At 39.5% G+C, this 72,089-nt stretch overlaps 1 pseudogene; it reads right to left on the reverse strand.

Annotated features, from left to right (window-relative positions):
- Positions 1–32,453: 32,453 nt before the first annotated feature.
- LOC101442964 (1-phosphatidylinositol 4,5-bisphosphate phosphodiesterase gamma-1-like) lies at positions 32,454–40,585 on the reverse strand (annotated as a pseudogene).
- Between the last annotated feature and the right edge of the window lie 31,504 nt (positions 40,586–72,089).

Genomic DNA, 72,089 nt, shown 5'->3' on the forward strand with positions numbered 1-72,089 from the left:
AAGACCAAGGACAAATGAGAAGAATTTAAAGGGGTTCTGTGTTTGGTTTATTCCTAGTAATTAGAACTGATTAACTGTAAAATATGTGATCATGGGAGGTATAACAACAACATCAATAATATTAATATTTGCTATTTTAATGTATTTTGTATAGCCTTTAAATAACCTTTAAAAACATTGTGTTTTATTTAATCCTCAATACTCATTTTGTGTATCAGTCTGGGGAGATGGCATTATCCCTACTTTACAGAATAAAAGAAAAACCAAGGCTCAGAGAGGTTAATATTAATCAATGTCACACAACTAAGATTGCATAAGCTGAAACTCAAATCAATACCTGATGATTGGAATATAAGGAAAGATTCCCTTCCTTTGCTTATTGCAAAGCATAAAGTGACTGTCTCCAGGCAGGGAAGAATCAAATGGCAACTCAGACTTCCAGTGAGGCAAGACACATTTACCCGGTCAGAGTCCAGTGTTGAAATACACTCTGTAAAGCAATCTAGATGACAGTGAAATATTTTGCTTATTGCCATTTCTATTTTAAGATTGTGTTCTCTGATTTCAATGCAAAAATGTAGGTCTGAGCAGGTGGATGGCATCAAGCACACCCTTCCTCATCAGAACTACAGTTCTGCTTGCCCCTGTGTACAGGGATGTATGCTTATGTGTGCATATGAAATCATTTTCCTGTGCCTATGAACAAACACAGGTTTCACAATTTGCCTAAACCGGTAAAGTTTGTATTCAGAAAAAAAGCAGATTTTTGTCTTTGGCTGTATAAAAACAATGGAATTAATTCATTTGTCTTGTCGATTTGCTCATTAGTTTTATGAGTGCAACCTGTGTGTGTGTGTGTGAGTGGGGGGGGGCACCATATACCATTATTTAAAAATTATTATTTCTTTTCATATGTTTTTTAAAGTTCTGCCTGATAATTGTGGATTGTATCTGGAGGCCTACTCACTAAAGCAGGTTGAGTCATAAGCAGGTTGTAAGAGTCCAGGAGACCTGCAGCGATGACTAAGAGTCATTATTTGATAAAAAGGAAAAAAATAGTTATTGGTTTAAAAGGTAGGCTGGAGGAGCACGTACAACTTCTTGAACAGGGGAAAAAACACTTGGAAGCTTGCTGGCAGGGCGAGTGGAGACCAGAGAAAACCGGTCTTGTGCAGTAGGACTCGCTGCTGCATTTTAATCACATCTCTATGTGACTGTTGTTTTCCTCTGTTTTTTCATCGAGTGAAAAAGGACATAGAGGGATAATTAGCAATAACCTAGTGCTTCAAATTGTGTACAGTACTCTACCTCCTTGCACATTTTAAAATTGACATTGAAAAATTTTTCAGCATAAGGTGAAAGAGATGCAAATGGTATATTTTATTTTTTCTTTTTCTTTTCTTTTTGTAAAAAATTAATTAATTAATTTATTTTTTATGGATTTTGTAAAAATATTACATTAAAAAAAATATGAGGTCCCATTCACCCCACCACTCCCACCGCACCCCTCCCCCCCAGCAACACTCACTCCCATCATCATGACACATCAAATGGTATATTTTCTGTCACCTTGTAAATATTAACAGTTTAAAATTAAACTCCTACCTAACTCTTAACTCTTCTAACTTCTTCAATGGATTCTAAATCTGATTGTATTTTGATGTCAATTCACACCCATTAAAATATAAATGGACAAGTTTCTAACAATCAGACATTGTTTTTTGTTTTTTTCTTCTTGAACTTAATATTTCTATTCACTTTCCTCACATGATTTTATCCTAATGTCATTCATATTTTTATACTTGAAAGTCTTTTCTTGATCTTCTATCATACATCTCAACAATGAGATTTTAAGCTAACAAAAGCCCTATGACCATAAGGCCCCAAAACATTAAATAATAAAGAAACAAACAAATAAATAAATAAATAAATATTTTTCGAAGACACACACACAAGTAGTAAGTGACAGACGGATGATTAGAACCCACATTTAAACTCAAAGTTCAAGATCTTATTCACTCTTTTCTGCTGTACTCTGAGACCTGAAAGAAGAAAATGATTACTATTACTGTAAGATTTTAGATGCCTGAAAGGTAGGCCTTTCTCTTGTAAAGAGGGAGAAGAGTAATTGTGAGAGAAGAGGTGAGAAAGGAGAATGAGAATGACACTTCAACTTCAAGCACATTCATAGTAGATCAATTTAGAAGAGTTGTTATATAAATTGAAAATTAATTATCTTAAAACTCTACTTTCTGCATACCTCCTTGGGAAGTCATTGTATACCTCTTGGCAGGGTTTCTCAACAGCATCACTATTGAAATTTTGGGTCACATCATTCTTTTCTGAGACATGTCTCCAGACTTTCCTAAATATCCCCTAGGGGAAAAATTACCCTCAGTTAAGAATGACTTATCTCTTATAGTTTGAAGATTTCTTATCTAGCTGGTTAGGAATGTGGAAAAAAAAAGAATCCCAAATCAGTCAAATGTGTTGTTTATGTTTTATTCAGGTACAGAAAATATTCTGATTGTTTGATTTTAAATTCTCTTCCCAGGGAAGAGCACTTGTAGAGCCCACGGAAAGAGAAGGTTGTCAAATCCATCACGAAGGTTGTTGGACTTGACCAAGCATTGTTTTTTTTTCTGGTTCTGACATCTAATACTTTATTATTATTCACTTCATATAAGCACTCTCCCATCAAGTGATCATTCTATCCCCAAGCATTGGTTCTTGAGAGTGCCAAAATTACATTAGGATAAGCTATTTTAAGATATCAGGGAATGGGAAGAATGGAGAGGAGAAAAGAAGTCACTAACAACAGTAAACATAATGAAATATATCATTTACTTTGTGCCTAACAATATGCTAAGTGCTTTATTTGGATTATCTTGTTGAATAATCATGATAACCTGGCAGGGAATTATAACCATTTGTTAGTTGGGGTACAGGTTAGGCTGTGGAAACAAAAAGACCAAGAGGATTCAGTGACTTAGACAAAATAGAACTATATGTATCTCTAAGAAAGGACCAAGTAAGCTGTTTAGGGTTACTCTGGCAGTGACTATACCATGTTGAGGATCCAGGCTGCTTCTGTGTTGTTGCTCTTTTATCTACACTACAAAATTCCATTTCACGATATCAGATGGCAGCTCCAAATTCTGCTTTCTTCTCTACATTCCAACAAATGGGAAGGATGAAAAGGGAAAGGCAAAGATATGGACTTTTGTTTTCAGGGTGTGGACTTGGCCCAGTGGTTAGGGCAACCGTCTACCACATGGGAGGTCTGCGGTTCAAACCTCGGGCCTCCTTGACCCATGTGGAGCTGGCCCATGCGCAGCGCTGATGCGCAAGGAGTGCCCTGTCACGCAGGGATGTCCCCCTGGCATAGGGGAGCCCCACGCGCAAGGAGTGCGCCCCGGAAGGAGAGCTGTCCAGCGCAAAAGAAAGTGCAGCCTGCCCAAGAATGGCACTGCACACACGGAGAGCTGACACAGCAAGATGACGCAACAAAAAGAAACACAGATTCCCGTGCCACTGACAACAGCAGAAGCAGACAAAGAAGAAGACGCAGCAAAAAGACACAGAGAACAGACAGATAGGGTGGGGGGGAGAAGGGGAGAGAAATAAATAAATAAATAAATCTTTTTAAAAAAGTTACCTGTATCATTTCCATTCACACTCCATTGGTTCATCCTAGCTGCAAAGTAAATATGGACTTTAGCTTGGCAGTCCTACATCCATTTGCAATGGTCAGCAAACAAAGACTTTTTGTGGTAAATAAAATTTCATTGCAACCTAGCCATTCCTATTCATTTATATATTGTTTAGGCTGCTTTCTAGTTACAAGGGCAGGATTGATAATTGTGACAGAGACCATACGGCCTGCAAAGCCTAAAATAGTATTTTTCTGGTCCTTTACAGGAAAGTTTGCCAACCCCTTCTCTAGAAGAAAGAGAGAAAGAAAATTTTGGTACAACTAAGAGGGTCTGCCATAATTCTTTTTTTTTAATTCTATAATTTACTTTTTTAATAGAGGAGTTGTGAGCTTACAAAACAATCATGTATAAAGTGAGGAATTTCCATACATCACCCCTTCACCAATATCTTTCATTGTTGTGGAATATTTGTTACAGACTGAAAGAACATCATCCATTGCTTACATTGATGTGTTTTTTAATACACCCCCTATTATTAACACCATGTATTAGTACTGTACATTTGTTATAGATAACAGTCGTATTTGTACTGTTAACCACAGTTCATCATCAATCACATGGTTCATTGTGTTATACAATCCCGTGCTTTGTATAACTCTTCCAAACTCTGCCATAATTTTTATTTAACAGATGAGGAAATTAATGTTTGTAGAGGTCAAATGAATTGCCCAAGGTCACATACTGAGCTCTGAATATTGTTCTATTTGATTCCAAAGGCAAAGAACTTTTCATTATACTGTGGTGTCTTTCTAATTTATTCAGCAAATATTTATTGTCCATTATGTGCCAAGCAATGTTCTTGGTCCTGGGGATTCAGTAGTGAAAAAAAAAGAGGAAATTCCTACTCTCATGGAACATACATTAAAGGACACAGACGATTAGGAAGAATTATGTAAAATATAAGCTGGAAGTAATAGGTGTTAAAAATAAAAATAAATCAGGAAGCAAGGAAAGAGCATGAGGGAGTGCAGATAGGAAAATTTTAAAAAAGAATGGTTAAGATTGGCCTCAATATTGGGGAAAAAAGTGGGGATGAGTCTAAACCAAAGCTCTTGAGGTAGAGGTGAGAGTCTAAGGCTGAGGAGACCCAGATGAAAAACCCCGAGATTCCCTGCGAAGGAGCAGGACCTCAAAAAGAAGACAAAACAAAAGGTCAGTAGCTGGGCAGGTACTGGGGCTAAAAGAACAAATAAAGTAGTATGTTCATGGATTGTTTGCGGTGAGTAACAGGTGAAAAGAAGCCAGGTAGAGACAAAGTTGTCTTAAAGGTTCATTAACATAGAGAATTTTCCTTTAACTCTTTTAGATCAAATTCTGAAAGCCCTTTGCATGTCAAAAAAGATGCACGTCACTATTGCAAGGTGGTGAGAATGTGGAGAAGCATGGGTAAAATACAATTGGTGTGACCTATGGACTGTGGCTAACAAAAATACTCTAATATTGTTGCATCATTGCTAAACACATACTGTATTGATAATGAGGGTGTTTCAAATGTATGTTATAGTTGGTGGTAATAGTCTGAAGATAAAATCTGATAATCTGTAACAAATATTCCACCACATTGTGGTGTGTTGGGGTAGGGTGTTGTATGTGAATTCTATACATTCTGTAAGATCAGAAATTTTGTAATAAAAATGTATTTTTAAAAATGCAAAAAAAGATGAACACACATGTGCATATGCACATTCATGTAAACAATAGTAGGCAGTGAGTCAACTTAGTGTGGTAGAAAAATTATGGATGTTAGAGTCACACAGAAGAGTTTGAATCTCGGCTCTGCCACATTTGATGATTATGGGCAAATTGTTGTTAGCACTATTCTTAACCATGATTTAGTGAATATTTTCTATATGACAGACACTTCATATATTATCCTTATACAAATTTATAGATAAATAATAATTTTATCTTAAATTATCTTTAAGTTAGATTAAGAGGTGAAATGTAGTGGAGATAGGTAACAGCTACAAAGTAATGAGAAAAGTACCCTTTTCCTTTTTGTGCATTTTTATTACGTTATATTATATGAGTGTAGAGATTAGTAATGTTGATTCATGCTTCTGTGGTTTTGGTTCTATAAGGAATTTTCTTTTGTAAACAAAAATCTTTAATACTTGTTTAGTGCTTACTGGGTCAAGCACTGTTATAATTACAATACATATTTTTATTCCTCAAAACAACACTGTGAGGAGATATGACTATCCTAAATTTTCAGATTAAAAAAATGGAGGCATGGAGAAGTTAAGTATAATATAGAGCAAAGAAAAGGTTTTGTTGATAGCTGGCACCTAACCAGCCAAGGGCACAGCATAGACCAGGATCAAGATAAACCTCTCATGCCTGGAAGTCTGTCATATAACCAACATTGTGCCCAGGATGAGAGTAGAGTTGTTGAGGGAGAACAAAGTGATCTCCATGGTAAGTTGTATTATTCAGCTATATTTCTTTGGGGCCCTGGACAGCACTGAATGTTATTTTCTGGCTGTGATGTCATATGACAGATACCTGGCTATCTGCAGGCCTTTGCACTACCCAACACTAATGTACAGTATTGTATATGCAGGGCTAATAATTGGCTCATGGATCAGTGGCTTCATAGTGGCAGCTTCATTCCAGGCTGCTATGATTTCCAGCTTAACCTGCTGTGGTGGCAATCAGATTGACCATTTCTTCTGTGACTTGAACACTCTACAGAAGCTCTCCTGCTCAGAGCTTTATCTGGTCAAACTGGTCTGCATGAGTCTAACAGCATTGGTTATCCTAGCCCCTTTTGGATTAACATTAGCCTCCTACTTGGAAATTTCTTTTTTTTTAAGATTTATTTATTTATTTCTCTCCCCTCTGCCCCGCCCCACCCTGGTTGTCTGTTCTCTGTTTCTGTTTGCTGCGTCTTCTTCTTTGTCCACTTCTGTTGTTGTCAGTGGCACGGGAATCTGTGTTTCTTTTTGTTGCATCATCTTGCTGTGTCAGCTCTCCATGTGTGCAGTGCCATTCTTGGGCAGGCTGCACTTTCTTTCACGCTGGGCGGCTCTCCTTATGGGGCGCACTCCTTGCGTGCATCAGTACTGCACGTGGGTCAGCTCCACACAGGTCAAGGAGGCCCGGGCTTTGAACCATGGACCTCCCATGTGGTAGACGGATGCCCTAACCACTGGGCCAAGTCTGCTTCCCTGAGGATTCTTTTCACAGTTTTGCGTATACCTTCCATGGATAGTAGGCAGAAAGCATTCTCCACATGTTCCTCTCATCTAGTAGTTGTGACCTTGTTTAATGGGACATGAGACTCAAAACAATTGCTTGGAATGTTCCTTGCTTAGCTAAATCCACCTCCATTTTGTTCTTCAAGGAGATACTCAAATCCTACTTTCTCTTGGAATGCTCCTTGCCGGTCATAATTAGGTCATTTTTCCCCTGAGAAGTACTTTATTTCTCTTCATTTGACATGTAGTGTGGCAGTTTGATTTTAATTATGAATTCCAAAAAGATATATTAATTATGTTTGTAAACTGGTCTCTTCCTCTGGGCAGGATAGCCCTTTGCTTGTATTAGATTCGGCTGAGACATCTGATTCAACCATGTTGAATTGCTTGTATTAGATTCAGCTGAGATGTCTGATTCAACCATGCCATTAGAGTATGATTCAGTGTTGAATCCTGCCCCCTTCGGTGGGCGGGTAAAACAGACTCTCACACAGAAGTAGATACACAGAGAAGACGAACACAGAGGAAAAGAGGCTGCTCATTAGACTCAGCAGAGGCACCAAGAAGAGAGATGAGCCTGATAATCTATAGCTGACCTTGTGAAGAGACCAGCGCAGCTAAGCCTGGAAAGAAATGAGGCTCAGGGAGAGAGATATGCCTTATACCAGCTTATAGCTGAGATAGGAAGACGCTGGGATCACAGAACCTTAAGAGGAAGAAGGGTGGCTGAAACCTTGCAGATGTCATCTGCCATCTTGCCTCAACATGTGTCAACTGATTTTGGGTGAGAAAGTACCTCTTATGGTACCTTGAGTTGGAATCTTTAGGGTCTTGTAACTGTAAGCTTCTACCCCAAATAAACACCCTTTTGCCAACAGAGTTCTGGTAATTTGTATCAGCACCCCTTTGGCTGATTAAAACATGTAGAAGTAAGGTACTGCACTTTTTATGTATATTTTCTATTCTCCTTCCAAGGAAGGCTAAAAACTCATGAAGGGGAAGTGGATGTAGCCCTGCTTCCCTTGTATGATCCCTGGTACCTTCTTAAAACAAAGAAAACAAATAAACATCAAATGAAAACCAAACAGAAAAAACTCCTGAATGACAGAGACTGAAATTCATTTCTCTTTGCACCCTCAAGTACCCAGGACAGTATTCTGTACCCAGTAGTCATATGATACCCATCTTCACAGGATAAAATCCAAGCTTCTTTTTTTTTTTTTTTTTTTTTTTATTAATTTTTTTAATTTTTTATTGACTTTGTAATAATATTACATTAAAAATATATATGTGAGGTCCCATTCAACCCCACCCCCCCACCCCCCCTCTCCCCCCCCCCCAACAACACTCGTTCCCATCATCAAAAATCCAAGCTTCTTATCATGGGATTCCCTGATGCTGCTCCTGTATCCTTTCCTAATCTCATCGTCCACCAGTACCAATCCCACAATTTATTAAATCACACTTGTGCATCCCTATATCTGTGTCCTGGAAAATCTGCCCATATTTGTTTTTCATCTGTGATTGCCTCTTCATCCTTAAATTCTCAGATCCATCACAATCCTCTCAAGGAAACCTTGCCAGATTGTCTTTTCCATTCCAATACATTGAGTCAAATAATATTGTCCTGTGTCTCCATAAGCTTCTCTGTGGAGCTGGTTTTAACCAGTAATCACATGATCTGATCATTTGCCATTATGCCTTAAGTGCCTAGAAAACTGGCATATAATGGCATTTGTTGAATATTTGTTGAGTGAATTGTTGAACAGTGATGAATCTTCCTCCCTTACTAACCTGTGATTATTTTCTTGACTTCAAGTACCACCTCTACACTGATGTTCCTTCACTAATTTATTACTGTGATAAATGCTATGAAGGAAAAGTACAAGCTGCTAAGAAGGCATAAAGTCAGGCACTGCTTTATTTGGACTTGGTTAGAAGTATCAAGAAGGCTTTTGTGAGAATGTGACATTTGAATAGAGACATGAAAGATAAACAGGAGGAATAAGTCAGGCAAATATAAGTAATGAGGTGGGATGGGGAAAGGGAGGATTTCAATAGAAGGACAAGCTAGCAGCCACATTCCTAAATCATAAAGACCTAGGAGTGTTTGGGCAAAAAAGAAAAAGCTAGTGTGGAATGTAGTGATCAAGGAGGACAGTGTCATCAGTGGGGTTGAGAGGCAGGAACCAGATTATGTAGGACTTCACTGGATTTCATTATAAGTGAGATCAAATTCATTGAATGATTCTTAGTAGAGTGACATGATCCATTTTAAGTTTAAAGATCACTCTACCTACTATGTGAAAAATGATTTTTGATGGGAGTGGAGAGCTATTGTAAATTAGAAAGCCAGTTATAACACTATTGCAATGCTTCTGGTGAGAGTGATGGCAGTGTGGACTAGGAAGAAATGGTGAGAAATGAATGACTTAGATCAATGCAGAGATAAAATTGATAGGGTTGGTGGTGGGTTTGCAGAGAGAGGCATGTTACTTGTTTGTGAATTGAATATGTGCTTGTGCCCCTCACTGAGATAGGATAACCTTGCAATAGGGTACAATCTGGGGGAGAGGAAAAATGATGTGATTAATTTTGCACAAAAAGATTCTGATATGCCAACAGATGTCAAGTAGGTAGTTATATATACTGGTCTGGAAATCAAAAGCTATATCTGGTCTAGAAATATAAACTTAGTACCCATCAGCATGTAGGTAGCATTTAATACTATGGAAGTAAGTGATGTCATACACAGAACCCGTGTATAGGGGGAAGAGAAGAGAGCCCAAAATGGAGCTCTGGAAATTCCACAATTCAGAGGACATACAAAGAAAGAATATCCATGAAATGAGATTGAGGAGGGGCTAGAAAGGGAGGAGGGAAACCATGGGTGCATAAGCCCATGAAACAGAGAGAAGAAAATGTTTTAAGGAGGCAAGTCTAGTAATTTATGCTTAAGGCTGCTGTGGGGAGGAGTAAGAAGAGTCCATTGTATCTGAAAACATGGAGAACATTGTTGACCTCAGTAAAACATTTTTGGTAGATGGAGTAGTCAGAAACAGAAGCTATGTAGCGTGGGGAAAACATACAGAGATTGAGAGGTGAGGAATTTTCTTTTTGTTTGTCTTATTATTATTGAAATAATGAAAATGCTCTAATAATGATTGGAAGAGTGAACATACAACTATATGATTATACTAAATATCACTGACTGTACACTTTGCATGAAGTTCAGTGCCATGTCAGTTGGCCCTACTTTGGAGTTTGTGTTCCTGAGTGTGATAGAGTTGGACTCAGATGTGACCTTTCTACACATGGCTCTTCCGTTACTTTTACGAGACCTGTGGTTGGCACTGGGGTTGGTGTATACTCAGGAGACCCAAATCTCTGGACTGTCCATGTGACAGCCAGGCCTTGAGCCTCAGCAGACTTGCAACTCCTACTCTCTGGTTAATTGGACTTACCCCGGCCAGCTAACAGGCAGGTGAAGAAGGTCAACCACCATATGAGGGAGCCAAGAGTGTCAACAACTGCAAGCAAGAGAATTGCATCCATCATCCATGTGTAATTGTATGCTTTATTAATATGCATAAATAAAATTGATTTTAAAAAAGTATTGGTACTTTTTCTACTGTGTCAAACGTACTGAATTCCTATTACTTTCTTAGTTTTGTGTTGAATACTAAGAATAAAACTGAATAAATCATGGTCACTTCTCTCAGGGAGCTCACAGTCATGTGGGAGAGACAGAAAAGTAAATAGACAATTATAATCAGGTAGATTATTGCTATGATAAGTACAGGGTCTTATGTAATCACTAGGGAGAAGCACTTAAACAAATCTGGGGGTGGTGGTCATGTTAAGGGAAGATGGAAGACTTCCCAGAGGAGGTGTCATCTGGGATGAATCGAGATAAATAAATAGGATTTCATGGGTGGTGCCCGGGGAGCTCTTCCATGTAAACCGATCATTATTTTTCAATAACTTAGAAGTGATAAAGAGCATGCATGCCCACATTTCTCCAAGTAATATAGTTTAGTTTGCTGTACAGTATGTGGACAATAGTGGCAACAAATGAGATTTGATAAACTGAAGCCAATTCATGAAGGGTCTTCTATTCTATATCTACAGTCAAGTGGGTGGCCATTAATGTTCATTCTCCTCACTAATTACATTTTCCCAAGAATCTTCCTTTTATACCTATCGTGGCACTTCTCACAGAACTGAGAACAAAATCTTGTATGTTGTTCTCCTTTAATATATAGTAAACTTCTTGAGGATAGAGGCCATGCTTTGTTTACTGAGATATGCCCAATGCTTGGCAAGCATTTGGTATATATTATGCCTTTAATAAATGGCAGTCTGGTGTGTTCCTACGGACAGCATTGGGATTTTCTGATTCTCTTTAGACCAATATCCAGGATGCTTCATATTTTAATTTTACTCCTCTCCATTTCTTCCCTCACACTGATGAAAAGCAGAGCCCCCACTTCAGGCAGCCTCTTATGCATCCAAGTTCCTGCTGTCCCTAAGGGAAACTAGTTCACAACATGCAAAGCCCTGCAGGCCAACCTTGTCACCTTGCTTCTGTCCCTGGTTCTGCCAAGACAGTGCTTAACTTAGCCTAAGCAGGGTTATCAGGTCAGTTTCAAGGAAATAGCTCTAGCCAAAGTGGGCCAAAGAACAGGTGCTGACTCTGGCAAGAGGATGCAGTTCAGGATACAGGATGGGGGAATTGTATTGCTAGGCACAACAGGTGGGCAGGATCAGAGAAACTTAGCCACCTCCAATTGAGCCAAATTTGACCCATGGGATCCCTTAGAAGAAGGCAAAACATGGTATTAGTACAGGAAACCTGAAAGAATGATGGTCAAGGCAAAAGGCTGAGCAGAAGGGAAGTGAATGTGGCTCAACTGATTGGGCTCCCATCTACTATATGGGAGACCCTGGGTTAACTTCCCAGGGCCTCCTTGTGAAGGTCAGCTGGCCCATGCCCATGGAGAGCTAGTGCAGCATGATGATGCAACAAAGGGAGACAAGCAGACATAGAAAAATGTGCAGCAAATGGACAGAGAGAAGACAGCAAGTAAGTGGCAGGAGAGGGGGATAAATAAATAAAATAATAAATTTTTAAAAATGCTGAGTGAAAACTGTGTTTGCATTAGATTGACTTCATTAAAAAATGTACATTCCCCCCCACAAGCCCGTGTAATCCACACTCCACAGACCCACATACCTTGAGTCCACAATATCCCGGACTTCCCAATCCTGAATCCAATGTTCCCTAAGGTCTGTGATTCCCCTAGCCTCTGGTTTTGGGCTGAATCTGTGAGTGCAAGAGATTTGGTGGGAGACACCGAGGGGTTGTTGAGCCGGATCAATTTTCTGGTCGACCTCCCCCCCCCCCTTTTTTTTGAGCTTGGAGGAGCATATCAGCTGGCTTGGGGAGACCCTGGGAAGAAAGGAGAGGTGGTGAATCTGCTGAAATAACCCAATTTACCTAAATGCCCTGGGATAGGAAACTAGGTCTGCGAGAAGGAGGAGTCAGAATATCAATTAGCCCTCCCCTGGCACACCTAAGGGAGAGGGACTGTAGGACGTGCTTTCCAAACTTCCAATAGCATATTTAGGGTTCCTGGTGAGGTGTAGGTGCTCTCTCACTGGAAATAAAGAGTCATTGTCTTCTGTGTTGAGTTGGCTCACCAAGGACCCACTTGAATCTCCTACCGGACCCGTCACAGTTTTATTGTTGCCTTGCAAGAAAGGGAAGTAAAGAAGGGAGAAAGGGGGAATGTCAGATTCCTAAGCATTTTATTTAACTGCAAAGAGGATTCCTAGCTTGAAACTTTGTTTTGTTACGTTGTTGTCATTGGTTTGTCTTCTGGTTTTTCCTTCCTCTTTACCCGCCAAAGGCTCTTTTTCTTTCCTTTTTTTCTCTTTCTCTTTTTCTTGCTGGCATCCCCCCCCTTTTTGTCCCTCTCCTCTTTTCTTCATTTCTCTTCTTTTTTTTTTATATTAGTTGCTGCAGGGGCACGTCACATTTGCTGTGTTTACTCATCCTCCATTTCCTCTTTTCTGTATATATTGATTTTGGCCACCAATATTATCCACTGCCTCTACATCTTTCTATTCTCCATCATCTATTGTTTCTCTTACATTCCACCTCTCTTTGTTTGGCCCCCCAAATTTCTGACCTTTTATTTCTAATACCTTTGTTCTGACTTCTGTCTTTTATTCACTCTTTATATTATTGTCTCTCTTTTCTTTTTCCCTCTCTCCTGAAAACACTGACTTTTAATTCATACTATATTCCCCCTCATATTCAGTTAACTGTCTCATTATAGGTACTCTACTTTACTTACTATTAGAACTCTACACAGCTTGCATGAGTAAATATCCATTCTCCTAGATCTCACATGGTTCCTCTATTAACATTTACTCTCAATACTACTATTATACATATTCCTTTCTCACTAATTTTGCTTTCCCTGGCCTTAATGTTTTCCTTCAAGTGAATTTAGGCAGCAACAAGAAAATAGAATAAGAAGAACAAAGTGACAAAGAGAAGACATAACACTTACTCAAAAACAACAACTAATAAACCCCAAGACTAGACAAAGAAGCTAAGGAACTGATTAAACACGTTAAGATAAAATGATGACCAGAAAGCAACAAAAAACCTCAAACCAAACCAATAATCAGGAAAACATGGCACAATACAATGAACAAACTGAAAACCAGAAAGAGGAGCAGAATATTGAACAAGTAATTAAAACTCTCAAAACATATATTAGCAACCAATTTAATGAAGTGAAGGAAGAGATTAAGAATATGAAGAAAACACTTGGAGAGAATACAGAAGAAATTAAAATCAAACACAAAAAGATAATGGATATGATGGTGATGAACAGCACAAATCAAAAAATCAAAAATACACTCTCAGCAAATAACAGCAGATTCGAAGATGCAGAGGAGAGAATTAGTAATGTGGAGGACAGTACATCTGAAATCAAACAGATAGTAGAACTGATTGATAAAAAGAGAAAAAATCCAGCAGGGACTTAGGGACCTGAATGACAATGCAAAATGCAGAAACATATGTATCCCAGGCAAAGAGAAGGGAAAGTGGACAGAAGGGGTGTTGGAGGAAATAATGGCTGAAAAATTCCCAAATCTACTGAGGGATATGGATGTACATGTCCAGAAAGCACAATGCACCCCTAACAGCACAAATCTCAACAGGCCTACCCCAAGACGTATACTTGTCAAATTATCCAAAGCTCAAGACAGAGAAAATTCTAAAAGCAGCAAGAGAAAAGAGAGCCATCACATACAAAGGAGGCTCCATAAGAGTAAGTGCTTATTTCTCACCTGAAACCATGGAAGCAAGAAGGCAGTGGTATGACATAGCCAAGGTAATAAAATAAAAGTTTCCAACTAACAATATTCTATCCAGCAAAGTTAGGATTCGAAAATGATGGAGAGTTCAAAATATTCACAGATAAACAGAAACTAAGAGAGTATGCTAACAAGAATCCTGCCCTACAAGAAATACTAAAGGGAGTTCTGCAGGAAGAAAGAAAAAAGCAGGGGAGGCAGAGTTGGAAGACAGTGTAAGAGCAACTAAAAAGACAAAAAGAGAAAAAAAATCAAACAAAATATGACAAACCCAAATCCAAAGAAAATATGGCTAATATAAATAATCACTTGAAATTAATAACACTGAATGTCAATGGATTAAACTCACCTGACAAGAGACTCAGACTGGAAGATTGGATAAGGAAATATGACCTATTTATATGCTTTCTACAAGAAACTCATCTTAGACCCAGGGATTCAAGGAGGATGAAAGTGAATGGCTGGAAAACAATCTTACAAGCAAACAATAACCAAGAGAGGGCAGGAGGAGCTATAATAATATCAGACAAAATAGACTTTAAATGCAAAAAAAATTGTAAGACACAAGGATGGACACTACCTATTAGTGAAAAGGATAATCTTTCAAGAAGAATGAACAATCATAAACATTTATGCTCCTAACAAGGGCACCTCCAAATACATGAGGCAGACACTGGAAAAACTAAGTGAACGAATAGATGCCTTTACAATTACAGTGGGGGACTTTAATACACCGTTATTGACTTTGGACAGAACATCTCAAAAGAGAATCAATAGGGAAAAAAAGATTTTGAACAATATATTAGAGGAGGGGGCTTAAATTCCACATGGATGCTGGATGCAATTCTCCTGCTTTCAGTTGTAGGCACTCTTGGCTCCCTGGTGTGGTGGTTGACCTTCTTCACCTCCATGTTAGCTGAGTGGGGGTAAGTCCAATAAACCAGAGTGTAGGGGTTGCAATTCTGTTGAGGCTCAGCTCCTGGCTATCACATGGTCAGTCCAGAGATTCAGGTCCCCTGGGCATACATTAAACCCCAGCACCAACTGCTGGGGGTAGGGATTGGGAGGAAGAGATGTGATGTGGGGGCATTTTTCGGGGTTGGAGTTGTCCTGGGTGGTGTTGCAGGGACAGTTACCAGACTTTGTATGTCCTCCCATGGCCCACTGGATGGACTGTGGGAGAGGGTGGGCTGCTGTGTGGACCATTGACCATGAGGTGCAGCAGTGCTCAGAGATGTATTCACCAAATGCAATGAATGTCTCAAGATGATGGAGGAGGTTGTTGTTATGAGCAAAGGAGTGGGGTGAGGGGGTGGGGGTATATGGGGACCTCTTATATTTTGAATGTAACATTAAAAAATTGAATAAAGACAAAAAAGAAAAAAATAAAGGGGAGAATTTGACACAGGGCATGTTTCTAGGGAGTGTGTGAGTGCTCATTTTGTCATAGTGGGTTATATCATTGGATGGAGACCCATACAATGAGAGTGAAGGTATACCCACATTCTGGGAAGGACTGATGTTCTCAAGTAGAAGGAATTATATCTCGAGAGAGAATTGGAGGCTCCCAGTGGATTAGGGCAGTCAAGCATGTCAAGCCCTCAACATTGTTGCAAGTATCTCTGAATATGGTCCTTCAAGTAATGAAGATCGATTGTCACTGTGGGCCTTGAGGGAAGGGGTAAAGAAATATTAAATATATGGAATCAGTGTAACTGTGGGGCAATGGAAGTGTTCCACAACATTATGCAAAGATGGATATAGGACACGTTAAAGTACACCAAAATATACAAAAGCCTATAAGCTAAAATATAAACCATAATGTAAACCCATGTGTAACCATGTTTGAAAGCTATTGTCTCAATATCTGTACATCAGTTGCAAATATAATATGGACATGTAAAAAGATCATTGCTAGTACTAATTGTAGGTTCAAATAGAAGGACAGAGGAGTCATGCACAGGGAAACCACTGCTGAGTCTAACTGCCACACTGGAGAGCATAAATGCCAGTTTAGGGACCACTGGCAAAGGGCGAAATTCCTGAGCTATTTGCCCTGTGTTATCTGGATGTCTCCATATCCTAGAGGAGCTTTGCTATTTGGGGTAGTATCTACTTTGGCTGTCAATGAGATCTTGTTGAGATGTGAATAAGTGCTACATCTAGGATGGCCTCCTGACTCAATTTAAATTCTCTTAGCTATATAAACTCATTTGTCTTTAGCTTTCCCCCCTTTTGGTCCAGGTCTTTTTTTTTTTTTAGATGCATTGCTTGTTGGTACTTGTTAGCAATCCCTTGGTGCCAGGGAGACTTCCATGGGAGTCATGTCCCACAGTGGCAGAAGTTATTGCTTTTATATGCTGAGTTTGGCTTAGAGAGAGGCCACATTTGAGCAAAAAGGGGGCTCCCAGTAAGTAACTCTAAGGCACCTTACATCACCAGGCTAAGTTTTCATTTCTAGAGGAAAGGTTCATAAGCATAGTCATCAATATCAAGCATCCTTCAATGGACCATCCTTCACAAGTCATTGTCCCTGTACTTGTTGCATTCTTGTTGTTCCATTAGAGAATGTGGCAGTGCTCCCCCAGATGGGAATTTGATATTCTTTTGGCTTTTGGTTATTGACACACCATCTTTTGTGTAAATGTTTCAACACAGGCTGAATAACAAATCATAACTGTATAGACACACCCATAATCTAGTTATTTACAATCTATCTATGTACATCCTATAGGTAGGCAAATAAATGACTTTCTTATAGCCAATTGCCTGCTTCTTTCATCATTTTCCTTTCTTCCTTGCATATTGTTGGGGGAGAAGAGTTAACATCTCATTCACTTAAGTAGTTGCACCTGGCATAAAGAATCCATTTTAACTACAAAGAAGTTTACTAAACGATGGACTCAGGGGGAATTATTAAAAGCAAGTACCTAACTCCTTGGGGGACTATTATTTTCTACTTCTCTCCCCCTGCCTCAGAGGGTCATCACAGGCATATTTATTTTTGGTAACATGGTGAAGAAAATTCCCTGACTTAATTAGAAACCTGGAAAAATAACTTCCTTGCCAATACCTTTCTTTCTGGAACATATCCCATATGGAAGGTTCTATGAAAAAATGGCTTTCCCCAAGAATAATTTTTGTCTAAATGGCAGCATTAATATACTCCCTGGTGCTTCAAGGATCATCCCTGGAGAACATCTCCCCACACACATATGCACAGCAAAACAGCCACCTCATTAACTTAAAGTAGAAAATAACTCAGAAATCACTTAGCCTGGCCATATTCACATGTGTGACACCTCAGGGAGCAGGGAGAAAGTTTCACAAACATTTGATTATCATCTATTTTATAATGGTTCATCACAATTCTTATCTCTTCATTAAAGCCAGACTAGCAGAACCAAGTATGATGTGCCTTGGTTGGCAGATACTGTAACATTTAATTTGTTTGGAAATTGCTGGAAAGGAGGTATTTGTAAATCCATATCCCAAATAAGAGAAGCATCCTTTGAATTGGCTAAGCCCTTTTCATTGTAATTGTTTCAAATGAATAGATCTCTGCGTTTTAATACCAAGTAAAACCAACACAATTTGGCCTTTCAGATTGATTCCTCACTGTCATTATGGACACAAATTACTGGACTGGTCTAAAGTACAGGGGTGTCCTTAGGAGTCATCTTGAGGTATAGCCGACTGTTTAATGCTCCACTAAATGACCAAAGCTGTCTATTTTCTAAAAGTGTCCTGTCTTCTTTCTAAAGTCTTTTCTTGCTGATAACATTGTTTATGCCTCCTGTAGTCCTTTGACATTTTCTATTTCACTCTAGGCTCAGAAACCAAGGTGAGTTACAATTTTGTATAAGGTAGGATTGAGGACTTTAGGGGTTTCTTTATGAGTACACTGTATGAGTTTTGGTGGAGAAGTTTTGCATCAATACATTTGGCTAAATAAGGTTTTTAAAGGTTAATTTTTAGTTTCTGGCTCTTTAATAATAGAAAATTAAGGTTTCCAAGAAGGGTACCTTCAGTTAAGTGATATATCTTTTTAGTTAAGTTTAATATAGATAAAGTAAATTAAACCTCATTGATTTGTATTTTGGTCGTTCAGAATGTGGGATTTATTTATTTATGGTTGAAGATTTGGGGTTTACAAACATGCATGTCATCATCCAGGGCTCCCATACATTTCCCCATTTCCCCATCACCAACTCCTTGCAGTTTTGTGAGACAAGTGTTACAAACTATGAAAGGGCATCATCCAAACATTACAACTTACTATAGCCCATATTTTACACTTGGTGTATTTTCCCCCAATTCACCTGGTTATTGACACCCTGTATTACTATTGTATATGTCACAATAGTTCATGAGAGAATGTTCTCATATTTGTTCAGTCCATCTTCCACCACAGAATTCATTGTGTTTGTAAGCTCACAACTGTATTAGTCAGCCAAAGAGGTGCTGATGAAAATTCAAGAAATGTGTTGGTTTTTATAAAGGGTATTTATTTGTGGTAGGAGCTTATAGATACCAGACCATAAAGCATAAGTTATTCCCTCACCAAAGTCTATTTCCACAAGTTGGAGTAAGATGACTGCTGACATCTGTGAGGGTTCAGGCTTCCTGGGTTCTTCTGAGCTCAGCTCCTCTGTTTTCTCCACAAGGTCAGCTGTCGACTGTCAGGCAAATGGATCTGTCTCTCTCCCTGGGGCTCCAGCTTCAGCATCAAACCCCAACATCAAAACTCCAAAATTAAAAGCCCTCAACTCTGTCCTATGCCATGACTTTTATGCCCTAATGATGTGGCCCAATCAAAGCCCTAATCATAACTTAATCATTCCCAGGTACAGACCAGATTACAAATATAATCCAATATCTATTTTTGCAATCCATAACCATATCAAACTGCTACAACAACTTTTACTATACACATTGTTTATGGATGTTCATGTATAATGAAAACTTCAATAATATATCAATTTTTTAAAAAGGAAGAATATGCTTGGTAAACTAATACCTTAAGGAATATTATAAAGATACTGTAAATTTCATTTACATGTAGAACATCAAAGTACCTGTCTATTTATTAATATGGATCCCATTAGGACATCTACTTGATAATATAATTAATTGCATAGATTTGGATGTGCTAATAGCAAACAATAATACCTAATTAATAAGTAAACTGAGAACATAGCTTATTTTAATAAAGTTAGCCTGGGTACAAAGAGGATTAATGGAAGTTCTTAGTCCTTGACAAATGGCACTAGCAGCCATGGAGGAAAGAGAGAGAAAATATCTTTTTTTATGGGGAAGCTACCGGTCTGGGATGCTTTAAGCTAAGAATTAACTGGTTATAAGGGTCATGTTCCAAGGAAATAGCAATATATGCAACAAATCTGAGAGCTCTAGAGTCACAGACTCCCCCTTGGAACCTGGCTGGAATGGAATATTATTTCCAGCATTAATCTGTGAAGGAAGTTTCTAAAGGAGTGAGCCTGGGACTCCTATGCAGTGGGATCCTGAACTAAACAATAGGAAGAGGGACCCTGAGTCACCCAATAGGGCAAGAGAGTTTTCAACCAACAGAATCCATTGCTTTAATTAATAGTCAGCCAATCAGCATCTCCCAGCTAGGATATGCTGTTTACATAATATGCTAATCTGGATTTCAAAACCTAACCAATATCCTTGCTCAGAACCAGTAATTGACCAATCAGAACATCGCAAATGGGGCTCCAACCCCAGGGGCAGTCACATAGCTGAATTATATCAAGAGCAGCTCTAATGCACTGAGCATGCATTCCTTCTTCGTCCTGGCCAGAGGAACATCAGGCTGCAATGCCAAGTCAAGTTGCAAATGTTGAACTGAACTGAGAATGCCAAGGCGAGCTATGAATGCCGAGCCAAGCTATAAATGCTGAACTGAACTACGAATGCCAAGTCGAGTTATGAATGCAGACCTGAGCCAAACACCAAGGTGTGAAACAAAACACCGAGCTGAGAACACTGAGCCAAGCTGTAATGATGAATATCAAACTGCAAGTTGGGCTGCAATGTTGAGCCATGAGCTTCCACTGGTGCCTTGGCCAGGCTGGTGCATTGGCCCAGGCTTGAGCTGTAACACTAAAGGTGCTTCTGCTGGCACTTTGGCCAGGCTTGTGCCTTGGCCCAGGCTTGGGCTGTAAACACTGAAGGCACTTCCACTGATACCTCAGCCAGGCTTGTTCCTTGGCTAGGCTTGTGCAGCAACACCAGGGGGCATCTCCATCATCACCTGAGGTAATTAAGTAAAATTTGATTGTATTGATAGCGTATTCACTCTGAAGTCCACTCAAACCAGAGAATAATAGTTGGCAACAACATTTGTGCCAAAACCCGGGAATCTACTCGACCAAGACCAGTGCAACCAATCCCTCAACTGAAATTACCACAGTATTTCTGGTTGGGTGAGTCCACTCCTTGTCCCCACTCCAAGTCCCGAAAATGCCCGCACATCACATCTCTTCTTTCCACTCCCTATCCTCAGCAGCTACCATGGCCACTTTCTTCACATTAATGCTACATTTTCTTTGATTACTAATCACAATATTTCATGAATAGAATATCAGTAAGTCCACTCTAATGCACACTCTATTCCTCCATCGTGTGGACCCTGGAATGGTTGTGTCCACACCACATCTATATAAAGAGGGGGTTTAGATTTCACATGGATGATGGATGCAATTCTCCTGCTTGCAGCTATAGGCACTCTTGGCTCCCTGGTGTGGTGGTTGACCCTCTTCACCTCCCTCTCAGCTGGCCAGGGTAAGCCCAAGAAACGAGGGTGTAGGAGCCACAAGTCTGCTGAGGCCCAGGGCCTGTCACATGGACCATTCAGAGATTCAGGTCTCCCAAATGCCAACCACAGGTCTGGTAAAAGTAACAGAAGAGGCATGTGTAGAAATGTAATATCTGAGTCCAACTTCATCACACTCAGGGACACAAACTCCAAAGTAGGGCCAACTGACATGGTCCTGAACTGCAGAACCATCTGCCTTGACCATAGAACCTGTGGGTCGCTGCAGCCCTCAGGAGAACCAGCAGCTGGGTTACCATCTACGTTGGCTGTCTATGGTACCCTACTGAGGCATGCATAAGCATCACCCCCTGATGACCTCTGGACTCTTTTTTGGAAACTCTTAGCCATATAAACTCACTTCTCCTTTCCATTTCCCCCTTTTTATCCAAAGCCAAAAAGCACATTATAACATCTGATATTACATGTAGGCTGAGATATTCTGCTGGTCTGAGTTGATCTCTTTTTCATGGTCTTTTTGTAGTTACACCATCAGCTGGTGCTTGGTAGTAATCCCTCAGTGCCAGGGAGACTCATCCCCAGATTATTGTCCCATGCTAGGGAGAAGGCAATGCATCTACATGCTGAGCTTGGCTTAGAGAGTGGCCACTGATTTTTGTGCATTGATATTATAACCTCTGACTGTACTGAAATAATTTATGAGTTCTAGAAGCTTTCTTGTAGACTGCTCAGGGTTTTCTATGTATAGGATCATGTCATCTGCAAGTAGTGAAATTTTGAATTCTTCCTTTCCAATTTGAATGCCTTTTATATCTGGTTCTTGCCTCAGTGCTCAAGCAAATACTTCTAAGACAATGTTAAATAAAATGGGTGATAGTGTACATCCTTGTCTTGTTCCAGATCTTAGACAGAAAGATTTTAGGATTTCACCATTGTAAATGATGTTGGCTGTGGGTTTTTCATATATACCCTTTATCATGTTCAGAAAATTTCCTTGTATTCCGATTTTTGCTGTGTTTTCATCAAGAAAGTGTGCTGTATTTTGTCAAATGCTTTTTCTGCATCTATAGATATAATCATGTGATTTTTTTCCCTTCAATCTGTTTATATGGTGTATTACATTGATTGATTTTCTTATTTTGAACCATGCTTGCATACCCAGAATGAATCCGACTTAGTCATGGTGTATAATTCATTTGATGTGTTGTTGAATATGATTAGCAAGTATTTTGTTGAGGATTTTCGCATCTGGGTTCATTAGAGAGATTGGTCTGTAATTTTCCTTTCTTGTGGTGTCTTTGTTTGTCTTTGGTACCAGAGTTTTGGCATCATAGAATGAGTTAGGCAATGTTCCTTCTGTTTTGATTTTTTGGAAGAGTTTCAGCAAGGTTGGTATTAGTTCTTTCTGGAATGTTTTGTAGAATTCACCTGTGAAGCCATCTGGCCCAGGGCTCTTCTTAGTTGGGAGGTTTTTAATGACTGATTCTATCTCTTTACTTGTGATTGGTTTGTTGAGATCATCAGTTTCTTCTTTTGTCAATGTGGGCTGCTTATTTTTTCTAGGAATTTGTCCATTTCCTCTAAATTGTCCTTCTTGTTGGAATATAGTTTTTCAAAGAATCCTCTTATGATAGTCTTTATTTCTGTAGGGTCAGTGGTGTTATCTACGTTCTCATTTCTTATTTTGTGTATTTGCATCTTCTCTCTTTTTTTCTTTGTTAGTCTAGCTAAGGGTTTGTCAATTTTATTGATCTTCTCAAAGAACCAGCTCTTGGTCTTGTTTATCTTTTCAAGAGCTTTCTTATTATCTACTTCATTTAGTTCTGCTCTTATCTTTGTTCTTTCTTTCTTTCTTCTTCCTGTGGGGTTACTTTGTTGTTTTTTACTAATTCCTCCAAATGTGCAGTTAGTTCTTCAATATTTCCTCTTCTTTTTCTGATGCATGAATTTATGGCTATAAATTTCACTCTCAGTACTGCTTTTACTGCATCCCATAAGTTTTGGTATGTTGTGTTATCATTTTCATTAGTTTCGACATGGTTATTAATTTATTGTGAGATTTTCATCTTGACCCACTGTTCTTCTAAGAGTGTGTTGTTTAATTTCCATAATTTGGTTTGAAATATGTGCCTCTGGCCCTTGCAGATTTCCAGCTTCATACCACTGTGGTCAGAGAAATTATTTTGTATGATTTCAATCATTCTGAATTCATTGAGACTTTCTTTGCAGCATGTCATATGGTCTACCTTGGAGAATGATCCATGTGCACTTGAGAAAAATATGTATCTTGCTATATTTGGGTGTAATGTTCTGTATATGTCTATTAAGTCCAGCTCCTCTAAATTACTGTTCAAAGTTCTTGTTTCTTTATTCATTCTCTTTTTGAGATGTTCTGTCCAAAGTTGATAGTGGTGTATTAAAATCCCCCACTATAATTGTAGAGGCATCTATTCTTTTACTTAGTTTTTCCAGTGTTTGCCTCATGTATTTGGAGGAGGCCTTGTTAAGAGCATAAATATTTATGATTGTTCATTCTTCTTAAAAGATTATCCCTTTCACTAATGTGTAGTGTCCATCTTTGTCTCTCATAATTGTTTTGCATTTGAAGTCTATTTTGTCTGATATTAATATAGCTACTCCTGCCTTTTTATGGTTATTGTTTGCTTGTAAGATTTTTTTCCAACCATTCACTTTCAACCTCCTTGAATCCCTGGGTCTAAGATGTGCTTCTTGTAGACAGCATATAGATGGGTCTTATTTCCTTGTCCAATCTTCCAGTCTGAATCTATTGACAGGTGAGTTTAATCCATTAACATTCAGTATTATTTCTTTCAGGGAATTGTTAGCCATATTTTGTTTGGACTTGCGTTTGTCATATTTTCTTTGTTTGTTTTTCCTTCTCTTTTTGTCTTTTTTGTTGCTCTGACACTCTCCTCCAACTCTGCCTCCCCTGCTTTTTTCTTTATTCCTGCAGAATTCCTTTTATTATTTCTTGAAGGGCATGGTTCTTGTTGGCATACACTTTTAGTTTCTGTTTATCTGTGAATACTTTGAACTCTCCATCATTTTTTAATGCTAGCTTAGCTGGATAGAGTATTTTGGTTTGAAATTTTTTCTTTTAGTACCTTGACTATATCATACCACTGCCTTCTTGCCTCCATGATTTCAGATGAGAAATCAGCAATTAATTTTATGGCCCCTCATTTGTATGTGATGGTTCTCTTTTCTCTTGCTGCTTTTAGCATTTTCTCTTTGTTTTGAGGATTGGATAATTTGACAGGTATATGTCTTGGGATAATATGACAGGTATATGTCCTTTTGGGATTTATGCTGTTTGGGGTGTGTTGTGCTTCCTGGACATGTACATCCATCTCCCTGAATAGATTTGGGAAGTTTTCAGCCATTATTTCCTCCATCACACCTTCTGTCCCCTTTCCCTTCTCTTCTCCCTCTGGGATGCCTATAATGCATATGTTTGTGTGTTTTGCATTGTCATTCAGGTTTCTAAGTCCCAGCTGTATTTTTTCTATCTTTTATCAATCAGTTCTACTATTTGTTTGATTTCAGATGTACTGTCTTCTACATCACTAATTCTCTCCTCTGCCTTTTCTAATCTGCTATTTGCTGAGAGTGTATTTTTGAGTTCTTGAATTATGTTGTTCATCACCATCATATCTGTTATCTTTTTGAGTATGACTGCAATTTCTTCTCTATTCTCTCCAAGTGTTTTCTTCATATTCTTAATCTCTTCCTTTACTTCATTAAACTGGTCGATAATATATGTTTTGAGAAGTTTTATTTCTTGTCCAATGTTCTGTTCCTCTTACTGGTTTTTAGTTTGTTCATTGGATTCAGCCATGTTTTCCTGATTATTGGTTTGGTTTGTAGTTCTTTGTTGCTGTCTGGTCATCATTTTGTCTTGATCAGTTTAATCAGTTCCTTAGCTTCTTTGTCTAGTCTTGGGGTTTAATTAGTTGTTGTTTTTGCATAAGTGTTATTCTTCTCTTTGTCACTTTGTTCTTCTTATTCTATTTTCTTGTTGGCTAAGTTCACTTTGAAGGAAAATATTAGGGCCAGGGAAAGCAAAATGAGTAAGAAAAGAAAATGTAAAAAGTAGTATTGGTAATAAATATTAACAGAGCAACAATGTGAGACTTGGGAGAATGGATATTAGACTCATGTAAGTTGTGCAGAGTTATAGCAGTAAGTAGAGTACCTATAATGAGAAAGTCAACTGAATATGGGGGGAATATAGTATGAATTTAAAGGCCAGTGTTTTCATGAGAGAGGGAAAGAGAGAAGAAATACAATAATATAAAGAGTGAATAAAAGACAGAAGACAGAACAAAGGTATTAGAAATAAAAAGTCAGACAATTTGGTTGCCAAAGAAATGGAGGTGGAATGTAAGAGAAATAGTAGATAATGGAGGATAGAAATATTTAAAGGAAAAGGGATAGTGTAGATGGCCAAAAGCTGTACATACAGAAAAGTGGAAATGGAGGATGAGGAAACACAGCAAATGTGATGCACTCCCTGCAGCACCTATTATGAAAGAAATAAAATAAAATAGAAGAGAAAGGAAGAAAAAGAGAAAAAAAGAGAAAAAAGCAGGGAGACAAAAAAGGGGGAAAAGCAAGCAAGTAAAGAAAAAGAAAACAACTAAAGAAAAGAAAACGGGCCTTGGGGGATAAAACGGAAGAGAAAACCAGGAGACAATGCACCAATAGCAATCATAACAAATAAACAAACAAAAAAAGAACAAAAGTTTCAAGCTAGGAATCCTCTTAGCAGTTAAATGAGATTCTTAGGGATCTGACATTCCCCCTTTCTCCCCTCCTCACCTCCCTCTCTCCCAGAACAGCAGGAAAGCTGCATGAGGTGTCCAGTAGGAGTTTCAAGTGGGTCCTTGGTGAACCAGCTCAATACAGAAGACAATGACTCTTTATTTCCAGTGTGAGAGCACCTACACCTCACCAGAAACCCCAAATATGCTATTGGAAGCTTGGATAGCACATTCTACAGTCCCTCCCCCTTAGGTGTGCTACGGGAGGTCTAATTGATTTTCTGACTTCACCTTCTCCCAGACCAAGTTTCCTATCCCAGGACGTTTAGGTAAATTGGGCTTTCTCTGCAGATTTGGTTCTCTCTTCTTCCCAGATTCTCCCCAAGTCAGCTGGTACACTCCTCCAGCTCAAAGAGAAACAAACAAACAAAACATGGAAGGCTAGGGTAATCATGGACACCAGACGGACCTCAGGGCACACTAGATTTGGGAATGGGAAGTCTGGGATACTGCAGACTCAAGGTGTGTGAGTCTGTGGAGTGTGGGCTACCAGGGTTTAGGGAATACGAACCCGGACACCATACATCCAGTAAACACGGGGTTTGGGAACGCTACATCACAACAACGTTTTCAGCAATCGCCACAGCCTCTAGCCCTAGCGGGAAGGGTCCCATCCAAAACTTCTGACCTCCAAGTCAGAAATGCAAAATTCTACTTCTTGCAAGAACCTCTTCTGTCACTGTCTCACCAAATGTCGTCCAGACACCTCCTTCCCTGCAAGCCCCTGAAACAACCAGCTCCAGCAGAACTTTGACCCTACTCAGCCACTTCTTTGCAGGAGAGATTATGAGGTCCACTTACTCAGATGCTATCTTGCCCCGCCTCCTAAATCTTTTTAATGAATGATTAGAGAGCATTGTCAAAATATTACTACTAACCAAAGTATTTTCACCCCACTCTCCCTATTATTATTATCTTTATGTCAATTATATATGAACATACATAAACAATTAAGTGTATAGCAAAAGTTGTGAACTCACAAAGAAAACATGCATAACATCATACAGGGGTCCCATACATCAGCCCTCCTTCAACACCTTGCATTTACATGAGATGTTTTTTACAAATTACAAAAGAATATCATCAAAATCTTACTACTAATTATAGTTTTTATCTTACCTTTGGTGTGTTTTTCCACCAAACACCTTATTATTTTTTTTCAAATCTTTTTTATGAAAGAAATTGTAAACTTATAAAACAATCATGTACATGTGCAGAATTCCCAAACAATGCACCTCTATCAACACAACAAACTGTGGTGGGACATTTGTTTTAGATTAGATAATATCATCTGATTGTAACCATGTCCATAGTATACATTTGGCTCACATTTCCATACTGCTCTTTATCAACACAATACATCTTTGGCATAGATGCAAGAATATTATATCATCACTGCTAACCATGGTCCATAGGTCATTCCAGTTGTATTTTTCTCATGTGTTCCCAACACCCTGCAGTAGTGATATACATTTGCTCTAGCTCACAAAGGACACTCTTGCATCTGTACCATCAACCGCAATTCTCATCCACCTATTGGTTTACTGTGCTATTCAGTTCCTAGATTATTCTCAAGCATTCTCTCAATTGGCATTTACATCCCTAGACTACCATTTTTAGCCACAACCTCATTTATAATATAAACCAGCTATTACTATTTTTACCATCCATTCTATGCATTTCTACAATTTTACAGTAAACTAATTAATACTTCTACATATGTTAAATATCAGTAGTCCATCTCGGTCTTTCTCTTACATTCATTAAGAATCCAACACCTACCATCATATCTTGAAGATAATTTCCTACAATTTCTTCTAGATGTTTTGTGATTCTTGCTTTGATTTTCAGGTTTTTGATCCATTTTAAGTTAATTTTTGGACAAGATGTGAGACTGAGGTCCTCTTTCCTTCTTTTGGCTATAGATATCCAGTTCTTTCAGCACCATTTTATTGCCTGAGCTGTGTGGGTGTGACAGGTTAGTCAAAAGTCACTTGACCATACATGTGAGGGTCTGTTTTTGAGTCATCAATTTGGTTCCATTGTTCTATGTTTCTGTCTTTATGCCAGTAACATGCTGTTTTTACCACTATAGCTTGGTAGTATGATTTAAATTCTGGAGATGAGTGTTCACTTTTCCTTTTATTATGTTTCTGGCTATTCAGGACCACTTACCATTCCAAATAAATTCACTAATTGTGTTTTCAATTTTTTTTTAAAAGTTGGTGGAATTTTCATCAGGGTTGCATTGAATCTGTATATCAATTTGAGTAGAATTGATATCTTAATGATATTTAGTCTTCCAATCCATGAGCATGGAATGTTCTTCCATTTATTTAGGACTTTTTTGATTTCTTTTAATATTGGGTCGCAGTTTTCTGAATATAAGTGCTTTACAGCATTGGTTTAGTTTTTTCCTATTTGATTTTTATCTGTCATATTTTAGTTTCACCACTCTTTGACAGTTTTAGTTACTTTTATTGATATAATCTTCATTTCCAGACTCACTTCCAGGCCTCTTCTTCTGACTTTTCTTTTCAGGATCTAGCACACCCTTTAGTATTTCCTGAAATTCTGGTCTCTTGCTTAGAAATCCTCTCAGTTTCTGCTTATCTGTGAATAGTCTAATTTCACCCTCATTTTTGAAAGACAGTCTTGTTGCAGTAGGAGCCAAAGATGTAACAGGTGCTATAAACTGTGGAGACTCAAGCTGTCCTCATTGCCCCAGGGATCAATGAAGCTTCTCCCAACTTTCTCCTTTCCCAGAGTCACAATTGTGTGGAATAATCCAAGTCATGCAGGCCTAGAGTGTAGTTGCCCAGAGAGACTGATGAAGCCTCATGCCCCTTCCTCCCCTGCCTGGGGCATGGATTGAACTGCAGGTGTGGGCAGCAATCTATGCAGTGCAGGTCCAAGATGACTGCAGTTGCCCCAATAGACTTTTAATTATTCAGTTTGTGCCAGAGAAAGGTACCTCAGTTACTTGGACAGACTGGTGTTGAGCTAGCCAGCCTCCACTCTGCCAGAGGTGGGCCTGAAGCTTAGGCTAGGGCTGCAGGCTAATCTATGTGAAAGAAACTAGTTCCTAAGGTCCCTGTGACATTTGATCCGACCAGCTTCCCCTCAGGCTGTGGGTGGAGTCAAAATGGTGTCCACTGGCCTTTTTCTGACTTGGGCAGATTCACACCCCAGCTTTTCAATTCTACCAATCAGTAGCTGAAATCTGCCACCAACCATCTCCTCCTTCCCTGTTTTTGGGAAATTGAGCTTCCACTTGTGGTCTCAGAACAGCTCCTGAGGTGGATTGCAGCACCAGAGTAGGACAATCACTGGCCTCCGAGGTTTGTCTGAGAATTTCCTGGAGAGGCTGGCACAGGTCCGTGTAGCTTCCTCCCTTTCAGTGGTGTCACTGGGTCTTTGACTAGACCTGCAATCTGACCTGGATGGAAAGAAGCTGGTCAGCATCAGCACTGGGATTTTCAGCCTGTCCCACTTTCTCTTGTGCCAGGTGTGAAGTTATGATGGCAGCTTCTGGCCTCTTTCTGACTTGGGCAGGCTCAAACTTCAGCTGTTGTCAGGATTATACTTTAGCCCGCTGAATTTACTCATCTATAGCTGAAGCTGGTGCCCAACCGTCTCTTCCTCCCCCATTTTTGGGAAGTGGAGCTTTCAATTCCAGCCACGTAATAGCTCCTGAGGCAGCTTGTGCCTCCAATGGAGGATGGGCACTGGCATCCGTGGCTTGGAGCACTCTACTTACGAGTCTTCTCTGCAGATGGGCAACCTCCTTCTTCCATTCCTTCAAGGATGTTTCTGGATTCCCTTCTGGCCTCCTGAAGCCCCCAAACAGGTGCTTCAGTTAGATCCTGAGAGCTCTGGGTGCTTACTAACTGCCCTGTAGCAAGAGCCAACTCTAGGAGCTCTTTACTCCACAACCATCTTGCTGTCACTCTTCAGTGTATGTTTTAATACCTCTGAGTGGTAATATTAAATTGACAAATGAAAATTCTTAAGAGACCTCTATTCAGATGACTAAAAATTAAATAAGCACTTATATTGATAAAGTATGGAAATCTTTGAAATGCCTAAATTGAGATGAATACTTTATTCTTTTTTCACGGAACAGAGTAAGGATTATGAGACTTAAGTAAATATTAAGTAAAAGCTTTGTGGGAGTGCTGACTAAAATTTGGTAAGGTTTTTTCCCTAAGATAAGATTGCTGGTTTTCATTAATTAAAGAATGGAAGTATGTAGGACAAAACTTGAATGCATATTGAAAGTTGTAGAAGGTATTTCAAAAGGTAGCATCAAGCAGAGGAATGTGTTTTGTGAAGGTAGAATTTGTCTTGAGATGAAGCAACTATTGTCTATGCAGTTAAGGATAGTTATAAGAAGTTTTTAAAAGCAATGTTTAAACTGAAATATTTTAAAGGCTAATTCCAGCAAGTCACTATTAAGTAGAAACTGATTTGATGCTAATAATTAAAAGTAGCTTTGTAATTGAAAAAACTGTTAGAGGCCACCTCAATTTGTACATTAAAGTGGTGGTAAAGGGAGAAAATCTTAACTCTATTGGGAATCTTCAGATTACATAAAATAATGGAAGAAGTAGTTTACTGTACTGCTAAAGTAAAATGCCTGTTAATTAATGTTTTCATGGTAAAGATGTAGAGGTAAAAGCAAAGTACTAAAACGTTAAGTTTATTTGATATGTTATACCTAGCATTAGAAGTGTTTAACGTACTTCATCCAAGTCTCCCTCCTAGCCCTTATTCCAAAACCTGTCCCACTCATATACTGGGGAGAACTGGAAAACCCACATGCCATCCTGCGAGGGCTAAACATTTTCCCACCAGGAAGGGAACAGCAAGTAAGGTAACTAGAATCCACTTCAGTTTATCACCTTCAAGATAGTCTGTGGGTAACCTTTTCTCACCCAGGACCTGTAAGACAGTTTCTGATGAACCCCTGCAAAATAAAGCCCATCAACTTTGGGAAGATGCAACCTTTATAGACACCTGGGGTTTTCTATTTTTGTGGAACTCTATATCCTCAAATTTCTAATTAATTTTATTTCTTCCAGAATCAGCATTTTGCTAACCATACAGGGTTTTCATCCAGCTTCATCCAGGTTTCCAGATTTGTCTTCTTCCAACCATGATAGAATAGCAGGAGGGTTTTACACATTGTCAGGTAGGAAGCTACAGAAGAATGACCATCATCCTTCAGCACTCCTTTAAGAATGAAGGTGTGAACTCTCAGGGGAAGTTGAGGTATGCCATATTAGGCAATAAAGAGTTGAATCATCAACCTAGCAGAAAAACAAAATAGCTGCTGGAAGGACCTTGAGAGAATCCTCATCCAGCAGGTTATGCACAGCAAGAAGGACTTTGGGGAGTACAATACTGGCTTCTGCTAGGTATTTCTGGGGAATTGGTTGATCAGATTCATCCATGGTATATTTTACCAGGATAACTAGAACAGTAAGAAGAAGGGCTTGGATTTTGGCTCCAGGCTGTGAAACTAGGTCTTTGCTGTAGTTGTTCTTCAAAGGCATAACTCTGTACCCTATCTTCAGGACTTTGGTTGGGGGGGTGGCCTGAGCCAGTAAGTTCTGGTCACTAAACATGTCTTCCTCATAGACTGTGAAGCACAGGAGGGCAACTCAGGGTTACTGATCTGGAAGTGAAAGATCTTGTCCAGTCACACAGCGTTCAGTCCATCTACTTTCTTTGGGTTTTGGAGGTTTTTTTATGTGTAGCTGGAGGCTGTCCAGGCTTTACATATGGATTGCTCTGAAGCAGAAGTGTAGGAACTTGCAGTATAAAGTATTCATTTTCTGTCTAGTTTAACATGGAGACTACACACTCCTCAGTTATAGCTTGATGGGAGAAATATTGGGAAGTCTCATTTCTAGATATCCTCCAACCTTACTAATAAGTCCGGAAGGCAGTCTTTCTCCAGATTGCCCAGTTCCAGCTTCATGTGTATTAATATCCAAAAGCAGCATCTCATTCAGCATGAACTGATGAAGTTTTTTTTTTTTAATTTTTTTATTTTTTATTGACTTTGTAATAATATTACATTAAAAATATATATGTGAGGTTGAATGGAACTGATGAAGTTTTGGTGAGAACTCTGTTGCCAATTCCAAACAAACAGCAAATGGCTGTTTAACATGGGCAAAGTCCTTGGCAGTGAAAACATTTTGCCATAAGAATGTAAACCAAAGCTCTTGTTAAATTGTCTTTAATTCCCAGGATGACACCACTGTAAACAGTGGGTGCTTCTCACTTATTGGACTCTGTTCAGAATTGGCACTCTGATGTCATGCGAGTGCCCACTGGGCAGGAAGAGCACCTAGTTCACCTGCATCTGCTTGTCTGGGGCCTGGAGGTGGAGGGCCATGAGCTGGCTGCCACAGATCCACATGGGCAAGGGATCATAACTGGAGGAGTCCAGCCACTGGCTCTTGGGGTTGATGTGGGAGAGCTACAGCTGGTTGTACTGGAGATTCTTCTTGCTCTTGGCCTTGCTCACATATTTCTCAGCCTTGGTTTCCAGGAGGGATAACATGTCCTGATGGTGGGCATGTTCTGTACTAGTCTTCTCTTAATTGAAGGGAACAAGCTGGTTAAATAGAAATCAATAGGTAAATCTGGAACCTTGCAGAAAAACTGGGAGTGTTGTGATTCTGGGTTCCATTTCTTGTATTTTCTGTGCTTTTGTATCTGATATCAAGTGACAAAACTTTTCCTTGTTCCAAGCAGTTTCTTTTTTTTTTAAGATTTATTTTATTTATTTCTCTCCCCTTCCCCCGCCCCACCCCACCCCACCCTAGTTGTCTGTTCTCTGTGTCTGTTTGCTGCATGTTCTATTTGTCCACTTTTGCTATTGTCAGCGGCATGGGAATCTATGTCTCTCTCTCTCTTTTCTAAAGATTTATTTATTTGTTTGTTTATTTATTTATCTCCTCTTCTCTCTCTCCCCCTCCCCGGCTTCAGTTGTCTGTTCTCTGTATCTATTTGCTGTGTGTTCTTTGTCCCACTTCTGTTGTCAGTGGCACAGGAATCTGTGTTTCTTTTTGTTGCGTCATCTTGTTGTGTCAGTTCTTTGTGTGTGTGCCGCCATTCTTGGGGAGGCTGCACTTTTTTTCACACTGGGTGGCTCTCCTTATCTCCTTACTGGGCGCACTCCTTGCGCATGGGGCTCCCCTACACGGAGGACACCCCTGCGTGGTATGGCACTCCTTGCGCGCATCAGCACTGTGTGTGGGCCAGCTCCACATGGAGGCCCGGGGTTTGAACTGTGGACCTCCCATGTGGTAGACAGACACCCTAACCACTGGACCAAGTCCGCTTCTCTCAAGCAGTTTCTTGGTGTTGGCCTGGGAGGTCTGTCCCATGTCCAGGCACATGGATTTCATTGCTTGGGGACTGGTTTGACTCAAAGTTGGATCAGTGACTGCAAGGTACCCTTCAGAACCTTTGGAAGAGGACTACAGCTGATTATCTTTGAGTGTCCTATAGCTTAGGTCACTGTGGTGACTGAGATATGTATCCATAGGAATATTTTCCACTGAAATATCAGTAAGAAGCAGAGACTTTTCTATGTTTTAGGCTGCAGCAACTTAGGGCTTTCTCTGACACTGAGTAAGACTGCTAGATGAGTCATGCTCTGGGTATTCCCCTATTAACCAAAGTTAACAATGTAAGCAAAATTCTGACTGTTCTTGAAACAATAGCAGGTGAAGGATGCCTATACTATTTTAAGAGGTGTCCAACCAATGAAAAGTTAGAGTTGAAAGTGAGTCCCAAAAATGATCCATTTGCTTGCAGTGCCATTCCAGAGGATACTGTATTACAGTAAATACTTCCTCAGGACTCTTGTCATTGAATGTCTGGAGACTGTCCAAAGTGTGCAAACTTTGGTCAAGAAGTGCAGTACCTGCTGAGTGCAAGCTGACCTCCTTGGGCTGCAGCATAGCCACAGCTGCCCAAGGGGTGTTTTGGTCAGGCTCGTGCGGTATCACTTTTTGCTCTCATGAGCTTTGCTCTGAGGGGCAGCCTCTTAAAGGTGCATCTTGAACTCATTATAGCACAGGGACACCTGCTGGTAGTGTGTGTTGAGGTCATAGAGGAAATTAAAGATGAGGTTGTTTGTTGGGAAGAACTTTGGGATCCCAACATCCTTCTGGGAGTGAATATAGCAGTGCTATATTTTCCTGTTCTTCCACAAAGAGAGAGTGTAGTCACTATAAAGGTCTCACTCTCACAAAAGAGGAAGAAGCTGTCCAGAGTGCCATTCTCAATGCATTACTTGATGAGCAAGCACTCGTCAATGTGCCACCCATCCCATCCTGCCCCGAGCTTGATGTGGAGCCACTTCTCATTGGATACAGCTCTGCGCTGTCACTGACCTCCTTGGGGTCCTTCTCATTCTCATTGCCCCGAGCACTGCTGGTCTCCTCAGATTAAGTAGATCATACTGCCAGACAGAACTAAGTAGTGGCAGTACCAATTGTCGTTCACTCTACTGGCTGTACATACTTAGACATGGATGGCTTAATCTTTGAAACAAGCATATGTTACTGGAAGAATTAAGCAGATAGAGAATGCCATTCTTTTTTATTTTATTTTAATTTTTTTTCAAATTCTACTCAATTTATTCATTTTTTAAAAAGATATTACATTAAAAAATATACATGAGGTCCCCATTCGCCCCCACCGCCCCCACCCCACCACTCCCCCCCCAACAACACTCTCCCCCATCATCATGTCACATCCATTGCGTCTGGTGAGTACATCTCCGGGCATCGCTGCACCCCATGTCCCGTGTTCCACACCATAGCCCACACTTTCCTACATTCCATTCAATGGGCCATGGGAGGACACACAACATCTGGCAATTGTCCCTGGGGCACCACTCAGGATAACTCCAAGTCCTGAGAATGCCTCCACATCTCTTCTCTTCCTCCACTTCCCCACAACCAGCAGCCACCATGGCCACTTTCTCCACATCAATGCCACACCTTCTCGATTACTAACCACAATAGTTCATGAATAGAATATCATTAAGTCCACTCTGATCCCCACTGTATTCCTCCCTCCTGTGGACCTTGGCCTGGCTGTGTCCATTGCACATCTATGTCAAGAGGGGGTTTAGATTCCACGTGGATATTGGATGCAATCCTCCTGCTTTCAGTTGTAGGCACTCTAGGCTCCATGGTGTGGTGGTTGACATTCTTCAACTCCATGTTAGCTTAGTGGGGTAAGTCCAATAAATCAGAGTGTAGGAGCTGTAGTCTGTTGAGGTCAGGGCCTGGCTATCATATTGTCAGTCCAGAGATTCAGATCCCCTAGATATATCTTAAGCCCCAGCACCAACTACAATTCCAGTAAAGTAGCATGAAAGTCTTGTGAAAAGAGATCCCATCTGAGTCCAGCTCCATCACGCAGAAACACCAGCTCCAAAGAAGGGCCAACTGACATGGCAGTGAACCCCATCTGCCATGACCATAGAACCTGTGGGTCTCTTTAGCCCTCAAAGCGATCAATACCTGGGCTTGTATCTACTTTATCTGTCTCTGAGACTCTGCTGAGGTGTGCATAAGGATAATCCTTCTGACAACCTCCAGACTCTTTTTTAGAGACTCATAGCCATATAAACTCATTTGTCCTTTCCATTTCCCCCTTAGTTTAGGTCAAACAGCATTTTTAACTCCTGTTATTATATGTAGACAGGGATATTCTGCTGGTCCACATTGAACCTTTAATTCAAGGTCATTTTCTAGTTGCATCATCAGCTAGTACTTGGTAGTGATCCCTCGGTGCCAGGGAGGCTCATCCCCGGGTGTCATGTCCCACGCTGGGGGGAAGGCATTGCATTTACATGCTGAGTTTGGAGAATGCCATTCTTGATGGAATTGCTGATGTTTTTCTCAGAGTACATCACTGAGCTGGAACCCTCCTAACAGTCATTAACTCAGTTAGCTTCTTGTGCTTGATGAGCATCTTCCTCTTGGGCTGGTTGGTGGAGGGGAGCCTATTGGTTGCTATGTACACAGGCTTGGGGAGAAGCGTGTCCCTGAGCACCTTCCTGAAGTGGTGGTCCATGTTCCTCTGCTGGACAAAGCTGCAGTGGTCCTTGATGGATAGGATAACTGGGTGCTCTGAGACCACAAAGACATGCTCCTTGATGGTGTGCAGGACTTCCAAGAACCTGATCTTGGTAAATGTGCGTCCACAGTAAATGACTAGCATCCTATGTGGGCCATCCCAGAGTCCAGCTCAGTGCAGCAGGGGCCCATACACAGGCAGCAAGCATAAGCTTCCAGCAGGGACTCACTGGAGAACTGGTCTCTGGTCAGCAGGGCTTCTGTGAATGTTTCCAGAGATGTCAAACCAGAGGTCTCTCTATCATGGAATCCAGGAGAGAGTGGCCTGTTCCTGTGACTGGATTAGAGGCAAATGACTGCAGCTGACTTTGCAAATGCCAAACAAAGTAAAATTTGGGTGGTGAGAACTCTATCATACAGTGCCATCCCATGTGGGTTGTTATTCTGGAGTGGAAGTTCAAGATGGGCATGTCTTGTCAATGATTTTTCACATCCTTCCAATGACCTTGCTTGAAACGAATTTTTAGGATCCGGGGCTGCATCAGTGTCTGCTATCACCTCAGCATTTATTGGTCGCAGGCCACCTGCTGCACTGGTTTTGATTAGGCTGTCTGGTACATCAAGTGGATCTGTGATCTGTCCAGGGCTCCCCCATATTTTTGTTTAGATAGATGGGTACCTCTGTTTCTCATTTATGGTCATATATTTCAGACAGATGCTTCAGCTCAGTACTAGATTTGCTGAATCCAGAAATACACTCTTCTAAGGATTCCAGGGCCCTGCTCCTGAAATTCTGAAGGCCCCCACCTATTCCTGGGAGGCCATCAAAGATTTCAAGTACATGTTCCAGAAAAAGTCCACTTGATGTTGGAGATCCCTGACCTCCTCCTTTCCAGACCTTTCTGTGAAGTGTGTGTGTGTGTTCCTCTTGTGCATCCTTGTCTTTCTTTAAGCACAGTTATGTGTTGCCTCTCTTGCTCCTGCCTATTCTTGCTGGAAGTAGCTTTTAGAGCCACTCTACACTCCACCTATTCTTCAAGTGACTGCCCTTAAATCTTAGCTTGTACTCCAACCTCCCTTGGGGAAACTAGATTAGGCTGCCAGACCCTTTGCTCAGCCCCTTGCTCCAACCATCCCTCCCTTTTAACTGTGCCACCATACAGCAGGAAGTAGTCAGACTCAAAAAGTGCACCCCATCTCCCTTAGGAGAAAAAGGGGGGAATGGAGGAGTGAACAGGTAACTGAGTCTGGGCCTCCTAGGCAGAGGGATCCTGAGCTAACCAATAAGATGAGAGATCCTGAATCAACCAATAGGTCAAGAGAGTTTTCAGCCAATAGAATCCATTGCTTTAATTAATAGTCAGTGAGTCAGCACCTCTCGTAGTCAGCCAATTAGCATCTCCCAGTTAAGATACCCTGTTTACATAATATGCTAATCTGGTTTTCAAACTCTAGCCAGTGCCCTTGCTCAGAACCAGTAATTGACCAATCAGAACATTGCAACCAGGACTCCACCCCCAGAGACGGTCACACAGCTAATCTATATCAAGAGCGGCTCCAAAGCTATGAGTGCACATTCTATTTTTGCCCCAGCCAGAGGAACGTCGAGCTGCAATGCCAAGTCAAACTGTAGATGCCAAGTGAGCTGCAAATGCCAAATCAAGCTATGAATGCCAAGTTGACATATGAATGCCAAGTTGAGCTATGAATGTCGACCTGAGCCGAACACCAAGCTGTGACACACAACACCAAGCTGAGAATGCTGAGCCAACTGTAACGGCAAACATCAAATGGCAAGTTGGGCTGCAACTCTGAGCTGTGAGCTTCCACTGGCACCTTGGCCAGGTTTGTGCCTTGGCCCAGGTTGAGCTGTAACATTGATGGCACTTCCACTGGTGCCTCAGCCAGGTTTGTGCCTTGGCTAGGCTTGTTCAGCAACACCAGGGGGCATTTCCATCACTGCCCTGACCAAATTTGAGCTCAATACTCAGCTGATTAAATAAAGTTTAATTGTACTGGAATCGTGTTTCTTCATTCTGAAGTCCATCCAAACCAGAGAATGGTTGGCAATAACAATTTCTGAGCAAAAAGATTCAATATTAATAGTGGTATTACTTTATAGCTTTGAAAACTTTTCTAAATTTCATTAAATTAAACTGGTCTTTCTCCCAATTAATATTATAGTAGCTAATAAAAATGCTAATATTTATTGGGAGCTCAATGTGTCCAGGTGCCATGCTAGGTGTTTTATATTCATGATCTCATTTAAGCCTTAGGAAACTTGCAAGGTGGATATTATTTTCATTATATAGATAAGGAAACTGTAGCTCAGTGAAGTAAATAATTCACTCGACCAAGTTAGTGTGTGGTTAAGTTGGGTTTCAAATTCAGTTCTAGCTCCAGTGCTTACCATCATAACCACTACTATTTATATTCTGTAATTACTCAAGAGATCAATTATAACAAATATTGTAGGGTGTAATAATAGGTTTATGTTAGCAACTAAGCTGAGTCTCTGGCTGAAGAGTCTTTCCAAACCCTAAATGCCTACCTCTAAACCCATGTGGCAATAACTTTCAGCTAGTCCTGCCTGGGAAGATGATTACAAAATGCTTGAAAGACAAAGAACATTTGTGTCCTAATTTCTAAAATAATCATCCTTGAGGCTACATCTACCGGGCCCAAAGAGAAGTTGTTACTCAATGTTTGGAACTATGGCCAAAGCAAAACTCTTAACAAGCTTTAACTTTCAGGAACAAAACTTTCAAAGTAAGCCCATCAGTCTTGCATTGGTGTTGAAATGCATGTTATTTTCATGTAACCACAAAAAAATGTGTGGTTATTACATAGATTAAAGAATCAATATGGAATATTGTGTCAAGAGAATTTGCAAGTGAGAAGCTCTATGTGTTGAGATGCTTATGTGAGGATAAATAATGTCAAGAGCAAGAATTTGGACTGCCACAGAAGGTTTAGGAAAGGTGATCATGAAGATGCATGATTTAGTCATCTAGTCATCCACAAGACTAATGAAATATTGAAAAAGTCAGAGATTTGCTTCATTAAAAGTCTCAATACCTTGCAATTATAAGAATGATAGTTTAAGAATTCAATTTGTATGAAGCATCTGATTGTTCTGAAAGAAACCCCAAGACGAGCAAAATTTCTGTAAAGATGTCAATACATTTTGAGGGATGAATGAAAACAGGAAACACTTGACATTTGTTTTGAACTTTCAAAGGAAGCTGGAAAAAACAAGGTGTTCTTGTGCAGAATAGTAACCAGGGTCGAAAATGGTTTTTCTAATATGACCAAGAAATAAAAGTGCTAAAATTATTAGAGGCAAGTTCAGCATTCAAGAGACCCAAAAGGATTTGAATCTCTGGACTGACAATATGATAGCCACGCCCTGAACCTCAACAGACTTCAACTCCTACACTCTGATTTATTGGACTTACCCCACTAAGCTAACATGGAGTTGAAGAATGTCAACCACCACACCATGGAGCCTAGAGTGCCTACAACTGAAAGCAGGAGGATTGCATCCAGTATCCATGTGGAATCTAAGCCCCCTCTTGACATAGATGTGCAATGGACACAACCAATCCAATGTCCACAGAGAAAATGTGGCATTGGTGTGGGAAAAGTGGCCATGGTGGCTGCTGGGTGCGGGGAATGGGAGGAAGAGATGAGATGTGGAGGCGTTTTCGGGACTTGGAGTTGTCCTGGGTGGTGCTTCATGGACAATTACGGGACATTGTAGATCCCCCCAGGGCCCACTGGATGGAACGTGGGAGAGTATGGGCTATGATGTGGACCACTGACCATGAGGTGCAGTGATGCCCAGAGATGTACTTACCAAATGCAATGGATGTGTCATGATGATGGGAGAGAGTGTTGCTGTGGGGGGAGTGGGGGGTGGGGGTGGTGGGGTTGAGTGGGACTTCATATTTTTTGAATGTAATATTTTTAAAAAATGAAAAAAAAAGAGACCCAAGAATGGGTGAAAAATCTAACTATGGATGAGAATAATGGAGTTGTGCTACTATGCTAGACATGATGATGCCAGCCAGCTAGGCTAATGGAATAGACATTCTGAAGTACTGAAGGGATAATGTGGTCAACTTCTTCACCACAAAGCAATTTTGCAATTTTAGTTGTGTTTGGGGCCACTCAACAATCCTTGTGGGCTCAGCTATGTCCAAGGCTCTTGGAAAAATACCAGTCTTAAGCAGGAGTAACATTAGAAATGTATGCTTATTCTGAATTTGTCATTCCATAACATTACTTGGTGACCTTGGAAGGGTCTTATTTTATTTCCTGTAACTAATTTCTAGAACTCCAATTTCTTATTTGGTTTCTCAACTGATACTCCAGTGCCCCTGAGACTAGGGTTCTGATTTTTCCCTTCAAATTCCTACTCTAACTCTATACCTCTGTCATGTAACTCCTCTGCCAATTTCTTGTCTTGACCTCCACTATTAACCCTACCAGATTTTCCTGACATTTTGGCCATCCACTTGAATTTGCTCCATAATACTTAGGTTTCTCTTAAATCTTATCTCAGCCCTGCTGGTCTGTCTGATCTTCAGATGTTGACCATTCTTGATTTGGTTGAAGGGCCTGGACAACATTTAATAGCTTGTATATTAAAAAATAATGGTTAAAGAATTCACCTCATTTGAATGATACCACTCAGCTTAATTTCCAATGTTATTTATTTGACCAAACTAAAAAACACTTTGCCATTTCTAGAAAGCAAATCCATCCTCAAAAGATGAATTTTAACCTCGGTTGAAGAGATCCAAAAGAATGTAGCTATGTTCCTATAGAAGATATTAAAATATAAGTTTCAGTGATTTTGTTTTTAGCATCAAATGAATAAATGCACAACTTTCCATGGGATTTTGTAAAGGGGATTTCTCCAATTTATATATCTAAATTCTGATGAGTTTGTCACCCAACCCATCCTATCTGTTTTGTATTACTATGAAACACATTTTTATATCAGTTTTGTTAAATCCCAATCTTGACCAGCTAGAAGAGTATTAAGAACAGACACCATGCCCCAATATTATGTTTGTCTTCATATTGATTAATGATTTTCTATACAGGTGAAGTTGAGGGTAGAAGGTGAATTTAAGGAGCCTGTAGAGCTTGGGAAGAGAAAACATGCAGAATGGGTTAAAGTTTTAGAGATTTTAGAGCCCCCTTCCAAGACACCTTGAATACAGTTTACATCTATTCTTGGTTTGTACTACAATTAACTTCTGAACCCCACATAGAATCCCAATTCTTTTTGCTGTCTCTTAGTAGTCACCACTTACTAAGACTTGGAGTCTTCTCTTTTTCTTCTCACTGGAGTTCTACTGGAAGGCCCACTGGTCTGGAACACAATTATAGCCTTTCAACTGAAAATCAGTAGTGCCACTGTTCTGAGAATCCTGTTGCCTTCCATATCTCCCAGACTGACACATTTACATTGAAAACTTAACATGGATGGGTCCTGATGTTGATACAGATACCATTGGCACCTTCCATCATATCAGGCCTGAAGCATTTTGCTTCTTCTTGCCCCAGACTTGTCTGTTCCAGGTTTCCTCTCCCTCTTCCTGAACAGCTGCTGAAGTAACAGTAAGCCATCTGGTCAAAACAGCAGGGTGAAGGTACAAATTGAAGCTGGAGCTCTTCTAATCTAGTGTGACAGTTTGTACTTATCAGGTTAATAGAGATAATTTCTCCTTGGCTTGTACAGAGACATTAAAATTTAATCTGATTTGCTATTAATTACTCTGTCCAGTCATTAACATAATGTTTCACTAAATAGACAAAATCTATCCACATTATAGAGGCAAGTGTTACCAATTAAAGAACAAAAATAGAAAAGTATTGCCTCTTGTGTTTAGCAGGGAAATTGTACTACTACTGTAAGCAGGACGTGCACTTTGACATGTTTTTCACCATGTTAATAGGCTGTTCTGAGTCATACTTTGCTCCATTTCCCTCAAGAAAATTTCTCACAATTGTGAGATGATTGAGAGGGGATATGGAGGAAGAGTTATTGTGGTTTGGGGAAAAAGTGAAACTAATTGACCCACAAGAAGAATAATTAACCACAACTTGAATGAGAGCAATATAATGATTTATCAAATAAATGAAATTATTATTATTATTTTCTTCCTGACGTAATTTAATCTGAAAAAATCTTGGAAGGACTACCTCAGTCAGGGCTTCCAGTACAATCATATAAAGTACCCAGAAAAACAATCCTACACCTTACAATCAAAAAATCCTTATGATCTGCAGCTTTTCCAGGCACTCTTATAGAGGATTCCCTTCACCTTTGATACTTTCACTTTTTTTGTTTTTTTTTTGTTTTTGTTTGTTTATTTGTCTTTGTTTTTTAATGTTACATTAAAAAAATGGGAGATCCTCATATACTCCCCATCCCCATCACCTCACTCTTCCCATATCAACAATCAGAGGACATTCATTGCATTTGGTGAATACATTTTGGAGCACTGCAGCACCACATTGATAATGGTTTACATTATAGTTTATATTTCCCCTCAGTCCACCCAGTGGGCCATGGCAGGACATACAATGTCCAGCATCTGTCCCTGCACTACCACCCAGGACAATTCCAAGTCCTAAAAATGCCCCCACATCATATCTCTTCTTCCCTCTCCCTACTCTCAGCAGCTACTGTGGCCACTTTCTCCACATCAATGCTACATTTTCTTCCAATTACTAATCACAATAGTTCATGAATAGAATATCAGTAAGTCCACTCTAATCCATACTGTATTTTTCCATCCTGTGGACCCTGGGATAGTTATGTCCACTTCATCTTTATATCAAGAGGGGGCTTAGATTCCACATTCATGATGCATGCAATTCTCCTGCTTTCAGTTGTAGGCACTCTTGGTTCCCTGGTGTGGTGGTTGACCTTCTTCACCTCCCTGTTAGCTGGCTGGGGTAAGTCCAATAAAACAGAGGGTAGGAGTTGCAAGTCTGTTGAAGCTCAGGGCCTGGCTATCACATGGACAGTACAGAGATTCAGGTCCCCTGAGTATACACTCAACCCAAGCACCAACCACAGATCTGGTAAAAGTAACAGGAGAGGCTTGTGAACAAAGATCACATCTGAGTTCAACTCCATCACACTCAGGAACACAAACTCCAAAGTAGGGCCAACTGACATGGCACTGAACTCCATCTGCCATGACCGTAGAACCTGTGGGTCTCTATAGCCCTCAGAAAAATCAATACCTGGGCTTGTATCTACTTTGGCTGTCTCTGGGACCCTGATGAGGTGTGCATAAGGGCAACCCCTCTGATGACCTCCCGACTCTTTTTTTGTAGACTCATAGTCATATAAACTCATTTGTCCTTTGCATTTCCCCCTTTTATTCAAGGTCAAAAAGCATTTTTAACACCTGATATTACATGTAGGCTGAGATACTCTGCTGGTCTGTGTTTACCGTTTTATTCAAGGTCTTTTTCTAGTTACATCATCAGCTGGTACTTGGTAGCAATCCCTCGATGACAGGGGGGCTCATCCCCAGGAGTCATGTCCCATGCTGGGGGGGAGGTAATGCATTTACATGCTGAGTTTGACTTAGAGAGTGGCCACATTTGAGCAGCATGCAGGCTCTCAGGAGGTAACTACTAGGCACCCTGCAACTCTATGCCTAGTTGAAATTTCAGGCACACAGGCTCATAAACATAGTCATCAGTATCAAGGGCCTATCTTTGGACCATCCTTCCTCACTGATCTTTGTCCTTGCAGGGGAACTGTTGCTGTTCCATTGGGGAATGTGACAGACATCCCCGGGATGGGAACTCAGCACTCCCTTGGTTGTCTAACTCTATCCACTATGAAAATACCCAAGGAATATCTGAACATATCTATATATCCTTTATGGATGCCCTGGAGATTCCCTTCCGCCTATGCATTCTCAATCAATGACGCCCCACACCAGTGCTCCTTCCCTGACAGAGCTGAATCCTTCTGTGGTCCAAAACTTCTTAAAAAATGAAGCCTAATATATTGTCAAGTTCAATTAGCCAGAAAATGAAATAGTGTTGATGGATTTAAAGATTAGAAATAGAATACATCATAATTTAGGAAAACTAAAATAAAGTAAAAAATAACTTGCGATATTAAAAAATGAAAAATATCATAAAACATTATTTTTGACGTTTTGCCTTTCATCAAAGTAATAGGTGTTTCCCTGCATGTGCAGTGGCAAGGCAATCTCTTCCTTTCCTTCTTCAGTGTCTACATCCTTTTTTTTTTCTAATTTTTAATTTTGTCTTCTAAAAAGTTTTAGATCACACTAAAGTCACATATACAATATAGGGGACTCCCATATACCCAACATCAAACACTTTTCCCACTTCCCCAGCAATGATCTTTTTACATGTGGATGTTATAATTGCTACAACTATTGTACAGATATTGAAACACAGCCACCAACCATGGTTCCATTATGGCTTACATTATGGTTTATATTTTACACTGTAGGATTTTCTAAATTTTTAGTTACATTATGGTTTACATTTTAGACTATACACTTTTATTAATTTTTGGTGAAATTTGACATGGTTTATATCCATTACTGAACAATCTTGTGGAACACTTCTATTGCCCCCCAATTACCTCCTCTTCCATCTATTCTATTCATCTCTCCCCCTCCCCTCATGGCCCACAGTGACAACCAAGCTTCCCTTCTTGAAGGACAAGATTCATAGATACTTAAAACAATGCTGAGGGCTTGACACTCTCGTCTGCCCTCCCCCATTGGGAGCCACCCATGCTCTTTCAAGACACCCTCTCCTCTGTTTGAGGACATCAGTCCATCTCAGGATGGGGGTACAACACTTTCCTGCTCATTGTATATGTGTTTCCACTCACTGATATAACACAATATGACAAGATGAACACTCACACACTCCCTAGATGCCTGCCCCAGGTGCACCCTGTGCCACATGCCTCCCCATCAAACACCTTAACAAGTAACCCTTCCTTATTATATTTTCTAAAGAGTTTCCTCAACATTATAGTTTCAAACATGTACCTGCCAATCTCTCATGTCCACCCACTCCCCCCAAACCCTCTCCCCAATTCTATGGTCCATCTGACCCATCTTCCCAACTCTAGCCCCCCTCAAGCTTGTAAAGCCCACCCAATAGTATCCCTATGCTCCCTTCTGATCCCTTCACTGCACAACTATTTACCTCCATTTTATCATAGATTTTGCCCAGGTAGGCATCAGCTCACAGCCTTCCTCTCCCTTCCCCCCATTTCCTGTAAGCCTATCGTCCAGTCTGCAGCTCTCTGAGACAGCTTGATTTGCTTAAGTTTTCAGAGAGGTCATATAGTATATGTCCTTCAATGACTGGCTTTCTTCACTTAACATAAGGTCCTCAAGATCCGTCCATGTTATCCCATGTGTTAGGACTGTAGTGAGTGTTGCTTTCCAATTCAGTTCAAGTTGTCTTATTTGAACAAGTACATATTTGTCCTGCTCTGGATATGGCAAGCATATGATCTTTGTCTGTAAGGAGCTTCCAAATCTAGTTGAAAATATGACTTATTTCACACTCTTTGTCCATCAAACAATCAATTGCTTTGATTAGTCATTGATTTATTTAATCAGCAAATAATTATTTTATATCTACTCTGTGCAGATCTCCGTGCTAGGGAACATTAAGAGGTACAAGATAATATTCCAGTCTTCAAGGGGCTTCATTAACTGTTTAAGTGAGTGCAGCAGTCATTAGCTGCTTTAGGAATTGAGAGATCATTCTGATAATTTGGAGAGGCAGATGGTCTAAGGAATATAGAAGGCAAGGTAGAGTAACAGGAATGGGCATGAACCCTGAGTAAAAGTACAATTAATGGTATCTGTAGTCAAAAAATGAGGGAACAAAATACAAAGTTCTTTAGGATAAGGTTGGAGGAATAGGATGTAGTGACTAGTTGTGTATGTAGGTGTGTAGGTGAGTATGTGTGTGTACACATGAACACACATACATAATGCAATAAAAACCTTGGCACCAAGAGGTATTCTTAAAATTTTGTTGAAGTATATCATTCATACATGAACATACATAAATAATAAGTGTATAGTAAAACTTGTGAAGTTACAAAACAAACATGCATCATACAGGGCTCCCACATAGCATACCACCACCTATCTTTCATTGTTGTGCAACATTTGTTACAAACTATGAAAGAGCGTCATAAAAATATTACTACAATCTAGCCAATACTTTACATTTGGTGCATTTCCCCCAACCCACTGCTTATTAACATTTTGTATTAGTATTATGTATTTGTTGTTATAGTTCATGAGAGAACATTTTCATGATTGTCCTATGACATCTTTCACCACAGGTTTCACTGTGTTATACAGTCCCATGCTTTGTACAATCCATTCAAACTGTGCATTCAGTGACTCTCATTTTCATCACAGAGTTGTGCTGTCATCGCCTCAGTTAATTTTAGAACATTTTCATTACTCCAAAAGGAAAATTCTCATACCTCCTTATACTCCCCTATTGTTTTCCCTTAGAATTGTTATAATATCTTCTTTATCACTGCAGCAAAAATATTACAATATTATTGTTAACTATAATCCATAAGTTATTTTAGTTGTAATTCTCCCCTGTATCACCATATTCTTAACGCTTTGTATAAGAACAACATTCTTACATTTATCTAATACTATTAACAACAATCTTTATCCACCACCAAAATCACTATCTTACACAGTCTAGATTTTTCTGTATCTTCCTGTCAATTGACATTTATGTCCGTATACTACTCCTTTCAGCCATAATCATATTTATATATATACTTACTATAATATATATAATGTATAATACTGTCAACTCCATTCATTTCCTCACCTTTACAATAAACTTTATTAAAAATTCTACATATATTAAGCATCAGCTCCCATTCTCAACCCTCATTTTATCTGCTAATAGTTGTAGCAGAATCAGAAACTATGTACTACAGAATGAACAGAGACGGCATCTCCTCTGCTCTTTTCTACTATTCGCTTTGTCATAACCAGTGATGAATCTACCTTTAGGAGCCTCGCATTGGGAAGCAAGTACATCCTATAGGACATACATGGCCCAGAAGCTTCTCTGAAGTTAATAATCTCTGAACTTCTGAAATTCAGTTTTTCAAAATCAGTTGAAATGGGAAGCCCAAATACTAAAAGGACATTGGAATTCAGACGACTCTCTGGCTCACTGAGCCTCCGAAACAGGGTGGGTTTCATGAAGAACATTACTGGATGGGAATTCAGAGCTATTGATCTTAAAGTATCTATAAGATAAATAAGAGTATCTGCCAGACTCTGGAGATGTGTAGTTGATTGCCTCTAAGACATCAAATTTCGATGGAAAATGGAGAGAAATGTATGTAAAGTTATTCATTTGAAATGTTAGCGAAAAATGATGTTCCATTCTTCATAAATGAAAATGACATTCCTGACTCAGAGGCAATAGGATGTGCATTTAGAGTTTTTATTTTTCCAGCAATGGAGATGGGTTAGTAGTGAGTCACGGATGAATATCCTCTGACCCCACAAGCCCTGTGTGGTGCTCAAGGACCCATGTTTGTGAAATGGATGTCTGGTCTTAGTGCTGGGGCTGTGAAAGGATTAGAAATCAATCTGAGCTGTGGTTTAAATTAGGGGTAAGTGTGCTGGGAGAATTAGAGTTTAGGCTCAGTTGGGTATTCTAGGTAGAAGCCTCAGTCTGTGGCCAGGGAATAAAACAAAGCCATCTTTGCTGCTTTGCTTTAGGTAATGAAAATATGTCCCTAAAAGATTACAGTTAAGTCACATTTTTGTAAATGAAATCTTGTTTTAAATCCACTCAGGCAACTGGCCATTCAAAGGACTCTTTCTTAGAATGTTTCTGTGAAGTGAAAGAATGCCTCCATAATTTACCTTTTGTGCTAGTCAGGATTACACTGAGCTTGTGTAAAGGAAGACTCACATTGAATAAGCATTTGGAGTGTCTAAGGTGGTACCAAAAATTATTATGGTGTATAAATAAAATCAATCAGAAACTATGGCTATACATGAGGGTGACAGCTGTCTTCTAATAGGGGGAATAAACTGCGGTACATTTTTACCTTGTCTTCCGAGACAGCCCACATTCAGAACCGACATCACCATCATTAGATTTTTATAAATTAATCCCAAGTATCATTAATTAATAATGGAAAAAACTTAATTTTCCCTTTTGGCCTACAGGAATGATCCTTGGAGCTTCCGAATTCAGAGACACACCGGCCTCCCTAAATCTTCTTCCATCCTCTATTCTACTGCAGAGAGTAGAGATTGATGCAGATGCTAAATGGACACTTTAGCTCAGGACTGCATTTATGTGTCCACCACATATTTGAGGACACCTACTATGTGTCATATATTGGGCTAAGCAGACATTGAGAATAAGACCAAGCCCAAGAAAAACATGGTCCCAATGTTCCCACAACTGACATTCTAGTGGTAGAGATTGATATTAAATAGATGATTTCACAAATATCTGCAAAACTACTGTTGTGATAAATGCTATAAAGAAGACTGTAGGGTCTGGTACAAAGAATAATATATGTGGAGAAGCAAGTTAATTTGGTGAGATTATTATGCAAGATCTCTCTGAGGAGGAAATAATATTTAAGCTGAGATATGGTAGATAAGGAGTAACAAATATGAAACGAGGCAGAGAGAAAGTGTTGCATGCAGAGAGACAGCATGTACAATTGCCCTGAGTAGGGCAGACACCTGGACCACTGCAAGAAATTAAACAAACAATCAACAACAAAACAGAACAGCCAGTGTGGCTCAAGAGCTGCAGGTGAGGTAGGTGAGGGGAAGAGTGAAAGGAAGCGAAGTTGTACAAGTACGCATGATCTGATTTACATTATGAAAAATCCCTCAAGCTTCTAGAAGGAGGATAGATTGAAAGGACTAAGAAGGAAAACAGTAAAACCAGGCTAGAATCAAGCTGGGAGGAGTACAGTGGATTAATTTTAGAGGTTTTGACATGTCTTTGTGCACTTTTCAGTATGCATATTATATTTATTTTTTTAATTTTTAATTTTTATTGAAGTATATCATTGATACATGAACACACATATTATATTTCAATAGAAAGTTTTCTTTAACAAAATGACACATGTTACACATGAATTGCAATGAAAGATGGCATGAGTGAAAGGAAGAAACAAAGGACAAATCCCAGGTTGTTGGCTTGAGAAGTTCATGGATGATCATGTCTTTCAATAAGATGGGGAATAGCATCTCAGTTGGTAATTCAGTTTGGAGGGTAACTTTCCTTCCTTCCTTCCTTCCCTTCCTCCCTCCCTTTCTTTTTCCTCTTTCTTTCTTTTTGTCACATCTAGTGGATTACAGTCCTATTACTGGGATGACAGTTTCAATCCTCATATAAATCTGCAACCTGGTAACAGACAGAACCCCATTCTTGAGAAACCAAGCTCTCATTGTGACTACAGAACAAGTACTAAGCATAGTCTCAGAACTTCTTGCCCTTGGGAAACGGACTTGTTCCAGTGGTTAGGGCATCTGTCTACCACATGGGAGGTCCATGGTTCAAACCCCGGGCCTCCTTGACCTGTGTGGAGCTGGCCCATGTGCACTGCTGATGCACGCAAGGAGTGCCCTGCCATGCAGGGTGTCCCCCGCATAGGGGAGCCCCACGTGCAAGGAGTGCGCCGGGTAAGGAGAGCCGCCCAGCACGAAAGAAAGTGCAGCCTGCCCAGGAATGGCGCCGCCCACACTTCCCATGCCGCTGACGACAACAGAAGCGGACAAAGAAACAAGACGCAGCAAATAGACACAGAGAACAGACAACCAGGGGAGGGGGCAGAATTAAATAAATAAATAAATCTTTAAAAAAAAAAAAAAAAAAAAAAAAGAACTTCTTGCCCTTGGTCGCTAAAGGTACCAGAGAAGAGAGTAGATGGGTTAGTGTAAACTTTACTTACCCTATAGCAATTGTTCAAATCCCAGTCTTAGCAACCACATATCGGGAGCATCTTTTTTTGTATATAAAGCACAGGAAAGCACAGTTAGTTGGGCACTGTTATGTTCATTTCATTGTGAGACTCTGCAAAACCTTCATTAATGGCAGTCCACTACCCATAGCTTTCAATTATATGAGATTTGTTTTGATTCTGTTTTGTTCCATTTTGCTTTTGTGTGCAAGAGACAGATGGCATTAAAATGAGCTCAGTCAATGAAACAATTTCCAAGGGATGTCCTGGGGCCTGAATACATTCATTCCTACAGTTTCTCTCTTCTCTATCTTCATTTATAGTTCTGGCCAATCAAAATTAATATTCAGAATGATGGCCTGAAGCTCTGAAAGAGCCCCAATCAGTAATGAGTGGTTCAAGCACATCATTATAGCTGATTTACTAAGTTGGGACAGTGGACTCAGATATCTTAACGGATATATTTTAGCAATAACTGTTCAAAATAGCTTTGTTCTTAACCTCCAGTTATGCAGAAAATTTAATTAAACATATGTCTCTACTCCTTTCCCCTGGTATTCCCTTAATCAGAATTTACTAAAGTATTAAATCTCCTATGTCATTATAATCACCAAAAGGTATTCATTAGCATGAAAAGCTGTTTGATGGACAATGTAAAATAAAATCTCAAAATCCCACCTCCCACCAACACCTCCAAGATGTTAGAGTTGCAAAAGTAAAATCATAAAATTTAAAGTGTAGCAGCATATTAGAGAGTGAGAGAAGAGTTATAGGTGCCCATACTCATTAACTCTTCTTTAGTCAGTCCAGGGAAACATCTTGGAAAAGGAGGTAATAAGTAGAAATAAGAACAGCTGGAGGTTGATTGCTGGAAAGGAGAAGTGTACAGCTTGATAAGGAGAGCCATGATCTGGCTGTACCAATCAGGTACTTAGTGCTCCTTCTCCTCAATCCCCACATTTCACCATTAAAAAAATTAACACGTAACACTTAAATCTGCTCTTAGAATATGGTGATACATGGGAAAATTGTAACTAATGTAACTTATGGGCAATAGTTAACAGTAATACCATAATATTTTTGCATCAATGGAACAGAAAATGTATCAATTCTAAGGAGCAGCAATAGGGGGTATAGGGAGGAACAGGCTTATTCCTCTTGGAGTAATTAAAACATGCTGAAATTGACTGAGTTGATGACAGCACAACTCTATGATGAAAATGAGAGCCACTGAGTGTCCACTTTGGATTGTACAAAACATGGGACTGTATAACACAGGGAATACAGTGGTGGAAGATGGACTGTGGTTAACAGGACAGATATGAGAACATTTTCATATGAATGATAATAATTATATAATACTAATATAGTGGGGTGTTAAGAATTGGATGGACTGTGGAAAAATACACCAAATGTCAGATATGGGCTAAGTTAGTAGCAATATTTTAGCAATGCTCTTTCATAGTTCCTAAAAAATATTTCACACCAATGCAAGGTGTTGGTGGTGGAGTGTTTTATGAAAACCCTGTATGACGAGATGCATGTTTGTTTTCTAAATTCACAACTTTTGCTATACACTTATTGTTTATGTGTGTTTATGTATGAATGATATACTTCAATAAAATATTATTCATAAAAATCTGTTCTTAGATCATATTTCCTCCCAAGTGCAAGTGGGTTATATCAGAGGTTATTGTTTCATGATAGAGATTAGAGGTAGCTTGTGGGTACAGAAGATCCTCTTGGTACCCCAAGTCTCCCTGTGCGGTCGGTACGTCCTGTTGCGGTCGGTACGTCCTGTCCGGTGGACGACAGGGCAGGAGAGGCCTAGGCTCCTGCGGGGGCTCGCAGGCGTGGAGGGCGCGCGGCGGAGAAACCACCACTGAGACGAGGTGAGCACGCAGGTCTAATTTATTAAGGGAAGTACATGTGTTTATATAGGGTTATGGGGGAGTGAGCAGGGGACTGATTGGCTGTGGCCAAAGGGGGATTGGATTGGTGGTGGCGAGCAGTTGGTGGGGGGAAGAGGCAGATTCTAGGTTGGTGAAGGGGCGGCACCGGCGGGAAAAGGGAACGGGGCTGGGAGTGATTGGTAGGGACTAGTTCCTTGCCTTTTATGGTGCGGCTTGTGCTGCGGCTTGACAGTGCGGGAGGGGGGATGTGAGCGTAGGCAGCTTCTGCTGGCTATCAGCAAGCCGGAGTCGGTTGCCTGGGCGGGGCCGAGGGCAGTGCGCCCATTCCATGGCTGAGGGCAGTTCACCCGTTCCAGCCGCCCTACACCCGAGTGGTGGGCTGCCCATCTCCCCCACTGGGCGCGGCTGTGTTTGCCAGCCAGACTTCAGCCTGCCTCACCTCATCCCTGTTTAGATCATCTCTGCTGTAAGTACATACCAACTTGTTCTCAGAAATGATCACTGAGAGAAAATATCATGGTGGGCAGGAAAACTACCCAGAGACAGGGTCTTTGAAAGGACAAATAAGAGAAGAAATCCTTATCTGGTACTAACTAGCTCTTCTATCAGTAGAGGAAGTTGAATTTTATTGTCAACTTTCTCTAAAAGTAGTACTTTATTTAAATAATTCAAGTTGGGCCATGCACCAGGAAAATTTAGAGAAATCTTTCTTTTTACTTTTCAAACAACTTGTGGAACCTTGTAGACAACTTTTTTTTTTTTTTGGTTTCATATCTATTTTTTTCTTCTTTATTTTCTTTTAAATGTTACATTCAAAAAATATGAGGTGGAGCTACACATTGAAGCAAGAAACCCCTTGGTGTCCAGGGGAATTATTTTGTTATTTCTCTTTATGCATCTTGAGACCTGGAGAAAGGCATTATTGAAACCTGGAGACAGGCATTACTGAAATGTCTGAGACAGACATTATTGAGACCAAGAAACAGACTAGGAAATATGCATTATTGAGACCTGGTGACAAATATTTCTAATTCAGCTATATTCTTTGGTACCAAATACTTTTTTTCTGTTCTGTTCCATTTGTCATCATGACAGACAGTGAAATAGGCCAGAAAATATCTTGGGTCAATTGATATGTGCTGTGTCATTATGTGAAATACCTAGCCTAAATGTGAAGAATGACAATGATTATTCAGTTAAGTCTCTCAAAGAATAACAAGCTCCTGTCTAGATATTTCATACAGAAAGTTTGGGTTATAATGATCTGGATAAATATCCAAACTTTGTCATTTACTCTAAAAATATAGACTCAAATTTTGGCTATTACTTTATATAAAAAATATGAAATTGATTGAATTCAAAAGCAAATTGGTCAATAAACCATTCCAAAAAACTGACTCTACCTACACAATGCCAAATTCCTGGGTGATGGGAAGTTTTAGATTTTAAACCTGTCTATTTTCCTGACTCTCTTCTTATATTCATCTTGTCCTCTGAGTCAAGAAATAGCATTTGCTAGATTCTTGGTTTTTTTTTTTTCCATTTCCTTATAACCATGAAAATTGAAATATTCTGATCCATCATTCAAATGGCTATCTGTTCAGTCTCAGTGCTAAGGAGGTGTCTGAATATTGGGGAAATATGCTTTCTTATATCTTTTGATCTTCATCAAGTTGTTTGGCTCTGATTATGGGGAAAACCTCATTACCCTTCCTAAATGCTGCTCTCTAATCTTTATCTTGTAGCATTCAGGACTCACCTCTCACATTTTCTCTCTGAAGCATTTTGTTCAGTATCCCTGGGCAAGTAAATTAACCTCTTGGTGCTTCAGTTTGCTCAGATGTAAAATAGAGAATAATTGTAAGAACATAGTTACCTCATTGTGTTATTATGAGAATTGAATGAGATAATCCATATAAATTATTGGCAAGGTACCCATCATTCGGTAAATCCTCAGTTTCATTCTCATTGTACAAAGTTGCTTGTGTATACCTTTATTCTTTTTTTTTTTAATTAAATTGTCTTTTTTCCAGGTACATAGATCACAAAAAATGTTACATAAAAAAATATAAGAGGTTCCCATATACCCCACCCCACCCCCCCAATCCTCCTACGTCAACCTCTTTCATCATTGTGGAACATCCATTACATTTGTTGAACACATTTTGGAGCACTACTACACTTTATGGATTATAGTTTACATTGTAGTTTACACTCTCCCCCAGTACATTCAGTGGGTTATGGCAAGACATATAATGTCCAGTATCTATCCCTACAATATTATTTCGGACAACTCCAAGTCCCGAAAATGCCCCCACATCTGGTCCTTTCTTTTTAAGCTGTCTCATATTTACAATCACTCACATGATTGTAAGTGTTTGGAAGGTCAGTGCAATCTTGTAGTTCTTCTATTCTTCAGATAGCCTTCACATATCTAGCACAAGAAATGAGTGCCCAGGAAGATCTCATTAAATGTTTGTTGGCATAACTGTTTTTCCCATTCTAGACAAAATCTGCAAGCACTTTCTTTGTTACTGCTGGTAGAAATTCAGATAGATTTTCTTAGCTTTCATTGCCTGTTTCTTCCCCATAAGGTCTGGTCACCACTACCCCATGGTTTGAATGCTTTGTTCATCTTGAAAGAGGCTAAGTATCTGACTTAAAGAACATTCTCACTCTAACTGCTGCTCTAACTGCCCAACTTAATATCCTGCCTTAACTTCCTCCCATTAGGGCGTCAGGTCCTGTCTATCTGCTCAATATGTTGTACTCATAAAAATTAATTTCCTTTAAGTATGCTCCCCAAGGGTAATATTTCCATCCTCTTCTGGAAATGTTAAAATGGTAGAATATACAAAGAACATCTAGAATGCCTCTCCCCAACAAATTCATTACTAAACCATGAGCTCTGGAGTTTGTGGGTTCAGAGGAGCTGATTACTATTCTAAAAGTCAAACTTCTCTGTTTTGATGAACAGGGCCAGACATCATCACCCCTGGGATATTGGGAAAGGTTTGTCTGCAATGACATTTCCTCTCTCTTTTTGCATCCCATTCTGCCACAGGTGACCCCATTTTCTTACTGTCTCTGAACTCTTTTACTCACTCTCCATTTGTAGTTCAGTACTCCTATAAGTTCCATTCAAACAATTATTTTCTCTTTTTTTTAGTTTCATAGGCTGCTCAAGCAAATACCACAAAATGGGTTGGGTTAAGCAGTGGGAAACGTATTTGCTCGTGATTTTGAAACTAAAAGGAAGTCTTCATCAAAGAATAATCTAAGCAATGCTTACTTCGAAAGACTGTGGCATTCAGTGGCTGGCTGCTTGTGATCCTTGGTCCTTGGCTCCTCTCTCACATGGTAACACATTTGGTGGTCTCTCCTGACCTCCCTGATGTCTTCCAGGATCCATTGCATTTCAGCTTTGCCCATGGCTTTTTCTCTGCCTTTTTTTTCCCTGAGTGTTGCAGTTTAAAATTATTTTGTGAATCACTATAAGCAAAAGATTACATTTTGAACTAATCTATTCCCATAGGTGTAATGCCCTTTGATTGGATTAAATTCAGTTAAAGGTCCTTTAATTAGATTGCTTGATAAGATCACTTTAGGTCTTTTGATTGGACTATGTCAGTGAGGCATGAGCCACCTTGAGTCTCTGCCCTCTTGCTGGGTCTAATATAAAGGTATACACAGAGAGATAGACACACAGGAAAAGGTATTTGCCCTGCTTAATTCTGCCATGTGAGAGAGAGGACGGCAGGAAAACAGAAGCTCCTGGAATTCTCAAAGGGCTGAGGCCCAGAAAGAGACAAGCCCTATGCCTGGTTGTTAACAGCTGAGCTCCAACAGAAGATAGATCCTAGAGGGGAAGGAAGAGACTTCTGCAGAGATTGGCAACCATCTTGCTTCATCACGTGGTAGCAACATCAGGATCAACAGTAGCTGACTTTGGAGAGAAAATATCATTGCTGATGTCTTGATGTGGACATTTCATGACCTTGGAACTGTAAGCTTTTACCTCAAATAATCTCCATTATAAAAGCCAACAAATTTCTGGTACTTTGTATCTGCAACCTCTTGGCAAACTAAAACACTGAGTTTCATTCTACATGTAAAGGAGCCCAGTAATAACATTAAGACTTATTTTATCATCTTAACTGAAGTTACTTCATGAAAAGATTCTACTTACAGTGGATCTATGCTTAAAGTTATGGATTAGATTTAAGAGCATGTTTTTCTGGGATACACACAGCTTTAAACCAAGACACAATTTCAATTGTAGTTAAATGTACAACCATTTTTAAGGAGCTCACATATAATAAAATATATCCCTGTGGTGGAAATCTTTCTTTCTTTTGGATATCTTTTGGCTATCCAGTTCTCCCAGCACCAATTTTTGAATAGACAGTTCTGACACAGTTGGGAGTGCTTAACAGCCTTGTCAAAAAACACTTGGCTGAAGATGTGAGGGCTGATTTCTGAGTTCTCAATTCAATTCCTTTGGTCAACCTGTCTGTCCTTTATGCTAGTACCATGCTGTTTTTATCACTCTAGTTAAATAATATGCTTTAAAGTCAGCAAGTGAGAGTCCTCCAATTTCATTCTCTTTTTTAAAGCTATTTTTGGCTATTCTGGGCCCCTTACCCTTCCAAATAAATTTGATTACTGACCTTTTAATTTTTGCAAAATTGGTTCCTAGGATTTTTATTGGGGTTGCATTGAATTTGTAAATCTGTGTGGATAATATTGACATCTTAATGATATTTAGTATTCTAATCCACGAACACAGAATATATTTCCATTCATTTAAATCTTCTTTGTTTTCTTTTAGCATTGTTTTGTATTTTTCTGAATGCAGATCCTTTATTTCTTTGGTTAAGTTTATTCCTAAATCTTTGATTGTTTTAATCACTACTCAAAATGGAATTTTTTTCTGATTTCCTCCTCATATTGCACATCAGTAGTGCATAGAAACACAATCGATTTTTGTGTATTCATCTTGTATCCTGCCACTTCCAGAAATTGTCTATTGATTCTAGTAACTTCGTTGTAGATTTTTCAGGATTTTCTAGATTTAGGATCTTGTCATCAGAGAATAGGGCAAGTTTTACTTCTTCCTTTTCTATTTGGGTGCATTTTATTTCTTTGTCTAGCCTAATTGCTCTAGCTAGTACTTCTAGCACAATATTGAATAATGATGGTGACAGAGGGCATCTTTGTCTTGTTTCTGATATCAGCAGGAAAGCTTTCAGTCTTTTACCATTGAAGACAATGCTAGCTGTAGGTTTTTCATATATGCAGGTAACCATATTTAGAAAGTTTCCTTGTATTCCTATCTTTTGGAGTGTTTTTGCCAAATATCATTTCTGCATCCATTGAGAGTAGCATATGATTTTTATTATTTATTTTATCTATGTGGTTTATTACACTGAGTTTTTTTTAGAAAAAATTTATTTTTTAAAGATACATGGATCACACAAAATGTTACACTAAAAAATATAAGGGAGTGGAGTCAAGATGGCAGCAGAGTAAGGAGCTCCTGGAGTCGGCTTGGGAAACAGGATGGTTGGTGGTTATCCAGAGCTACATAAAGCACCTGCTTGGAGGACCCAGGAGACCAGAGGAGTTTCCTGCACCATCCTAGAGAGTGTGGAAGGAGGAGACTGCCCATCTGCACAGAGGAATCATGAGTAGAGCACTCAATGCCGCAGAGGCTGGTGCCCGTGGAGTGCAAGCCGCCTTGGGAGCTATGAGCCTGTCCAGGTCAGAGGAACCCGGTGGCTGCAACTTTGACTCTGCCCCAGGCATGAAGGGAAGCGGCGCTGACTGAAAATCATAGTGCTTTCAAGGACTGGCTTCTTTCCACCCAGGTTGGATAGCAGGTCTTGCCTAAACCCCAGTCCCACCTCCGGCAGGGAGGAAGCTGGGGGGTGGGGGTCCTGCACCACCACCTCTCTGGGAAGCTGCAAGCCACATCGCAGAGGCTGTTATCCATCCTACTCTAGCTGTAAGCCACCTCAGGAGCTATCCTATGGCTGGAGTTGGAAGCTCCATTTCCCATAAATGGTGAAGGAAGAGATAGATGACCACTGACCTCAGCTACTGATTAGTGGACTTGGCTGGCTAAAGTTAATCTTAGAGACAGCTAGAGTCTGAGCTTGTCCAAGTGGGAAAGTCTGGAAGCCACCATTTTTACTCCACCCCTGGCCTGGCATGAGAGAAAGTCTGGCTGACTGAAATCCAGTGAAGTTAGGGAAGGACTTCTTTCCACCAAGATCAGACTGCAGCCCTAGCCTAGGCTCCAGCCCCACCTCCAGCAGAGGTAGCTGGCAGGACCTGCACCAGGCTCTCCAGGGAAGTGCAAGTGCTCTCCACTGGCACAGGCTGAATAGTCAGACACCTTGGGCTGCATCCCCACATCCCAAGAGAATAGGAGAGGAGCTGAGTATTCTCGGCCTTTCTGGGCAATGACAGGTATTTTCAACCCACATAAACAGGTTTGATGAGTGCCTTTGAGTCCATCTCCACCTCTGTGCCCCCACAGGATAGGAGGGGGCTGGTGTTGTCTCAGCCTCTCAGGGAAACTTCAGGCAGTTTTGGGTTGCCCAAGCCTGACTGTTGGGCACCTGTGGCTCTACCTCCATACCTAATAGGACAAGAGTTGGACTGTGTCTGCACAGCATCTCTGGGAAACTGCAGGTGCTTTTGGCCCATATAGACTGGTCTGGTGTGTACTTGTGGACCCAGCCTAACTTCCCATAGGAACGAAGGAGACTGGTCTTTCCTTTTTGGGCAATGGCAGACCTTCAGCCTGCATGGACTGGACTATTGGATGCTTATAAATCCACCCCCACACCCAATAGGATAGGAGGGGTCTACTCTCTCCACAGCCTCTCTGGACAATGGTGGGTACTTTCAACCAACAGGGCTTGAACTGTTGGGTGCCTGTGGATCCAACCACATGCCTTAAGAAGATATAAGGGGGCTGGTGTTTCCTCAGCTTCTGCAGGCAATGGCAAGTATTCTCGGCCTAAAGGGACTGAACTGTTGGGCAGCCATAGAACCACCTCTACCACCTAATAGGATATGAGGGTCCTGGTACTTCCTCAGCCTCTCTGGGCAACTGTGGGTACTTTTGGCCTTCAGAACCAAACTATTGAGCATTTATGGTTTTGTTCCCACCCCCTAAAGGGCAGAAGGGACAGTACTTCCTCATCCTCTCAGGACAACTGCAAGCATATTTGGCCCACAGAGATTAGATTGTTGGACACTACAGAGGGTCCATTCTCATGCCTGGCAGGGAAAGGGTCTGGTGCTCCATCAGTTTACCTGAGTAACTGTGGTCATTTTGGATACACACAACATGGATTGCTTACCAAAACTATAGCTCCATTTCTGCTTAATGTAGGGGAGGAAGCAGTGTGAAGCTTCAGCAGTGTCTCCAGTTGACTACAGACAGTCTTGTTGTGCCCAACTTGGATTATTATACATGGCTGCAGATCTTTCCCTACCCAGACAGAGAATAAAGGTCAGAGAAACTTCATGGCTCCCTGGGGCAAGGTGGGCAGCTTTAGCCTCCATAGCTTACAGCACCAACTACATCCTTGGCTTCTACTGCATAACCAGCAAGGACAAAATGATAAGAAATCCCATATTAAAGGGAGAAACTGCACCCAGAATAAATACATCTAGTAAGCCAAATGCAGAAACACCAACAAAATATTACAATTAATTCCAAGAAACAGGAAGAGATGGCCAAATTAAAGGAAAAAGATAAGCCTGCAGATGAAATAAAGAAGTTGAGACAACTAATCTTAGACGTTCAAACAAGTCTCCTTAATAAATTCAGTGAGATGGCTAAAGAGATTAAAGATATTAAGAAGGCATTGGATGAGCACAAAGAAGAATTTGAAAGCATACATAGAAAAATAGCAGACCTTATGTGAGTGAAAGGTGCAATAAGTGAAATTAAAAATACACTGGAGGCATATAATAGCAGATTTGAGGAGGCAGAAGAAAGGATTGGTGAGCTCAAAGACATGACCTCTAAAAGTGAACAAACATAAGAACAGATGAAGAAAAGAATGGAAAATATTGAATAGGGACAACAAGAGACACACAAGCATGTCAGAAGGAGAAGAGAAGGGAAAAGAGATAGAAGAAATATTTGGAGAAATAATGGTGGAAAATTTCCCAACCCTATTTAAGGACATAGATATCTGTGTCCAAGAAGCACAACATACTCCCATAGGAATGAATCCAAATAGACCAACTCTGAGACACATACTAATCAGAATGTCAAATGCCAGAGACAAAGAGAGAATTCTGAGAGCAGCAGGAGAAAAGCAATGCATAACATATAAGGGATATCTAATAAGATTAAGTGCTGATTTCTCACCAGAAACCATGGAGGTAAGAAGACAGTGGTATAATATATTTAAGATACTACAAGAGAAAAACTTCCAGCCCAGAATCTTATATCCAGCAAGACAGTCTTTCAACAATGAGGGAAAAATTAGAATATTCACAGATAAACAGAAACTGGAAGAATTTCTAAACAGGAGACCAGATTTTCAGGTAATAGTAAAGTGTGTGTTAGAGCCTGAAAAGAAAAGACAGGAGAGAGAGACCTGGAAGAGAGTCTAGAAATGATAACTGTAGCAATAACAGCAACTAAAATTGTCAAATATAAAATAACAGGTAAAACACAAAGATCAAAATAGAGGAAATAAGAACTGCCTTTACAGTAATAACATTGAAGGTTAATGAATTAAACTCCACAATCAAAAGACACAGACTGGCAGAATGGACAAGAATATATAAAACATCTATATGTTGTCTGCAAGAGACTCACCTTAGACTCAAAGATGCCAATAAATTGAAAGTGAAAGGTTGGAAAAAGATATTCCAAACACGTAGTAACCAAGAAAAATCTGGGGTAGCTATGCTTATATCAGATGATATGGACTTTAAAAGCAAAACTGTTATTAGAGAGAAGGAAGGACATTACATATTAATAAAAAGGATGATTCACAACGAAATTACAATCTTAAATATATATGCACCTTAACAGGATGCCCCAAGATACATGAGGCAAACGCTAGCCATTCTTAAGGGAGAAATAGACATCTCTACAATAATAGTTGAAGACTTCAATACACTTCTCTCAGCATTGGATAGAACATCTGAGCACAAGATCAACAAAGAAACAGAGAGATTGAATTATATGATAAATGGACTAAACTGAATAGAAATATACAGAACATTACACCCCAAAACAGCAGGATATACATTCTTTTCAAGTACTCATGGATCCTTCTCTAGGATAGACCATATGTTGGGTCACAAAGTAGATCTCAATAAATTCAACAAAATCGTAATTATACAAAGCACTTTCTCTGATGATAATGGAATAAAGTTGGAAATCAACAAGCAGCAAATAAAGGGAAAATTCACATATAGGTGGAGATTAAACAACACATTCTTAAATAATCATTGGGTCAAATAAGAACTTTCAAAAGAAATCAACAAATATCTCTAGACAAATGACAATGAGAATACAACATATCAGAAGCTATGGGATGCTGCAAAGGCAGTGTTGAGGGGGAAATTTATAGCCCTTAATGATTAAATTAAAAAAGAAGAAAGAGCTAAAATCAATGACTTAATTACACAGCTGCAGGAACTAGAAAAAGAACAGCAAGCTAATCCAAAAGCAAGAAGGAATGAAATGCCAACTATCAGAGCAGAAATGAATGAAATTGAGAACAAAAAAACAATAGAGAAAATTAACAAAACCAAAAGTTATTCTTCGAGAAGATTAACAAAAACAACAAAACTTTAGTTAGACTGACCAAGAAAAAAAGAGAAGATGCAAAGAAATGAAATAAAAAATGAAAAGGGGAACCTTATTACTGACCCCACAAAAATAAGAGAATCATAAGAAGATACTGTGAACAACTTTATGCTAAAAAACTAGACAATGTAGATGAAATGGAAAAATTCCTAGGAACGTACAAACAACCTGTACTGATGCGAGAAGAAATAGAAGACCTCAGCAAATGAATCACAAGGAGATTGAAACAGTCATGGGAATTGAAACAGCTCCCCAAAATGAAAAGCCCAGGACCAGATGGTTACACAGGTGATTTCTACCAAGCATTCAAAGAAGACTTAATACCAATCTTACTCAAGCACTTCCAAAAAACTGAATAAGAAGGAACCCTACCAAACTCATTCTATGAAGTCAATATCACCCTAATACCAAAGCCAGATAAAGATATTACAAAAAAAAAAGAAAATTACAGAACTATTTCTCTAATGAATACAGATGCAAAAATCCTCAATAAAATACTTGCTAATCGAATAAAACAATTATCAATCATGATCAAGTGGGGTTAAGATCAAGCATGCAAGGCTGGTTCAACACAAGAAAATCAATCAGCATTAATACACCACATTAATAAATCAAAGAAGAAAAATCACATGATCTTATCAATTGATGCAGAAAAGGCAACTGACAAAATACAGCATCCTTTCTTGATAAAAAAATGCTACAAAAGATAGGAATTGAAGGAAATTTTCTCAACAGGATAAAGGTCATATATGAAAAACCCACAGCTAACATTGTAGTCAATGGTGAAAGAATAAAAGCTTTCCCATTGAGGTCAGGCACTAGACAGAAATGCCCACTGTCACCACTGTTGTTCAATATAGTGATAGAGGTTTTGGCTAGAGCTATCAGGCAAGAGAAAGAAATAAAAGGCACCCAAATTGGAAAGGAAGAATTAAAAATTTCACTGTTCACAGATGATATCATTGTGTACCTAGAAAGTCTCCAAAAATCTACAACAAAGCTGCTAGAGCTAATAAATGATTTCAGTTGGGTGCCAGAATACAAGATCAATATGTAAAAATCAGTGGTGTTTCTATACACAAATAATGCACAATATGAGGAGGAAGTCAGGAAAAAAATTCCCTTTACAATAGCAACTAAAAGAATCAAATATTTAGGAATAAACTCAACCAAGAATGCAAAGCACTTGTATTCAGAAAACTATAATGCATTGTTACAAGAAATTAAAAAATACCTAAATAATTGGAAGAACACTCCATGCTCATGGATTGGAAGACCAAATATCATTAAAATGTCAGTTCTACCCAAACTGATATATAGATTCAATGCAGTCCCAATAAAAATTCCACCAGCATTTTTTAAGCAAATGGAAAATGCAATTATCAAATTTGTCTGGAAGGGTAAGGGATCCTGAATAGCCAGAAACTCCTTAAAAAGGGAAAGTGAAGTTGGAGGACTCTCACTTCCAGACTTTAAATCATATTACCTAGCTACAGTGGTAAAAATAGCATGGTATTGGCATAAATATAGACACATAGACCTAGGGAACCAAATTGATGGTTCAGAAACAGACCTTCACATCTATGGCAATGCGATTTTTGACAAGTCTATCAAGCCCTCCCAACTGAGGCAGAACAGTTTATTCAAAAAATGGTGTTGGGAGAACTGGATGTCCATAGCCAAAAGAAAGAAAGAAGACCCCTATCTCACACATTAGACAAAAATTAACTCAAAATGGATCAAAGACCAAATATAAAGCTCCTAGAAGAAAAGGTGGGGAAACACCTTCAAGATCTGCTGGTAGGTGGTGAATTCTTAAACCTTACACCAAAAGCATGAGCAATGAAGGAAAACATGGATAAATAGTTCCTTCTGAAACTTAAACATTTCTGTGACTCAAAGGACTTCATCAAGAAGGTGAAAAGGCAGCCCAGTTGATAGGAGAAAATATTTGGAAACCACTTATCCAATAAGGGTTTGATTTCCATTCTATAAAAAGAGATCATACAACTCAACAATAAAAACAAGGAATCCATTTTAAAAATGGGCAAAAACTTAAATAGACATTTCCCCAAAGAGGAAATACAAATGGCTAAGAAGCACATGAAAAAATGTTCCATTTAACTAGCTTTTAGGTAAATGTAAATTAAAACAACAATGAGATATCATCTAACACCACATAGAATGGCCATTATTACAATGTAAACCATTATTCATGGGGGACAGCAGTGCTCCAAAATATATTTCTCAAATGCAATGAATGTCCCACGATGATGAAAGAGGTTGTTGATGTGGGAGGAGTGGGGTGAGGGGGGTGAGGGTATATGGGGACCTCATATTTTTTTAATATAATATTAAAAAATAAATAAAGACAAAAAAAGAGGGTACAAATGCAATAGAGTCCTGCTAGAGCAGATTTACATCACTATTGAAGGGCTATGAGAATAGGGAGAAGCATGGGAAAACTAAAACTGGTATGACCTATAGACTGTGGTTACCAGCAATGTTATAATATTCTTGCATCAATGCCAAAGCTGTACTGTTTCAGTAATGGAGGTGTATGGAAAAAGTGTGCCAGATGGATGCTTTGGACCATGCTTGGTGGTAATAGTCTGATGATATTGTCTCATAATCTGTAACAAATATTACACCAGGGTGTAGAGTTGTATGGGAAATCTATACATCTGTAGGATTGTTTTGCAAGTTCACAATATTTGCAACAAAAATATATTTAAAAAAATAGTATTGGTTGGGGGAAAATACACCAAATGTAAGATAAGGACCATAGTTGGTAGTAATAGTTTGATAACGCTCTTGCATAGATTGTAACAAATGTTTCACAACAATGCAAAGAGTTGGTGGAGGGGTAATGTATGAGACCCCTTTGTGATGTTATGTATGTTTATTTTGTAAGTTCACAATCTTTACTATACACTTATTGTTTATGCATGCTCATTTATAAATGATATATTTCAATTAAAAATTAAAAATTAAAAAAACAAGAGGTTCCTATATATCCTACTCCCCACATCCCCTACCCTTTCCACTTCAACAACTTCTTTCATAAGTGTGATACGTTCATTGCATTTGGTGAATACATTTTGGAGCACTGCTACACAGCATGGATTATAGTTTATGTTGTGGATTAAATTTCCTTGTGTCAAACCATCCTTGTATAACTTGGATAAAATCCACTTGATCATGGTGTATAATTCTTTTAATGTGGCTTGAATTCTGCTTGTAAGCATTTTGTGAAGAATTTTGCATCTATATTCATTAGAGGTATTGCTCTATAGATTTCCTTTTTCATAGTAACATTATCTGTTTTTGGTATTAGGGTGATGTTGGCTTCATAGAGTGATTTTGGTAGCATTCTTTCCTGTTCAATTTTTTTGGAAGAGCTTGAGCAAGATCAGTATTAGGTAGTCTTTGAATGATTGGTAGAATTCACCTCTGAATCCATCTGGTCCTGTGCTTTACATAGCTTTACATGATTGTTTTGCTGAGGTCTTCTACTTCTTCTATGGTCAGTGGAAGTTGTTTGTGTGTTCCTAGGAATGTGTTCATCTCCTCTACATTTTCTAATTTTTTGGCATACAGATGTTCATAGTATCCTCTTCTGATCTCCCTTATTTCTGTGAGGTCAGTGGTAATGCCCCCCTCCCATTTCTGATTTTATTTATTTGTGTTTTCTCTCCTTTTTTCTTTGTCAGTCTAGCTAAATATTTGTGGATTTTTAAAATCTTCTCACAGAACCAACTTTTGGTTTTGTTTTTTCCTTATTGTTTTCTTGTTCTCAATTTCATTTATTTCTGCTCAGATATTTTATATTTCTTTCCTTCAACTTGGTTTGCAATTAGTTTGTTGCTCTTTTCCTAGTTCTTCTAGATGTGCATTTAGGCCTTCAATCTTAGGTCTTTCCATGTTAATGTAAACATTGAGGGCTTTAAATTTCCCTCTCACCACTACCTTTGTGGTGTGCCAAAGGTTTTGAAATGTTGTGTTCTCATTTTCATTCACCTCAAGATATTTGCTTGCAATTTTTCTTTGACCCACTGATTATTTAAGATTGTGTTGTTCAGTCTATGTATATCTATGAATTTTCCCTTTTTCCATACATTATTGATGACTAGTTTTATTCCGTTATGATCAGATAAAAAGTTTTGTATAATTTCAATCTTTTTAAATTGATTAAGACTTGTCTTAAGACACAAACTATGGTCTATCTTGGAGAAAGAACCATGGGTACCTAAAAAGAATGCATATCCTGATGTTTTGGGGTACAAGGCTCTATATAAATTTGTTAGGTTTAGATCATTTATTATATTATTCAAGCTCTTTTTTTATTTATCTTCTGTCCAGATGTTCTACCCAATATTGAGATTGGTGTATTGAAGTCACCACCTATCATTGTAGAGACATCTATTTCTCCCTCCTGCTCATGTATCTTGGGGCAAGGACATTAGGTGCATAAATATTTCATATAGTTAATTCTTCTTGTGGAATTGCACCTTTTATTAATATATAATGACTTTCTTCATCCCTTATAACTGTTTTGCATTTAAAATCTATTTTGCCTGATATTAGTATCATTACATCAGCTCTTTTTTTGGTTAATATTTATGTGGAATATCTTTTTCCAAACTTTCACTTTTTACTAGTTGTGTACCTATATCTGAGGTGTGTCCTTTCTAGACATAACGATGGTTCATCTTTTTTATCCATTCTCTCAGTCTATGTCTTTTGATTGGGGAGTTCAAGACATTAATATTCAATGTTATTACTGTAAAGGCATTACTTATATCATTCATTTTGACTTTGGATTTCTGTCGCCATATTGTACTATTTTCTATCTTTTTACCTTTTAATTTACTCTTACTAATAATCTTTTCTATACTCTTCTCCAAGTTTCTCACCCTTGTTTTTTTTCCTTTCAGTCTGCAGCACTCCCTTTATTATCTTTTGTAATTCTAGTCTTTTGACAACATATTTGATTAGTTTTTATTCATCTATGAAGATGTTGAACTCCCCTTTATTATTTTATTTATTTATTTTTTTTTATAATTTTTTTATTTTTTATTGACTTTGTAATAATATTACATTAAAAATATATATGTGAGGTCCCATTCAACCCCACCCCCCCACCCCCCCTCTCCCCCCCCCAACAACACTCGTTCCCATCATCATGACACATCCATTGGATTTGGTAAGTACATCTTTGGGCACCTCTGCACCTCATATACATTGGTTCACATCATGGCCCATACTCTCCTCTATTCCATCATGTAGGCCCTGTGAGGATTTACAATGTCCGGTGATTACCTCTGAAGCACCATCCAGGGCAGCTCCATGTCCCGAAGACGCCTCCACCTCTCATCTCTTCCTGCCTTTCCCCATACCCTTTGTCCATTATGTCCACTTTTCCCAATCCAATGCCACCTCTTCTATGTGGACACTGGATTGGTTGTGTCCATTGCACCTTTATGTCAAGAGGAGGCTCAGATTCCACCTGGATGCTGGATGCAATCCTCCCATTTTCAGTTGTAATCACTCTAGGCTCCATGGTGTGGTGGTTGTCCTTCTTCACCTCCATCTTAGCTGAGTGTGGTAAGTCCAATAAATCAGATTGTAGGTGCTGGAGTCTGTTGAGGCTCAGGATCTGGCTATCACATTGTCAGTCCAGAGATTCAAATCCCCTAAATATATCTTAAACCCCAACATTAACTGCACCTCCAGCACATTAGCATGAAAGTCTTATGAAGGGAGATCCCATCTGAGTCCAGATTCATCACACATAAACACCATTTCCAAAGAGGGGCCATCTGCCCTGGTAGTTAACCCCATCGGCCATGACCATAACTCCCATGGGTCTCTTTAGCCCTCAAAGGAACCAATATCTGGGGGTTGTATCTGCTTTATCTGTCTCTCTGACTCTGCTCAGTTGTGCATGAGGGCAAACCTTCTGCCAGCCTCCAGACTCTTTTTTAGAAACTCGTAGCCATATAAACTCATTTCTCCTTTCCATTTCCCCCTTACTTTAGGTCAAACAGCATTTTAAAGTCATGGTATTTTATGTAGACAGGGATATTCTGCTGATCCGCATTGAACCTTCCGTATAAGGTCATTTTCCAGTTGCATCATCAGTTGGTAGTTGATAGTGGTCCCTCGTTGCCAGGGAGGCTCATCCCCGGGTGTCATGTCCCACGCTGGGGGGAAGGCATTGCATTTACATGCTGAGTTTGGCTTCGAGACTGGCCACATTTGAGTAACATGAAGGCTGACAGAAGGAAATTCCCAGGCACAAAGTTGCTCTAGGCCTTGTTATTATTTTGGGTTTATCAGCTCACAAGCATAGTCATTAGTATCAGGGGCTCACTGTTGAACCCTCACTCCCTCCCGGTCCCCACCACTGTACCTGGGAGACTGTCGCTGCTCCCCTAGGGACCACGACAGAGCACCACTGGCCAGGAACCCAGTACCCCCCCTACTGTGGTTTTTAATTGTTGCCACTATGAGTATATCCAAACATTGCCATGCACCCTGGACATATGTTCTGTACCGCTCCCTGTCAGTCATATATCACCTGTCATTGGTATCCCATACCAGTATCCCTCCATTGCCATTGTTGAAACACTCTGTGATCCAGAACTCCCCGAAATTTGAAGCCCAATATAATGTCATGGTCCCTTACTAGGGAATGGCATATAGCGATGAGTTTAAAGGATAGATAAAGAACTTGGATAAAGTTAGATAAAGAACTTAGATAAAGAATGTTGACTTGAAAAAATTCCACATCCTATTTTTTTCTTTTTTTTTTCTTTTTCCCCCCCCCCCCCCTAATTATTCAGCTTTTCTTCACAGGAGTCCTAGACCACAGCAATGTATATATATATAATATACAGCACTCCCACACATCCACCAGAAAACCTTTTCCCTTCCACAGTGATACTCTTACGCCCTATTCATATCATATTTACTTAAAGTGATGTACAGAGTCTGAGACATTAGCTTTCTAACAAGGTGACATCTGTGTTTACATTATGGTGCATACTTTAGGATACACAGTTCTTTACATTTTTAGTTATCCTATGTTTTACATTATGGTTTACATTATCAGTCTGTCATCTCCTATATGTTATGGTGTAATATTACATGTTTTATATCCATCCTTGTGTACTCTCAAGAAACTCCTCTCTTACCCCCCATTTACTTTGGTTCCACACATTTAACGTCCATTTTCCCTTCCACCTTGGTGCCCTCAGTGATAGCCAACCTCCGTTTCCTGAGGAGCCACTTCCAGAGATAGATGGAATAGTGTTCAGGGCCTAACTTGCTCAACTGCCCCAATGCCCTGGGAGCCACCCTTTCTCTCGAGGGATACAGTTCCCTCTATTGGATGGCATTAGTCCTCCCCAGGATGTGGGTCCACCCCCACTCTCACTACTTGGGTTTCTACCCCATGGTGTCACCCACTCTGGCAGAATGAGCATTTAGACATTCCCCAGGAGCCCGTCCTGCATCAGACCCTCCCCTCCGAGCATTCTAAACAGGTAACCCTCTTTATTATATTTTGATATGATTTTCTCGGCATTTTACTCTCCACCAACACCTGACCCTCTCCTGGTTCGTATGCTACCCCTCCCTCCCCCCACTTTTGGGCAACGTTACCCACCCGTCCCTCCCCAGCCACCCTCAAACCCGCAAAGCCCCAAGCAAAGGCAACCCCTTGCCCCCCTTTTATCTCTTCTTTGTGTTCATACTTACCACCATCTCGTCTTAAATTCCACCCCTGCAGACATCGGCTCATATCCTTCCTCCACCCTCCGATTTCCTGCAAGCCTATCGTTCAGTCTCTTGCTATCTAGGGCAGCTTGTTTATTTCATATCATTGAGGTCATGTAGTATTTGTCCTTCAATGTCTGGGTTGCTTCACTCAACATAAGGTTCTCAAGATTCATCCATGTTATCACATGTGTTTGTAGTGTGTTTGTTCTTACAGCCGAGTAGTATTACATTGTGTGTATATACCACATTTTATTGATCCACTCGTCTGTTGATGGGCATTTGGGTTGATTCCAACTTTTGGCAATAGTGAACAATGCTGCTATGAACATTGGTGTACATATATTGGTTTGTGTTCTTGTTTTCAGTTCTGCTGGGTATATTCCCAGCAGTGGTATTGCTGGGTCATATGGCAAATCTATGGCTAGTTTTTTGAGAAACCGCCATACTGTTCTCCAGAATGGTTGGATCCTTCTGCATTCCCACCAGCAGTGGATGAGTGTTCCCCTTCCTTCACATCCTCTCCAGCACTTGTATTCTTCTGTTTTTTTCATAGCTGCCAATCTTATGGGTGTAAGATGGTATCTCATTGTGGTTTTGATTTGCATTTCCCTGATAGCTAGAGATTTGGAACATTTTTTCATGTGCTTTCTTGCCATTTGTATTTCTTCTTCAGAGAAGTGTCTGTTTAAGTCTTTTTCCCATTTTTTAAATGGATTGTTTATCTTTTTATTTTCAAGATGTAGGAGTTCTTTATATATGCAAGTTATAAGTTTCTTATCAAATATGTGATTGCCAAATATTTTCTCCCACTGTGTGGGCTCCCTTTTTACTTTCTTGACAAACTCCTTTGAGGTGCAGAAGGCTTTAATTTTGAGGAAGTCCCATTTATCTATTAGTTCTTTTGCTGCTCGTGCTTTTGGTGAGATATTCATAAATCCATTACCTATTACAAGGTCCTGTAGATGTTTCCCTACACTGCTTTCTAAGGTTTTTATGGTCTTGGCTCTTATATTTAGGTCTTTGATCCATCTTGAGTTGATCTTTGTATAAGGTGTGAGATGGTAATCCTCTTTCATTCTTCTACATATGGCTATCCAGTTCTCCAGACACCATTTGTTGAATAGGCCACTCTCTCCCAGTTGAGAGGGTTTGGTGGCTTTATCGAATATTATGTGGTTGTATATGTGAGGTTCTATATCAGAGCTTTCAATTCGATTCCATTGGTCTATATGTCTCTCCTTATGCCAATACCATGCTGTTTTCACCACCGTAGCTTTATAGTATGTTTTGAAGTCAGGTAGTGTGATTCCTCCAATTTCGTTTTTCTTTTTCAGTATGTCTTTGGCTATTCGGGGTCTCTTTCCTTTCCAAATAAATTTCATAGTTAGTTTTTCTAGTTCCTTAAAGAAGGCTGCATTGATTTTTATTGGGATTGCATTGAATGTGTAGATCAATTTTGGTAGGATAGACATCTTAATAATGTTCAGTCTTCCTATCCATGAACAAGGAATAGTCTTCCATTTATTTAGGTCTTCTTTGATTTCCTTGAACAATCTTGTATAGTTCTCAGTGTATAAGTTCTTTACCTCTTTAGTTAAATTTATTCCTAAGTATTTGATTTTTTTATTTACTATTGTGAATGGTATTTGTTTCTTGATTTCCTCCTGATCTTGCTCATTATTGGTGTACAGAAATGCTACTGATTTTTGCGCATTGATCTTATAACCTGCGACTTTACTAAACTCATTTATGAGTTCTAGAATCTTCGTTGTAGATCTCTCAGGGTTTTCTATGTATAGGATCATGTCATCTGCAAATAATGAAATTTTGACTTCTTCCTTTCCAATTTGAATGCCTTTTATTTCTGGTTCTTGCCTCAGTGCTCGAGCAAGTACTTCTACGACAATGTTAAATAGGAGCGGCGACAGTGGGCATCCTTGTCTTGTTCCTGAGTTTAGAGGGAAGGAGTCTAGGATTTCTCCATTGTAAACAATATTGGCTTTAGGTTTTTCATATATGCTCTTTATCATGTTCAAAAAATTTCCTTGTATTCCAATCATTTGGAGTGTTTTTATCAAGAAAGGGTGCTGTATTTTGTCAAATGCTTTTTCTGCATCAATAGATATAATCATGTGATTTTTTTCCTTCAATCTGTTTATATGGTGTATTACGTTGATTGATTTTCTTATGTTGAACCATCCTTGCATACCTGGGATGAATCCCACTTGGTCGTGGTGTATAATTCGTTTAATGTGTTGTTGAATACGATTAGCAAGTATTTTGTTAAGTATTTTTGCGTCTAGGTTCATTAGAGAAATTGGTCTGTAATTTTCCTTTCTTGTGATGTCTTTGTTTGGCTTTGGTACTAGGGTAATGTTGGCATCATAGAAGGAGTTGGGTAATGTTC

Source organism: Dasypus novemcinctus, chromosome X (assembly GCF_030445035.2).
Source record: "Dasypus novemcinctus isolate mDasNov1 chromosome X, mDasNov1.1.hap2, whole genome shotgun sequence".
NCBI lineage: Eukaryota > Metazoa > Chordata > Mammalia > Cingulata > Dasypodidae > Dasypus > Dasypus novemcinctus.